The sequence below is a fragment of the Choloepus didactylus genome, chromosome 19 (assembly GCF_015220235.1).
Source record: "Choloepus didactylus isolate mChoDid1 chromosome 19, mChoDid1.pri, whole genome shotgun sequence".
In the NCBI taxonomy this organism is placed as follows: domain Eukaryota; kingdom Metazoa; phylum Chordata; class Mammalia; order Pilosa; family Megalonychidae; genus Choloepus; species Choloepus didactylus.
In genome coordinates this window covers 44,572,797-44,644,080 of record NC_051325.1, presented here as the reverse complement: position 1 = coordinate 44,644,080, position 71,284 = coordinate 44,572,797, and the positions used below count along the sequence as shown (strand labels likewise).

General features: G+C 50.3%; 1 protein-coding gene across 1 annotated transcript; it reads left to right on the top strand.

The window, feature by feature from the left end:
* Positions 1-34,158: 34,158 nt before the first annotated feature.
* On the top strand, positions 34,159-37,539 carry MAFB (MAF bZIP transcription factor B). The gene has a single exon (XM_037811839.1). It carries the CDS (start codon positions 34,544-34,546, stop codon positions 35,516-35,518), a length of 975 nt encoding a protein of 324 aa, XP_037667767.1. The 5' UTR covers positions 34,159-34,543; the 3' UTR covers positions 35,519-37,539.
* Positions 37,540-71,284: the final 33,745 nt, after the last annotated feature.

Here is a 71,284-nt window from a genome sequence, read left to right as displayed (position 1 = left end):
GTGGTGAGTTGAGCAGAAGGGTGCAGGCCCTTTGCCCAGAATCGCCAGGGACCTTGGTGAACCACGTTGGCAGAGCAGAGTACCACCGCTGGGCTGGAGAGACAGCAGACCTGGATTTAAGTCTGGATTCCATCACTGGGCAACTCTGAGCAAGTTACTTAATCTCTCTGAGCCTCAGCTTCCTCTTCTGTGCCATGAGTAATGGTCTCAGACAAAATGTGTGTTAACCGGTCTACTTCTCTCTGATTTCCTGCAAAAGGCCAAATCTCTCTGTTAGAGCCTTTCATAACATGATGAGCCCTTTCCCCCATAGCCCAGTCTCCACTGTCATTGGATATTTATTTGGGTGCTGATTTAATTCCTGTCTATTCCACTTAACTGTGAGTTTCGTGAAATAGGGCCCTTGCCTGACTTGTTCACTGCTGCAGCTCTAGGCTTGCCCAGGGCCTGGCACATAGTAGGCACTTAGAAAATATATGTTGAATGATGAACTCAGAGGTGGCCAAGCTTAGTACTGTATCATGCTGTCAGATTTACTGAATCTGAATCAAAAAGGTGGTTCATCATCATGCAGACAGAAAAGGACAAATACGAAATCACTGATATGAAATAATTAGTACAAGCAAACTCAAAGAGTCAGAATCTGGAATGTAGGTTACCAGGGGCTGGGGTGGGGGTATGGAATGGGTAGTTAATTGTACAGACTTTCTATTTGGGTTGATTATAAAGTGTTGGTAATGAATGGTTGTGGTAGTACAACAGCATGAATGTAATTAACTGCACGGTTATATATTGGAATGTAGTTAAAAGGGGAAATTTTAGGTTGTATAGATGTTACTAGAATAAAAATTTAAAACAAACAAACATATGACTGCATAACACAAACAGTGAATCATGTTGTAAGCAAAGGACTATTGTTAATAGTACAGTTACAGAAATGTTCTCTCATGAATTGTGACAAATGTCCCACACTAATGCAAGGAGTTAATAATTGGGTAGTTGGTATAAGGGTAGTCTGTATTTTATCTTGATTTTTTAAAAAAATCTACAACTTCTCTAAGAAAAACAAAAAACAAACACAAAAAAATGTGGTCTGTGCCAGGAGCCCCTGGGAGCATCATGCCAATACACCGCTGGTGAACGGACCCATTCTGCAGACCAGGTAACTGGCCTCACTGCCTCTAGGCTGGGCTCCCTTTGATGGAAGGAGAGCTCTGGGGAAGTCAGGCTCTTTTCCTCCCTGCAGGCCCACTCCCCTTGGGCATGGAAGGGAAGTTGGGAAGTCAGGGGTCCGTGAAGCCACAAGTGGGCTTGGTTCTTCCCAGCCAGGATGTTGTGCTGACAGAGCACGGTGGGCAAAGCAGTATTTCCCAGGGAGAGCACCTGGGGCTGGGAGTCAGGAAGCAGAGTCTACGGCACAGGTCAGAAGCTCTCTGAAGATAGCGACCGTCTTGCACTGTTGTGAGAATTAAGTGAAATCTTGTGATTTGAGTGTCCAGTCACCATGGTAATGGATTTTAACACTTCAAATAAAAGAAAAATCGCTGTGTCCCTACTGTTAGAAATAAATAAATGAATAAATAAATAGACAGGGAAGAAGGGAAAGTTATTGCAGCAGAATGCCACTCAGGAAAAGTAGAAGACATGAAGGATTTAGAAAAATTGCCATTTTTGCAACCATCACAGTAATAATTGATTCAGGCAAGAATTATCAATAGATGCTGAAATGAGTGAGTGAAAGGATAGTTACATAATCTCAAAGCATCTCCCCACAAATCTGGATTACGAAGGGAAAACAGTATCTTTACAGTGGAGATACCTGGGTCACCGTCTTAACCAAGTGATCAGAGTCAACATCACTGATAATGGGACAGATTGACATTGTGTGCCTCCTGATATGACACACTGAGAACACAGCGTCACTCTGTGTTATTCCAATCAAATATGCCTAACTCAAATTTAATCAAGAGGCAATGCCAGACAAACAAACTGTGGGGCCTTCCACAAAATAACTGGCCTGAAATCTTCAGAGAGGTCAAGGTCATGAAAGAAAGGTGAAGGAACTGTTCCGAAGCTGAAGGAGCCTGAAGAGCCATGACACATAAATGCGATGTGTGATCCTGAACTGAGAAAATGCCTATAAAGAACATTATTGGGATAACTGACAAAATCTGACTGTGAACTAGATCATAATATTGCATCTATGTGAATTTCCTGATCTTGATGATCATACGGTGATTATGATCCTTATTCTTGGGAAATGCATCCCAAAGGCTTTAGGGTTAAGGGGAATCGAGACCATGTGCGCACAATTCCAGGTGTAACTGGAGACTGGACCCAGGCTGCTGTTTTGGAGGATACGTGAGGAACTGTGCCCTTGGTGGGAAGAACTCAGCCATTCGATGGGAGATGAGGGACCACCATGCCCTTCAGACTGACATGGGCAGACCCTTGGAGCTGGGTCACCAACCCTGGCCTGATTGGGGTGGGGGTGGGGGTCCGGGTTCCAGTCCAAGACAATCCGGAGATCTTCCTTCCCCTAGCCAAAGACAGAGAACAGGCCAAAGACATGATGTTCTTCTGTTTATGTACTCTCTATGCTCCCAGTCAAAACCCACCAGAAAATACACTGAAACAAAATTAACTTGACAAGGAAATGGGTATTTGAATGCAGCTTCCGCTTAAAACAATAATTTATCACGTCCCATCACTCATCACCACAAATGCTTGTCACCACCAAACCAGGATCGTGGGTAGTTCCACTGAAATGAGGGAATTCATTATTCTCTGAACATCTCTGGGACTCATTTCAAAGGGGTTGGGGATTGTGAAGAATGAATGAAGGAACAGACATAGACCCGGCACCCCAAATAAGCCTGAGTGCTCCCCCACCCCCCCCTCCCAAACATGCCCAATGTTCTTGGGGCTGGCGCTTTTCATGTACAGCCTCATTAACTCCTCATGGTGACCCCGGAGGTAATTATCAATGCCTGACTTCACAGGTGAGGAACTTGAAACACCTTAGAGCCTGAGGGCCAACCCTGAGATCACCCAGCTAGGAAGAGACTGGGCAGTGTTCGGAGGTGGGAAGAGCCACCATTACCTTCATCGAGGTGGGAATGGGCTATCTCACTCCCTGCAGAGCTTCCTGACATCCTAGCGTGAGGCAGCCAGTTTCTCCGGGTGTGTGCAGCCACGGACTCTGTCTTGCCTCTTGGGATCCCTCAGTCTGGTTCTAGGACACATGTCCTCAGCTCTCTTATTAATGTCTGGCAGATTCTGGGTAATCACAGACAAAGGGTAGAGGAGTGAGGAGCCCCAGTTACAGGCAGTTCATTCAGTTACTCAGTCATTCACTCTTCTGTTCATTCTGCAAACACAAATTAAGCACCTCCTGCGTACCAGGCAGTGGGGACATAACATGAAGCTTAGAAGCTAGAGTTTCAAAGTGTGATACCTGGACCAGCAACATCGCCTGGGAACTTGTTAGAAATGCAAATTCTCAGGCCCCACCCCAGACCTATTGACTCACAAGCTCTGAGAGTGCAGCCCAATACTCTTTGGAGCAAGCCCTCCAGATGATTCTGCTGCAATCTAAGTGGTGAGAACTGCTATACTCAAGGGCACATAAATAGTCACAAGTTGTGACAACCACCATGATCTAATGTGTTTGACAACCTTGGGGCTCTGATCATTGTAAACAGATCTCAGGGGAGCCTAGAGATGCCCTCTTCCCATCCTGTCTGGGAGTCTGGTCTCTCCCCATCCCCAGGCTGAGCATTTATTTCTATGAAGGACCCAGCAAGTTGCTCATGGGCTGTTCAGCCTGGGTACACCAGTCCTGATGGGAGCCCAGGGGATGTCCTGGGGATGTCAGCTGGGATGACTGAAGATAGTGAGCAAATACCTTAGGTTATATCTCCCTTGTATTAAGAGAGGGATGTCAATGAGTTAAACCAGAATTTGCAGTGATCAATGATTCAATCTGTTTGCATTAAAAACTGGGTGGGGAGTTTGAGCAGTATTTGGAATAGTAGCTCACAAATTTTAGTGTGCAGAAACATCATACCAAACATTCAGACTCCCAAGCCATACCTCCAGGTGAGTCTGTGGCAGGTCTGGGAGGAGGCCTGGAATTTTGCATTAAGAAATGCACCCCTGGGTGGTCTCAGTGTAAGTGACTGAAGGGTCACTATTTAATAAACACTGTCTAATGAGTTATGCTGACGGGAGCCAACTCTCAGCTCAAGCCACATGCCCAGGCTTATGGCCCGACCAGCCCTGGTTTCTGGACACCTGGACACAAATTTGAGGTTCAGCGCAGGTTTCTCGGAAGAAGGCGAGTAGCTACTTTCCTCATCTGATGGGTGTTAGTAAGGGCTAGAAGAGTCTTTAGCCTGGCTAGGGAGTGGTTAATGGCACTATAAGCAACAGAGAAATAATGAAGGCTTTCTCATTTTATAAAAGTTGCTTTGAAATCTAATTAGACTATGAAAGTTGAGATCTTGGGCTATTTTTAAACAATGCACAAGTTGAGCAGGAATAATCAATACTGAAGCTGTGAGCTGCCTGGCAGCTCTCACCGGGGCAGGCAACAAGCCTCCTTCAGGAAGAGTCCTCCATAATAGGACAACTGGATGGAGAAGGAGGGACCCACAGTTAGAAACGGGGCTCTTCTGATGCTTGGAACAGTTAGGGGAAGAGATGGGGAAGGTCAAGAAATTGCCAAACCCTCTCAGATGTCCCACCCGACACCTGAAGGCAAAGGGTGGGTGGCCAGAGTTTGGATGGTGCGTGGTCTGCTCTGCAGGAAACACACTGGCTTTTGACTGTGAAGGTGGCTGTCATTGTGGTTTGGTGGAAAGGGCATGTGCTTTTAGAGTCAAGCCCTAAATTGAAGCCTAGCCTTGCTTCAACTGAATCACTCACTGTGTGATTTGGGTAAGTCTTGCAACTTCTTTAAGCCTCAATTTCCCTGTCTTTAAAATACTGAAAATAATATTGACCTTGAGAAGATTAGATGAAATGAAATGCTAATGGTAATAATAGCTAACACTGAGCACTTGCTGCATGCTTTCTGTGCATGCATCACTTCAGTTGGTTTTTACAACAGCCTTATTGGTTCAGGGAGGTAGAGGGACTTGCCTTATTGACACAAGTAAAGCATCCAGGACAGTGTGTGGAACAGAGCAGGTGCTCAATTATTATTTGTTTCCTCCTCCTTCCCAGGGGACTGTAAGGAGGCTTGTTTCCTGAGAACTAGACCACTTTCTGAGCACATCTATTTGCTCCACTTCTCCAGCAACCGGTGACAGCCGATTGCTAAAGTGTCCTGAGCCGGAGCAAGGCTTCTAGAACCATTGGCAGGGGTGCTTCTGATCCTGGGGCTGCCAGTGGCAGGGCAGGCAGATTTGGCAGCATCTGCATGAGCCAACATGCACAGAACCTGAGGACAGTCACGTGACATCTGTGGGGCAACTTCCCAGGAACATCCTACCCAGACTGGCCTTCCTTTAAGAAAAGTAAGGCAAAAGGCCATTTTTCACTTTTAAATAGCTTTCATTCTAGGTCTTAATAAATGCACGTTTGTTGATTTGTGTAAGCATGATGTGGGAAGTCTGCAAATGGATGTAATCTGCACCGAGGACACATGTAAGCACCAGCTAGCACTTTTGAATAATGAATCCCTCCCGTGAAAGACGGACGCTATTCATAATAATTCCTTGCTTTTCTCATTTTGCCGTGTACAGTAGCGATTAATCAATTTGCAATGTTATGTCACCCGCAACAAATTGCTAGCACCAAGACAAATTTATTGCTTTATGATAAAAGAACTTGTTTAGGTAGAAATAAATTAAATTTGGAGGGTTGTTATTTGGATTTGATGTTTACATAGGTGACCCATAGAGAGCGGGCTGGGGAGGTAAGAGACCCAGGGGCTTCCTGCCTTGACCTGGGGCCTGGGAAGGAGCCTGGAAGCAGGAGGGTGTCTGCTCAGTTATCTGACCCGGAGAGAGCATCTCTGATGGGAGATGGTAGCGCCAAGAGTTCTCGATGGTTCCTGGGAACCAGGGCTCTTTGTGTCGGCAAGTGTAATTTGGATCTTTTCACAGAGAGGTTTGGACAATCAGCAAGGCTCAAGGGAAACACATCCTCTTTCCCTTCTAAAATTCACCTGGGTCATAAGATCCCAATCCACCTCAAATTGAGGGCAAAAGGAACCTAGATTATAGGAACTGGGGAGGGGTTTAGAGCTAAGAGGGTTAGAAAGACCTTGACGCTTCTGTTTATGGAGGCTCCTGGTATATCAAAATACTGGGGGAAAAAGAGCCAAAATGGGGTTACAGAAACTGTGATGTAGTAAATGCTTACATTTGACAAATGAGATGAATGCTTTTAACCTGCACAGAATTTAATTTGGTATAATCGTGCTATTATTACAATGTCAAAAGCCTTAATTTGAGGCCCTTCCTGAGTATAATGGCTGGGCCAAATGGGCCTTGTGGTCCCCACCCTGGCAAAAAGGGCTTGGGGAGCTGTGGCCCCACTCCTGTGTATTCTGTTTGTGGAAAAGCAGCTCACGGATGGATGGGAATTCCTTTGCCGGAGGACACAGAGCGTGGGGTGGCGCATGGAGAAGCGTCTGACTTCCAGGACACCACACATGTCTGTCATTAATTTATACTCCATTAATTTGGAATCTGCAGCAGAATCAGGGGCTGATGCATCAATTCTGCCCTCCCCCAACAGACACACACACACACACACACACACATGCACACGCACACACACGGACACACACAGAACAGGGTTTTTTCTTAAGCAATCTGATAGTCTAACACAATTTGTGAAAAGCAGGTTTCAGTTAGGGAAGCCTTCAGTTCCATCTCGCACGTAAATGGATTCCCGTGGCCAGGCCATCAGAATCCATTCCTCTCTGCTCTGAAAGCGGGACCTGGGGCCACCTCACCAGAACACCTTGATGTACCCCTCCCAGCTGCCAGGGAAGGAGCCCCAGATAATTTCTTGGGCCTTGTCTCTTTGTGGCCTTGAGGGCGGGGGGTGGAGGGTGTGACGGCCTCCTGCCTGTGGAGGAGCTTTCTGCAGTATCCGAGCAGCCTCTTGGTTTCTCCCCAGTCCTAATGCCCACATCCAGAGCCCCGTGAACAATGGGGAGCCGGGAACTCAAGCCCTTTGCTTTGGGGCTGGAGGGGATCCCAGGCGGCATGTGATAGCCCCCAGAGGGTGCTGAGCTCACCTTGTGGCGGCTTCTTTGTCTTCCAGTCTGCCAGCTCCCTGGGCTCTGGTCGGCTCAAGTCCTGGCCGGGGCGGCTGGCAGCCCTCACCCCCTGCCCAGGCCTGCCCGCTCCCTGGACACCTCCCGACCTGGGGTCCTGGAGCAGCTTCCAGCCCTCTGTGGGGCTGCATTGCCCCTGCTCCCGCTGCCCGCCCGCTGGCTAATTCTGATTAATTTCTCCTTCTCCTTGCTCTCTTGGGCGCCTTTATTCCTGACCGTGCATTTTCTCTGGGCTCAGGGTTTAAAAAAAAAAAAACCCACACTGCTAATATCCTTGTCAGCCTTTTCCTGAATCATTGCCGTACAGCTCCAGGGATCCACGGGCCAGTGCCTTCTGACTGGACTCCGTCTCTGAGCCTTCCTGCCCTCGGGGTTCTGGAGCCCAGACTGGTCTCCTTGCCCCCTTGAGGCATCATCTGGGGGCCCAGATGCCCTGAGAAATGCCCAGCGGTAGCGGTAGAGTGGTGGATGGGCCAACAACTGAGAACCCAGCTGGGTCTTTCCATCTCACAGGTGACTTCTCTCAAATGCTATTTTTTTTTTTTTTTTTCATTTTAAAGTGCTTCCCTCTACATTGGCTAATTTGTTGTTATTACCTCTGTATTACAGATGTGCAAACTGAACCTTGGAAGGTTTGGCAATTTGCTCTGGGGATGCACAGCTACTCAGGGGCCATATGCACAACTCAGGTATGGAAGGAATAATGGTTCCTATTTGATAGATGTGGAAACTGAGGCTTGCACAGCTAAAAAGGCTGGCTGAACTCATACAGCCAAGAGTGGTGGAGCTAGAATTGGAATCCAGGCACCCAGCACCCAAGCCAGAGACACAGAGCTGGGCTCTCCTGGGCTCTATTGGGTCCTCTTGCCCACACCAGCCCTGGGTCATGGTGCCTGGCTCTGGGCAGGGGTCTGTCCCTCTGTGCTGTGCATGAAAATCCAGGTCATTACAGGCTGGGAAACACCCACCCAAAGGTACTGGAGAGCCTCAGGTCCAGGAGTCCATGATGGTCAGGGGCTCCTGTCACTCCTGTCTCCCTGATGCACATGGGGCTGAGTGGGGAGTAGACGTTCATATTTTCAGGGAGAAGGCTGGCTAACTGTCTTAACTCATCATGCTGTTTGGCCTGGGTGGTGTCCCCATCTCTGGGGACAATAGAGACCAAATATGACTCTGGTTGAGGCCCATCTATTAGAGACTCAGGATGAAAGTCCATTTAGCAAATGCCCCCTCCTCCAGGCTGTCTTCCCCGACAGCCCAAGACATAGCAGACTTTCCCTCCTTGGTGCTGCTGCATAGGCTTCTCTGAATTGTCTCATTCCTACTGAGAGGAATGGCCATTCCCCACCGTCTCTCCCCTCAGCTGAAGTGTGGGCGTGAGACTCTCATGGAGGCACTCCACCTTCACACGTTCATAGGTGCACAGTCACGGGGACAGCTTGCTCAGCCACCATCACTGAAACATGCACCTACTCACCCTCATCCTCACAGAAAGACACAACCATACACAGAAACACTGCCCCACACATCACACTTGGACACGTGTGTGTGCACACACACACACCCCTGCACACATGAGCAGCCCACTGAGAGCAATGAGCCCTTGTCTCAGATCACACAGGCCACTTCTTCCAGGGCGTCCCCCTTCCCCGCCCAAGCTATTCTGTGTGTCTTCTCTGGAGCAGAGGCCATGGCTGACTGGCTGGCCTATGGGGATTGGGACTTCGGTCTGCCTGGGTCTGAAGCTTGTCGAGTGCCAAGGTCTAACCCTGGAAACTCTCTGGACAAATAGCCTTTTCCAGCTGGGGCCTCTCTCTGCCCTCTCTTCCCCGGACAGCCCGGCTGCGACTATCTCCAGGTGGCATCTGCCCGCATTCCACTCCCGATCAGATGGGCAGCCTTCCTGCAGGCCCCCAGGGCCCTGTCACCACCAAGCCCTGCTAGCACAGCACTTTCTCGGTAACTCACCAAGGTCAACTGTTGCTCGCTCGGTGATTTTTCCCTCTTCACACCTGAACTCTCTGGACAAATACCTTTCTACCCCCTGCCTGCCCCTGAGTGAGTCTCTGGCTGGACAGGGAAGGAGAGGCCAGGGGCTCTGCTGAACTCTGGCTTGTCCTCACAAAGAAACCATGAGTCCTGGGAAAGGTGGCACAGCGGCAGAACACAGATCTTAGAGTCTACAGGGCTTGGGCTTAAACCCTGGCTCTGTCACTCTGGACCTCTGCACATGACCTCTGCAAGCCTCAGTTCCTGCTTCTGTCAAGAGGGCATAACCATTTGAAACTTGCAGGGTTGTTGGGAGGATTCAGTAAGGTTAAATGTGTATAAAAAGCGCTTGATAAATGATAGAGTACTCTAGAAATGTTACAGATAAGATTATTGTTATAATGACTACCTACGCCTGATCCACATGGGCCCTTTGGCCCTCCTGAGACTCAGGCAGGATCTGCGTGGAGCTACAAAGAAGGCTCAGGGACAAGGGCCTGGGGCCTCACTTGGCAAAGGCAGGAGAGAGCTGGTCCGGGGCTGCTCCCCTCACTGGTGTGGGCTCTCCCTGGGCTGCTTGTTATCAGTCAGTTAATGCCTGGAAAGATCTGATGGGATCACCCCTTTCCTAGGAAACAGGGAGGGAGGGAATGCACAGGTAAGGAGCCCATGTGATCTCCAAACAATCCAGCAAAGGAGGAATTGTTACAACTGAGGAAGCCAAGGCTCAGAAAGGTCACATGACTCGTAAGTGATCAAGCTGGGAATCGAACCTTTGATTTCTGACTTCATATTACGGGCTGCTTCCAGCTTCTGGGCCGCCTTTGGAAAGTGAACAGTAGAAAAAGTGAATTGAATTGAAATGACGAAACTGGCTTGCTTCCTCGTCCTCTGAGGCAAGATGCTGAACAAATCCACCCTGTAAGCAGTACTTACAGCGAATCTCACTCCAAGGGAAAATTTAGACAAAGACCTAGTTTATGCCGCTGAATATGAAATATGGCTCGTGTCTCAGGACATTTGTATAAAAAGACTATATTGTTACTGTCACAGCCTCAAAGCCACCTCTTCTGGGAGCGCTGCCTGAAACAGGAGGCTGATCTGGAAGGCAGAAGTCCTGGGAGTTTTTCCATGAATTCACTGAGAGTCCTTGGGTAAACTCCATTTTCTCTCTGGGCCTCAGTTTCCTCATCTATTAAAGAACATGTTTGTCTGAGGTGATTTCTCTGGGTAACTTCTAGCCCCTCGAAGCCACAGCTATATTCTCTGATGCAGAACTCATGTTAGATTTCAAAAGTTTGTTTTTCCAACTGGTGAATTTACTTACTAGAAAATCCTAACCAAGGTGGACCACTGATCAATGCTTTTAGAAAATTCTAGAATACGTTCACCTTGGGTGTAGAAGCCTATCTCTAAATGGCTGCCCCAGTCTGAGTCTGACCATTAGAAAAGAAGAATTATTGGTCCTGGCTCCCCCTCATTCAGAGAAAGCAGCACGTGTCCTGGTGCAGGGTGCCCTGCCCACCCTTGTCCCTGTCGGAGGCGACTGGAAACCTTTGCAGGACTCTTCCTCCTTCTAGAAAGAGAAGTACTGGGGGGTGGACGGTGGCTTTGGCTTCCTGGCTGTCAGTGGAGCTCCTGCTAAGGAAGACACTGCCCTGAAAGGGTTTTCTCGTGGCATCTTCTTTGAGGGGAGGGGGCTGGAGAGAAGGGCATCAACATCTGGTTACTGTTCCCAACAAATCAATATGTTTGCAGATCCTCTCTCCCCACGTGTCCATTTAAACACCGATCCTGCTCGGGATTCAGGCCGACTGACTCCGTTTGCCAAATGCAAATGCATTAACCTTACAATTGGGTACTCTAATAAAAAGGATCAATGGTCTGATATGGTGCTTATGAAGTCATTTACTGCATGCGAGAGCAATTTAGCCAGGACCCGGACTCACGGCCTGGGGTAGCCAAGAGAAGGGCTGAAGCTGGCCATCCTGCTGACTTTCTGAGGCGGCCCCTCTGCCTGGAGAGGCTGGGCCGAGTGGGCAAGGGAACCAGGAGGGTGTTATTCATTCATTACTGCCACTTTAATCACTTAGGGGTTCAATTAAGTATAAATCATTAGTGGTATTTCAAGTTACTTTATCCAGGCCCGTGCGTACCACACTTGAGTGGCGGTGGGAAGCTTTTGAGTGGCAGTGGGAAGCTTTCTGCGACTAGATTTAGCATGCGACTGAACAAGGCAGTCATATGGGTTTTTCTGCTCTGAAATTGATAAATGAAGCGGGCATTCGAGGTACAGCAGTAATTTCTGCGGCGCAGTCAAGTGCTCGCTCCCTTGTCTCCGCCAGCAACGAGGGAACCGGCCTCTTTAATACGGCAGCCGTCCCCCGGGGGCCTAAAGGCCAAGCCAGCCGCAGGCCCAGGGTTTATTTCCTTGCAGAAGTTCCCAGAGCGAGCCCTGGTTCATTAGTGGGAATATACCTGGGGTGGGGAAAAAAAAAAGGGAGAAAGGAAAAAAGAAGTTTCCTTCACCCTCGTTCACTAGCGCTGATGCTGTCATCATTTCTTCAAAGTAGCAGTGACGGAAGGATGAAATCAGGAAATTGGGGCCATCTCCGCAGCTCGTTCCCTCTTCCCGTGGAAACAGGTGTCCCCGGTGGCCGGGATCCCTGTCTGGAAAGCATATTTTCTCCTAATCGGTTTTACAGCTCTTTTAAAGTAATATGTCAGATCATTTTCCCCATATACATAGTTAATGAAAGTAACCCTACAAATTCATTTTAAATAGATGGAAGTTGTTATAACCCTGATCCAGAATTTATTACATTCATTACAATCTTGCTGAAGTAGGTAATGTAATGGACTATTACTTTTATTATCTTTTTAATCCCTCAAAATTATTAGGAACTGACTAATATTTGGCATCACCCTGTTAATGTTTAAACAGAAATTGATACTTTAATTCGTCTAATAAATGATGGGGGCACTTTTAGTGGAAACAAAAGCCTGATGGATTTTATCTCGATCAGTCTCAAAGACTTTTAAGTGGGACTCAGAGGTCTGAATGCAATTATTTCCAGGCAGGGTGTCTTCGTCAGGTACTCAGAAAGGATAGAGGAGAAGTGATGGAGATAATAACAGGGAGCTCCAGACTAACGGCGACGAAAACAAGCGAGAAAAGTGGGAAGGAGAGCAATTCCATTCATACATGGAAGTTCTATTCCGATTCTCAAAACTCTCCGATTTGGGCTGATAATCGCGATAGCAAGCTCTGCATATCTTTCCTCCCTGCCCTTCGCCCTCCCTCCCCTCCTTCCCGTATTAAAAAGATTTTTCTTTACAACCATTCCCGTGTTAGCAATCAGCTTTATGGCTAAGAATTCTCAAGAGCTCTAGAATTTGTGCGTTGCCAGACAAATGATTGGGTCACAGTGGAGACCCGGCTTGCTCCTCGGAAAATAATGATGGCTGCTCAATTTGCAAATTACCAAATCTCACTGTGAAACGGGAGGGGGTGGGGGAGTGGGGAGACTGTTTTCTCTCTTCCAGCAGTGGCTGGGAGACCTGTTTACTCTCCGGAGCTCCTCTGACCCTTCCCTGCCGGGTAGGTGACAGGTGGGATTTAGGAGAAATTGATCTCTTGCACTTTCTAGTTTTTACAAGGCAAAAATGTAACGATGACTGCTTAAAGATAATAATAAAAAATAACACAAATCTGTTAGCTCTAACAGGGTGAGAAGAACAAAGTACTTCCCTTTCTGATTTGATAATAAAAGACTAAGGATGATATATTTCGGAAAGGAAAAGCCGGCATTTTGTGTCACTCCAAGGCAAGGTTATGTTTTCTAACAAAGAAAGCTTCCAGTTAGCAAAGTCACTAATTAGTACAGAGAGGCTCATTAGAATTTAAAGCTGTTTTACCACGTATTGTAGCTTTGCTGTCTTGAAATGCCCTGAGTTTCTAAAGCAAGAAAAGTATTGATTAATTTGACTCAGCATGAAATGCGTCTCGTTGGTGCCGACCCATAAAGACATGGGCTTCTGGGCTTTCAAGCAGAACGGTTTGCGGGTGTCCCGTGAGCTGGGCCCAGGCGGTGGGCTGGGGACAGCGTCCTGCCTGCTGTAGCCTTAGCTGATTTGAGGGACCTGCTGCCCGTCACTCAGCTAAACCCTGTTTTGATCAATGGAAGGGAAGTCTGCCCTTAACTAAGTTTGCTCCCAACGCCTTACAAATCACGCTGGCTGCTTTCGTCAACGCCGAGTTGACAAGGGATACACGACACGTCATTTGGGGCTTGATAAAGAGACTAAAAGGCAGCTTCTCAGCATGTTTATTTTTAATAGACATAAAAAATGGAAACAAAAACAGAGGCTTTCTCATTCCTCGGGACCCTCGTTGACAGAAATGTACCGAGTGTATGGAAGGGGCCGTGTACAAATGGAGATACTGGAGGAGAGGGTTTTCACCAAAATATCACGAACATTAGAACAGCTTCAGAACTGGGAAAGAATGTGCTCCAGAGAGATCAGTTTCCAGAAAGCTCTGTTACTTCCTTCTCTGACTTGAAGTGCCATGAGGAATGTTTAGGCACCAATGTGTAGGAGCTGTGGCAACATTCTCTGTGCACCACAGACTTGAACCAGTCAGACATCATTTTGAATAAACCTCAATCCCTACCTGGCCTATTGGAAACACAGCATTTTGAGCTGAAGCCATGTTTTCTGAGGTGCAGTACTGGAAATTAAACCCTTTTTCTTTTTCCAAACACTTTCGTAATAGAAATAACTCCTCTGAAGATTTCCTGGATGTGGACGGTCCTCAAATAATTTCATGGAGACCATCCAGCCAGAAAGATGTATATTTAAAAGCCAATTAAAAAATATTCACAACCAATGTGAAAAAGGACCAATGTCCTTTATATAAAAAGAGCTCCTTCAAGTTGATAAAAAAAAAAACATGAAAATCCGAAGAGAAAAAAGAGTAAAGATTATGAAAACAATCTACAAAAGAAGAAATTCAAGTAGTTAATATTTATCTGTCACTTACTATATGCCAGATATAACTTACAGGAATCTCTCATTCATTCTTTATAAAGACCCTGTGAGGTGGGTGTGATTATTATCCTCTCCATTAAAAGACAAGGAAAAGCAAAGCTCTGATAAGTTAACTAATCATCTCAAGATCACACAGACTGTAAGCGGGGAGCCAAGATTTAAAACAAGGCAGCTTGATTTAGTATGCTAACTGCTCCAATGTGAATGCCAAATTCACAAATATGTTCAGGTAATAAAGTTGAAAAAATGTTCAAATTTATTAGTAAGCAAGGATATATTAATTTAAAACAGTAAAATTTCACTTATCAAATTAACAGAGAATTCTAAAAAATGTCAATATTCAGTGCTGGCAAGGTTGAGCTGAAACAGTCAATTTGACAGTATCTATTGCAAGCCTTAAAAATGTACCTGTCATTTGACCCAGTAATGCTATTGTAAATAATTTATAGGATTGGAGACTGGCTCATGTCCCATGTTAGGGGAGTGGTTAGCTAGTTTATGGTCTACCCATTCAATGAAATGTTAGGTAATATTTGAAATGATGCTTCTATCAACATGGGGGAAATGCTTATGCTAAGTGAAAAAAGAAGCGGGTTATAAAATTGCATGTATAATTGCAATTTATAAAATAGGGGTAGAAATAAGAATGGAAGGAAATATAAAATGAGAACTGTAGGGTGGTCTCTGGCAAAGGAATATTCATTATAACATGTCTGTTTTGTTACAAAATATTTGTAAATATATTCTACTTACAATCTGTGGGGAAAGACATCCTTTATTATGATTTCTAAAAGCTAATTTCTTAGCTTAAATCTCAGACCTAATGGGGACAGAGCACTGTGCATCCAGCAGGCCCTGGTAAGTGTGCAGATTAGCTTGACCTGAGCTGGGGCTACAAGCATCTTTAATCCATGCTCCTAGTCTCCAGTTCTAGATCTGCACTCCTGCTGCTGCCCGAGTTTTTAGGCCACTGCTGCAGGGGCAAAGCGGGTGCTCTTCAGATGTGCCACAGACCTGCACACAGATCTTCATTTGACGCCCACATCTTGAGCACCTTTGTGGGGCTGGGTGCCATGCTGTGCCTTTTCACATAAGGATTTTATCCTCAGTAACTTGGAGAGGCAGGTTTCATTAGCATCCACACCTTTTGGCAGAGACTAGAACTCACTCCCCCTGGTCACAAACCCAGTAAGTGGCCAAGCTGGAATTTGAACCTTATTCTGAGATGCCAGAGGAGCCTGGCAATGATGACTGAGAACACAGACTCTGCAATCTGAAAGATCCAGGGTTTTGACTTTCTGTGTGGCTTCGGGTAAGTAATGAAGGACTCTAAGCCTCAGTTTGCACATCTGTAAGATGGGACAGCAGCATACTCACCTAATCCAAGAAGCCAGCGATTGTATGTTCTTCTAATTTTACATAATACTAAGGAAAGTTGAATCATTGCCAATTAAACCACAACACTTTCTTATCACTTAGAATTCTAATTTTATACTTATTGAAAGAACACTCTTGGGTTTATTTATATATAGATTTTTATCATATATGACCTTCGAACATACATAAAAAGGAAAATGTGAATAAAACAAATTGTTTAAGGTGTTCCTAAAGCTTCTTCATATTCAGAGATTGCATCAGCATGAGACAGACTCATGATATCATTTTTTGTAACATCACAAGTATTGGGGGTGTAGCATTTCTTTAAAAACTACCCCTCTCTTGTTCCTGGGATTTTCTTCCAAGCCACAAATACCCATTCTGCAAGTTTTGATGTGCATGAGCAGACAGGACAATGACATAAAGACTGCTGTCAGGCTGACAGTGATTGCAAAATGCATCTCAATTTTGGAGATGTTAAAATGGGGGGTGGGGAGTGTATATCTTAAAATTAATGAAACGTAGTTTCTACCTTACAGAATTGATAGGAGAATTAAATGAGGTTGTGCTTGTAACAGACTTAGACACCAGACTGAACCCACAGTAGATCCTCAATATTATTGTCATTATCACACACTCTTCTCCCAGGTGCATCATGTATGTACGTGGGTCTGTTGAATCTGCCTGCAGATTCTGAGCTAAAATGCAGTGCTGATGAACTACTGTGGGCTGTCCCATTGCCCTTTCTGTCTTCCTCTATGTGTTTTGCAAACCTTCTCCTTCTCCCCTGGCCTCTCCTTCTGCTGCCTTTCCCCCTCCTCCTCCTTCTCCCTGCCTCTCCTTTCCAGCCCTCCCCAACTCTTCTGGAAATAAATGGCCCTGTCACTCCAGCTCCCTTGTAGGTTTAAAGTGAATGGAAGTGTCTTTTTGGAAAGCTTGTTCTGTCTGACATTCCTGACCAACTTGGGAGCAGGGTCTTTGCGCTCCCCTCTCCTCTGCTCAAAGATCTGCTCATTCAGTTAAGGGTTTACAGGGCTGCCACCAGGCCTTAAGTGCTCCATCCGGGGTCAAGTCAGCCAGGACTGTGCCCACCAGAGGAAGCAAATGGCAGGCTTGGAGGGCCGCAGGCAGACCGGCTTAGGGCCCACCTAAAAAGAAACCATCTATTCCCATTTATGAAGCTTTAAAAAAGAAGTTCACGGTTTTTATGATGAGCCTTATGCATGCATTTAATGACATTGAAGTCTTTGATTATGTGCATTAAAAAGAGGTCTGAGAGCTCTCTGGTGTCCTTAGTTTTAAGTGTATTTTAACTGCCTACAATGAAATGAACAAGACCAAAAAACGAGCTGTGGCAGCATCGTCATAAATTCTGAGTCGTAATTGACACACCCTTGCCGGCCCCAGGAGTGGTCTAGGCAGAGTGGCCGTGGGGAAGAGGAGCTCATGGGCCTGGACACCAAAGGCAAGGCAAGGTTGGCCACCCCTGCAATAGTTTCTCTTTAACTAGCATCCAAGCCAGGCAGGAGCAGGGGCTAGAACTAACGTCGGTTGAGGGTCCACGTTGGGCTCGGCCCTGCACTAGGCATCTTACTCATATCACTGTGTTTGATCTCAGCAGGTGGGTATTATTATCTCCATTTCTCAGATGAGGGAATGGAACTGCAGCAGAGTATGGTGACCTGCCCCAAGTTAGCAAATGTCAGAGCCATTAAAAAGAAGCCTTTCTGGGTCCAAGGCTTTGGTCCTTTGCACAGGCCTGGGTGCTGAGCTCAGCATGACCACCTATTTGGGGGATGGTTAATGGAGAAGGAAGAGGGAATAGGTGCTGGGGCCCAGGGCACACAGGCCTTGAGAGAGAAAGAAGCCTCTTCTCCCGCCCCCTGCACCCCAGCTCCTTGGAAGTGTGCATCGTGGTAGAAACTGAATCAGGACAGAAAGAGCCACTTAAAATGAACTGCGCCCAGACAGGCCGCCATGGTGGCATGATTGATACTGGAGCATGTAGGTGTAATGAAACTGATGCCGGCTTCTCTGCACCTGTGATTTATTGAGGACAAATTTAAGATGAGAAAGGGCCCCATACCAGGAGCTGCATCTTCCCCTCCAAGGGAGGATGGTCATCCATCACCAGCCATTGCAAGGGCCCATTGCAAGCGGCTCATCAGATGAGCCAATAGTCTCTTTGTTGGGGTTCCTAACAAGTGTTGGATCAGCAAAAGTCTATTTATGCTGGTGGACCTTTCAGGACCAATTTGTAGTGGGTCACTGATTCTGCTGGGGTATTATCTTCTTTACTACTCGGGCCAGTTGGGGAACGCGGCAAAGATTAATGGTTTTGGCTGCCGACTTGCCGCCACAATCTACTGCTTCTGGACCCAAGATTAAGTTTTTTTGTGCTTTACCAGAAAGGGCCCACCTTGTGAACGAGATGTGCTTTGATTTACTAACTTGCTTACAGAGAAAGGAGTCATGGAAATGTAGTTGGTCGTGGTGAGATTTTGGCAGATGGGCTATTAGGGCTGGACCCACACTCTTCACTCTCAGACCCTGGGCAGGGATGGGCAGCTCTGTGAAACCTGGTGTGGCTCACAGCAGCTGTGGAATCCCGTGGGCCCTGGGGTTTGCGGGATTAGGGGAGCTCCCCCTAAGTTCACTAAATTTTGGAGCCTTGTCTGGCATCTTTAGCTGGCTCTGGCATCAGAGTGGCAGGTGATATCCTGCCTTGGGGCTGTAGCCCAGAATGCTTTACAACTACATTATTTAAAAAAAAAAAAACAGTTATGGCTCTCATTATTTAAGAAATTGCACATCCTCCTTTCCCACTTCTTGGAAAAAAATGAAAGACAAAAATAAAGCCATGCATAAACCAACCACACACAGATATGACTGTTAATATTTCAATTTACATTTTCATCCAGTATTTTTTTCTATGCACAAATATATGCATGTTATTCTATACAATTAAAAGATTTGTGTGGATTTCTTTCTTATATGGTTTGGTGTCCTGATTTTTAAAATGAACATTTTACATAGCATTTCTCTATCTTTTAATCATGTTAACAAGCCATTAAGTTTTCTTTTCTAAAGTTGGATTTTGTTGCAATGTCTCCAGGGCCAAAGGTCCATTCTTTTGTTCAGCAAACATTTTGCTGGTGCCTTCTCTGGACCAGGCCCTGTGCTGGGATCCCAGAGCTGAATCAGCCCCATTGCTCCTGACCCTGAGTGCAGGCCAGCCTGAGTGGGTGCCCTGTGGGGTGCTTCTTCACAAGCATCTCACAATGGCCCAGGGTGCTGCACATGATTTGGAAGCAGGGGGCTATCACCCACAACCCCTCCTTGGCCCCTGTTGTGTCTTATTTCTAAAGGAGGAAGTGAAATGCCAATTTCTGCAGGAGAGGCAACTGACGTTAGCGTTGGATACTCCAGATTGTTTCTATAGGGTGAATTGGGAGCTGAAAGCCAAACTCTCCTACATGGGCAACAAGAGTGCAATTTTGGAAAACTGGAGAAAAAGCTCTGTGGCCCACAGGAAACTGCCATGGACATAGTAAGATATGAAGGGGAGCTGAGTTTGAATCTCCTAGCCAGTGGTCTTGGGCAAATCATCCTTCTGAGCTTCATTTTTGACATCTGGAAAATGGGGCTTATTTTACCCCCCCACCCCACCCCCAGCTCCCAGGGTTTTGTGCCTGTTCACTTCATGGAACGTCCCACGCAAAGAGCTGGCACTTGGCCCTTGGCAGCCCTTGTCCCAGGCCCATTTTCCGGATGCTGTGCTGACTCAGATGGATGGATGGGCTCTAATTGTTCCAACAACATGTCTGAGTTCCACGGGGCCTTTCCTTGGGAGCTTTTGTCTCAGGGCCATAAATCACTGGGCTGCTATGTGCACAGTTGGCTGGAACTTCCTTGCCCTGGCTGGGGCTGGCTGAAGGAGGGAGAGCCCGGCAGGGCCCAGGCCTGCTTTTCACCCATTGGTTTTTAAATCTCTAATTGGGGGTATTACTTACTCAGCGATTCCAGTGGTTCCCATTGTAGTGGCCTCTTCTCTGCCCCAGGGCACCTCCCTCCCTTCCTCCCTACCCTGCTCCCAAGTTAAAATTCTTTAAATAAGTCTAACTATTCTAGACTACATGTTTGCAAACTTTTCCAATATCTTTCTTAATAACTTGCAGGGAAGTTTGTCAGGTTAGCAGAACAGACATGTTCTGTTTATGGGGTGAAGTTTCTCTTGATTCAGAGCAGCAGTTAATAGCCTCAGATATTCCCCAGTTGCAAAGGCCCTTGTCTCATACAAGTCGCCCCCTCCTCCAACCCCCCTCCAACCCCCGTCCAGCCCTCCAATTCTTACCATTCCTGGAAGTGCAGGATTCCTTCAAATGCCCCACGACATTTATCCTGCTGTTATCTTTCCCTGAATGCCTTTTCCTGGGCTCTATACACGGCCGTCTCCTTCTTATAGGTCAAGTTCCAGCTTGTGTTACATCCTCATAGAGGCTTTCCCTGACCATCCCTCACCCCAGGCCATTTCACTGACCACCCCCCGCACCGGCCCCCACCATGTTAAACTCCTTGGTGGCAGGCAATCTCCTTCCCTTTCTCAGACTTTATCAGTGCTGCACAGGCAGAGATGATCCTTTCATGTCCCCAGTGTTTACCTCAGTGTATGTGTGTGGCACGTTGTAGGCGCTTGATAGAAAGGTGACTGAATGAACAAATGAATGAACAAATGAGTGAATAAATGAATGAATGAATTCCAGGGTGGTGCACAATACTCACTTTTCCCTGAGTGGCCAGAGAACAGGTAAGGGACATGCAGCTTCTTGGCTGGCCAAGGAGTTGAGCAGCTTTCCTGGCCCCTCCCAGCCCCATGGAGCCAAATCTCACTTGGAATCAATGCTTCTGGAATCTGTATTTGTAACTTCTTCATAGTGATCTGCTTCCCCATTCTTTTCTTTTTAAACTTTTTATTGTGAAAAATTTCAAATGTACACCAAAGTAGAATGAATTACAATAAACCTTCATGAACCTCTTACCCCATCCCCTTGCTTATGCTTTTAAAACAAATCCCAGATACCATCTCATTTCATACATACATACATACTTCAGGGCGTATTACTAATAGATAAGGACTTATTTTTTTTTCAACATAGCCACAATACTATTATCACATATAACAAATAAAAACAACCAGTTCCTTTCATATCTAATATTTGGTTGATATTCAAATATCCACATTGTCTCAAAAATGTCTTTTTATATTTGGTGTGTTCTAATCAGTCTACAAACATTGCATTTGGTTGATATGTGTTTTAAGTTTCTTTTCATCTATACCAATTCTTTCCCCTGCCTCCTCACTATTTTTTTAAATGCTTTTATTTCTTGATGAATCTGGATCTTTTCTTCCACACACTGCTTCATTTCTGGGTTTGACTGATTACCTCCTTGCAGTGTTGTTTAACGTGTTCTTCTGTCCCCTGTGTTTCCTGAAATCTGGTAGTTATACCCAAAAATGATGAGAGTCACATTCAGTTTTTGACTAAAAGCCTTTGTAGATGGTGCTATGTACTCTTTGGTGCATCGCATTCTGATGCCTGGTTGTCTCTCCTTTAATGACATTAAGATTGATCAGTGGCTCATCCTGCCCTTCTTAATTAACTCCCCATTCCCTTCTTGGTTCCCCTTCTATATGAACTTGTTTTACGAAACAAGTCAGTTGAGAACATTGATCACATTGAACAGATAAGAGTACAGCAAGGTTTGATGGCAAATGCACCAATTTAGAGCACCCAGCCCAGGTGAGAGATGAAATTTCTCTGCATCTATTTCCTTGGCTATAAGATGGGGCTAATAATATTAACTTTGAGAACTAACACACTGGGAATATGTTTGGAACATAATTACTAACACAAAGCAATAAATGCTTAACATGTATTAACTCAATTGTTCTAATGACCCTAAGAGGTATATGCTGCTGTTAGCTCCAATATACAGATGAGGAAGAGGAGGCACAGAGAGGTTAGGTAACTTGCCCAAGGTCACCCAGCTACTAAGTGGCAGAACTTGGATTTGAAACCAGTGTCCAGAGCCTTTGCTCTTAAACACAATGCTATGTAATATACAGCAAGTAAATGGGAGTTCCCCTGCTTTCCTCTCCACTGGATGCTTGTTGAGTCATTCCAGGGGATGGGCACAGGGCCTACCTTAAGGTATGCACAGGGGTGGAGGAGGAGCCCCCAATGGCCTGAGGGGGTTCGTGCTTTGCTGTTTGGACTTTACAAAGTCATAATTTCTTCCCCTCTGTGAGACTGCTCTGAGATGGGCCAGACAAGCTCACATGCTGGAGAGGGGGCTGGAGACATAAGGTCCCACCTTCATTTGGGGGGGATTTCGCCTCCCTAGAAAAACTCCTCTGAAGCCCAGAGACATTAAGAAACTGGCCCAAAGTCACACAGTAAGATTGCCACTGACCCAGGCCTAGAACCCCAGACTCTCTCAAGCCTTGGGCTCCTGTGTCTGGATCCCTGGACCCTTCCAGGCCCAGTATGGCTGAACATGACTCAGGGGGCTCTCTCTCTACCCTGCCCCCACAGGCCCCCTGACACACGTTCCTTTTCGCAAGGACTTCTCTGGGGTGCAAACAGATAAATGTGCCTGCCAAAGTCACTGTGGCATTTTGGGCTTGCCTGGCATACCAAAAACATGCCCTTCATGGTTACTGTTACAGAAATCTAGACCTGCTAATCTCACCCTCCCAAAGTTCTTTTGGGAACTGAATTTTCCTCTCCCCGGCCCCAATCTTGAAGCAAAATCAAATAAAGGTGCAGGGCCCAGATGTGAACCCAGTTCTTCTGACTCCAAACTCAGAAGGGCCAGACGTGAAAAGAAGTCCATGATTCCTGATGCCTACTGCCCCTGGCTGGCTTTTCTAGGCAGCAGCCACGACTAATGCCCTACTTTCCAGATGAGCCTCAGAGCTAGGTGGTGAGTTAACACGCTCACACAGCCTCACCTACAGGCCAGGCTGCTGCAAAGGGGCCTGGCTGTTCCTCCTGTCACCCGGGAGGCTCCAGAGTGTTCTCTTGGAGTGGTCTCCAGAAGGTGCCCTGGCTAGGGGCTGGGGTTTCTGAGCCTAGTGAGCCAGCCCACGGTCTGCGGGTCCAGTATCTCTGATTACGAAGGCTAAGACAATAACCGAAGGTGGCTTTGGGTTCCCTGAGTGGGAAGGATCTGGTGCCGGCGCCCGGTGGGTCTGTTGGCGCCTGGAGACTTGGGCATGCACTAATGGACTGCGGCTGATCCCAGGACTGATTGGCAGCCAGCCCCAAGGTCCGCAGGGGAAAGCTGGAAATTGTGGCCTCCAGCCTGGAGACATTGCCCCTTTGGGGGAGCCAAAGGGGGGCTTCCAGTTGGCCCAAGATAGAAGTGTCTTTGAGCCCATGGGGCGAGACACAGCAGGGAGATGAACTGTGTACTCCAAACACTGAGATGTACAGCGGGGGAACCTCCAAGACAGTGAATATGCAGAAAGCTGACAAATGCCAGCTCCTCATTTCCTCTTCCTGCCCTGTTCTCCTCTCCCGACCCCTGCGTGAGTGGCAAGTGTGCCAGTAAGAGTGCTCAATGGTGTCCACAAATACCAAACTGGATGGAATGTGATCCCAAGACAAGCCAGGCCAAGTGACTCCCAGGACAGAGGAGAGAGAAAGAAACTTTCTGGAGACCACTGAGGGCCCCCTGTGCTGTCTGGGAAGGGCTTTCCAGGCCTAAGGCACAGAGGCACAAGCATGCAGGGGACAGCCCAGGGGAACTGGGAAGGAGGGAAAATGCCAGGGAGCAGGAGGGAGTTGAGGATGGAGTGGCAGGCAGGGACCTGGAGAGCAATGCAGGACTCTCAGACTCTCCCTGGTTGGCAGTAGGGATCCACGGAAAGTTCTAAAGGCAGAGCAGAAGAGAGGAAACCAGGCTTGCCCAGAGTGATGCACTTTCTTAAGCTTGTAAGGCAGGGCAAGAGGCAAATGCAAAATGGATGTGTCTGACCTTTCCTGGGACACCCAATATATATGTGCTTTGCACATCACCCAAATTTTATTCATTTACCCAAAGAGTGGGAAAAAGGCGCTTTAGGAAACTGCTATAAATCCAGTGCAAGTCACCATGGTAACCTGATTAGCAGCTAAATTAAGTTCATGATTAAGAAGAAATAAATAAAAATAACTCTCCTCCTTGGCTGGGGCTATCCACTGGGCCACCGGCGGCCAAGCAGATGCTGGGGTTTGGGAAAACCTGGGCCTAGCCCCCACAGGGCAGTTGGGGCACATGTGAGGAGCCATTGACTTGGTGAGAAAAGCAAGAAGCTTGGTGCCTAGGGGGTTGATGAGGCCCCTGGCGGTCAGGATGGGGAGAGCAGGCTGCACTTTTGAACACCAAAGCAATGAATGGCTCTCAGGGCCCAAGCCCTGCAATGGCATCTTCTTGATGCCCCACAGCCTTCCTTTATCTGAGCTTTGCTTCCATGAGTTGCCACCCCTCCAGGGGCAGGCGAGTGCTGGGGATCCTGGCAAGATTCAGACCTGGTTTTAGTCCTGGAGGGGCCCAGTTTAGTGGTGAAAGGAAATAAAACAGGCACTTTGGGCACAGTTTGAGAAACGCAGTGGTGGAGGTCTGTTAACGTTCTATGGAAATACAGCCAGCCAGGAGGACTTCCCAGAGGAGGTGATGCTCAAGGAAAAGGACAGATGTGAGGCTGCTGAAGAGTACCTTCTTCAGGTGAGCATTCTGGGCCTTCTGTTGGAGCTGACTGGCAGGCTGATGGCACCTTGAGGACAGCTTGAAATGGGCTGGCATCAGCTCTGTTGAGACCTGGGTGTCTTCCTGGGGGCTGTGTTGTTAACACATCACAGGGGCTCAGCAGCAGGAGTGACAGGTGCAAAGGGAGAAATGAGCATTCGACTTACCCTTCCCAAGCCTTCTCCTGGCCAAAGCAGTCTGGTGCAGTGGTTAGAGTCAAACAGCCTTTGAATTTCTCTCTGCCACCTGCTAGCTGTGGCGGCTTGGAAGTGATTTGATTTACTTGGGTCTCAGTTTCAGTGTCTATAAAATGGGTATAATAATGATAATAGTACTGTCTCATATGATTGTTGTGGAGGACTAAGTGAGATGATGTCTCTCACATGTAGAAATCACTCAGTAAGCGATTGTGCCATTGATGTCATTACCTGGGAATGCACAGAAGAAGGGAGGGTGTAGTAGCTGGGGGAATGCACCACTCAGGCCTTCTTCAAGGGAAATTGCTACAGGAAGCATCGTTGGCTGGCAGACTCAGCTGCCACACTTCTGGTTCCACCAGTGTATTTGAGTTGAGCCTGGGCTTCCTCTGAACTGTTCCTAGCTAGTGACTGAGCCTTGGGTGGGGGAGTGGCGCTGGTGCTGGCCCTTTCCGCCAGGAGGTGGGATTCCTCCAAGAGGCGTCAGGGATATCCCGTCAGCTTGCTCAAAACCTAGAACCATGCTGTAGTCCAAGCCTATCCTGCTCAAGCCTCTTTCCGTCCCCTCCTTCCACAGGTATCAGCCCTGCACTGTCGTCTGAAGGCTCTCCCTGCCTCCCCTGCCCTTCCTCCATCAGCCTTCATAGCTGTTTCTCCAGTAGCCTTCTTGCACGTCTAATCCTGTTTTGGCATCTACTTTTCTGAGGACCCAAAGTGACACAGAGGGTCTCAGAGGATGAGCCCTGGAGTGGGCAAGAGTGCAGGTAGAAATGAGACCCATCAGCAGGTCACATCAGTGTCTATAGGTGGAGGCCAGAGCCTCCAAGGACTCTGGAGAAGATATTCCAGTCTCTCCCTGGGCCCTGTCCTTGTGTGTGTACACATTCCTGTGTGCACAGCCCCCTGTGCACACTGCCATCACTGCATTGACCATGGGGTAGTGAAAATATCTGTTCCCACCAGAAGATGATGAGCTCCTCCATCTCTGTGTTCCCAGCACCAGCCCTGAAGAAAGCCTGGAGCATAGCAGATGCTCAGACAAACAGAAACTGAGCATCACTGGAACCTGTATCTGTTTTAAGGTTTTCTTTGAACTCATTTTGTTTTCATGTTCTGGTGTTTTGAAATGTGTCACATTAGCTTATTTACACTTTACAGTCCTTTGTATTTGGGACAGAGAATTATACACATAGATACATGTGCACACCTTTACACCTGTACAGAAGGGTGAAAGCAGCCTTGCTTCATGGAGGCCACCTCTGTCAGTGGACCCTTTAATCTGCCTCCATGTTACTGCTGAGCCCTCTGCCATCCCCCTTCTAGAAAGGTGCTTGGAGTCTCCCAGCTTAGCTGTATTGGATGAATCTTCTCCAGGCCCTCCTCTCTCCTCCTCCTGCCTCTGGCTCCCCAGCTCCTTCTCCCATCTCTCCCTCCCTGCTCCGTAAGATCAGGGAAGCTGCAAACCCAACCCTTACATCAAAAGGGAACTTGAAAAATACTTGGAGCAAAAACTGCTAACTGTGCATCCTTGCTCTGTGCTGGCCTGATATTAAATCAGGAAATGGCACTGAACAGCCGCTCCAAACACAGAAACAGGGCTTGTCAACACAGAAACCAAAAGCAATCTCTAATGGGCAGAGGTGAAAGGAAACTGGAACAAGGCCAGATAAGGGGCAAAACCCAGGAAAGGGTACCCCAATGCCCAGAAAGCAGCCCAGCTCACAGTCCCTGGCACTGAGGTCACCTGGCTCCATGAGAGAGAAAAGGGAATTAAGCATGTTGCTTAAACACCTTTGGGACTCTCCTCATTTCCACAAACATTTACTGAGCACCTACTATGTGCCTGGAAGTGAACAGAAAAGATGTCTGCCTGTGTGGAGGGGAGCTTCTAGCTCACTGGACAGAGCTCTGAACCTTTGACAAGGCATTCAAGGCCTGTCAAGCATTGGCTCCTGCAGAAGCTTCCAGCTTTTTCTCCAGCTTCTCTGAAATAAGAGTGCCCGAGGCTGGTTCAGACTTCTTTGCCTTTTTTTGGGCTGGTCCCTTCACCAGAGCTTAGGGTATTTTTCTGTTGGGCAAATTTCTGCTCAGCCTACCAAGACTTATTCAAGTGTCACCTCATCTCTACAACCTTCTCTGCCAACCCCACACCCTGCCCCTAATGGAACTCAGGGCTCATTTGCATGGGACCCCCAGCATTGTGGATGCCCTGCCATCAGACCATCTCTCCAGCTGCAGCGGAAGGGCTCCCACTGTCTTTGAAGGGAGGAAAGAGGCCACAGCCATCCTTGAACCCAGCGATGGTCATAGAATTGATATAAATAGAATTGATACAAAAATGAAAAATCTTGATAAAATCCATCATTAGCATGGCTGTGGGGAAACAGATACTTTCATATGATTGCTGATAGGAAATTAAACGGTGCAATCTTGTTAGAGGCTAATTTGACAGTGTTAACAGTGAAAATGTGCATATCTTTCAACCCAGCAATTTCATTTCTTGCAGATGTGCAAAGAGTAGCATGTAAAAAGCAGTTTGTTGCAGCATTGTTTGCAATAGTGAAAGACAGTATTTAGTGTACATGTCCATTGATACAGGACTGATAAAAAAACTATGGTGCATCCATTGGATGGAATGCTATGAGTTAATTAAAAAGAAAGAAGTAGATCTTGATGTATTTACACAGAATGGTGTGGAGTAAAAATAAAAAAACAAGTTGTTCTGTAGACATAGATGTTAAAACTACATTGCTGCCTTTTTTGTAATGACAAAGTAGCCTGGTATAGCTTGTATAATTCTTTGTAAAAGAAGAAAGGGGGGAAAAGAGATTGAGTGGCCACAGTAGCTCCTGGCTGAAATGAGCCGGACCTCTGGCACAGCCAAACAGCATGATTCCCTCCAGGGGCCCCGGCAGTGGCCCTGGGCTGGTGACTGGCCTGGGAGCTGTGGGCAGGCACTGCCCACTTCCTCTGTGCCCAGAAGCTTGTTCTTCAAGCTTGGATGAGCATGTGACAGGGAAGCTGGACCTGCAGAAGAGCTTTTGGACAAATTAAGAGGCAAGCGGGGTGACCAGTGGGGCAGGGTCACCCAGATCATCCAGATTTCCTCTGAGTTGCTCCTTGATCTGAGGAGGAAGAAGTAAGGGTTGGTTCAGGAAAGCATGTTAACCAAGGGAGAGGAAGGGGCTGGAGGACTGGGCAGGAAAGGCCTGACGGTTCTGAGGCATCATGCTGCAAGGAGGCATCAACTGTAATTGATAAAAGGGCACTGCGCTGGCCACTGGGAATACACAGGCAACTTCAACACAGCTTCTTCCTCCAGGAGCTCGTGGTCCAAGTGTGTTTCTTGGATCCCATGCATCAGATTTCCTAGGAACTTATTAAAATGCAAATCCCTGGCCCCTACTCAGACCTACAAAATCAGACTGTGGCATGGGAATCTGCATTTGTAACAACTTGTTCAAGTGGAAAACATCTGGACTAGCCTAACAGACCAATTCCTTGAACTTCCCTGTGCTACCTCCTAAGGCCTTCTCCAAACCTGAGGGCTATCATAGAGGCAGGAGCCCTGTCATATGACCCCTATAGGTGATTTCCCTAGAATGACCAGGACTTTGCCCTTGCCCGTAGGTTCTTCTCCCAACCCTCATGTCCACTTACATCCAAGACCCTTTGAGGCCAAGGAAGACTCACAGACCACCTTCCCTGCCTAGATCCTTCAGACACAAGAGACTGACTCATTCTAGGCAGGGAGAATGGTACATGCAAAGGTCCTGTGGCAGGACACAGCTTGGGCTCAGGAGGAACTTAAAGAAGTCAGTGAGACTAGAGCATTGTGAAAGGGGTGGGGGATGCAGTGAGAGGTGTACTGGGAGAGGTTGGCAGGGGCCAAATCATTCAGGGCTTTGAAGGCCATGCTACAGAATTTGGTTCTTTTTCCAAGTGCCAAAAGAATTTGCATTTAAGCTGCAGGGGTGAGGATGGGGGATAAAGGTGGAATGATAAGATTCATGTAACATGAAAACTGGCTCCATAGGATTTACTAAGGGAGAGGAAGGGGCTGGAGGACTGGGCAGGTAAGGTTCTGAGGCATCATGCTGCAAGGAGGCATCAGTGTTTGCCTACTTTGTTGGTTCATTCATTCCTTCATTCCACATGGAGAAGCAGAAGGCCTGGCCATGGCCTCTGTAATCATCCAAGCAAAAGATGATGGCGGCTTGGCATGGAATGGAGAGCCAGAGAGATCTCGAGGTGGAGGGACAGACAAAGAGGTGATGAGTGGGTTGTGAGAGGTGAGAGCCTCAGCCTCAGGATCTCTACTGCTGGCTCTGGGGTCACAAAAGGAACCCTTGTAGTCATCCCTCACTGAGTGGTGGGTTTGAGTGGCAATGAGCTTCTCATCACACAGAGCCATCTCCTCCCTCTCTTAATATTTAAGAGATGGATAATTGGGGGCCAAAGGCCAAACTCAGGCTAGAGGCAGGCCAAAGATCAGAACCAAGGTCAGAGATCAGGCAGAAGGATGGCAGGACAATGCAAATTGTCTCACCTGTGGCCTGCACCCCACCTGGTTTTCTCCAGCCACATGCAGTTATCTCCTAGAGAAGGGGCAGGGAGGGAGAAGGAGCAGATGGATGTCTGATGGCTCTTGACAAGAAGGCACATTGAGTGCTGCTCTTAGAATCACGCCTCATCAAGGACTTGGTAGAGGCTCTGCTGAAGACTAGAATGGAGTCACTAATCCTGTGGTGTTGAGAATCCCGACCCAGAGAGCAGCTGGAATAAAACTGGGCTGACACCTGGACCTGGGTCCCTGGGATGCCACCCTAGTTGAAGCAGAGTCCACACCCTTCATAGAATTCAGAGTGCAGCACTTGGGGCCAGAAGTTCCAGTTCATCACTGCTAGATAACTTTAAAGAAACCACTACAACTTGCGGAGCTTTGGTGTCCTTTGTGAAAAAGGGAGAATCCTCCCCAACTCATCAGGTGGTTGTGAGGATTGAATGACTGGATATGCATAAAGCTCTTAGAAGGCTGCTACCCACCTACCTTGTAAAACAGGAACAGTTTAGTTGCTTCCTCATAGAATTGTGGGGATTGAATGAGAACATATATGACAAAAGGCTTTGCAAACCCTTGTACAAATGGGAGGGAATATTATCAAATATGCCATCTGTACTGGAAGCAGTACTACCCAGTGGTGGTCTAGCACAGTGCTGCCCAATTAAACTAGAATGCGAGCCACATATGTCATTTGTGAAATAATTGTAATAATAAATTCCCACTCCTGAGTGCTGCAGCATAAGGGCTTTGTAGAGTCAGGGTACCTCTGGCTGCCTGCTGGGAACCGCTGAGTGTTTGGGCTGCCTGCAGACTGTGGAGGACCCAGAACCCCAAGAATACCTCCTTAGAGGCACTAGGATGGAATCTGATGGCCACTGTGTGGGGCAGGGGTGGGTGGATGTGACAGCTGTCATTGGGAAGGAAAAGAAGGAAGGGCAGCAAAAGCTCTTGGCTCTTCTGCGGCCACAGACCCTGGGAGGCTCCTGAAGGGGTTGGGAGTAGCATGATCCTCTGACACTGGGCCTTACAAAGATGGCAGAGACCTGGGGCTCCTTGGGGGAGACAAATAGCTCTACATCTGGATGATGCAAATGCAGAAAGGGGTACCTGGGGGATTTCAAGACTCTGGCCCTTCCCTGGAAAATCCGGTCCTGGGGCCCTTGGGACCACCCGCCTCTTCTTGGGACCCGGGATGGCACAGCCTTGCAACCGACGGGACCCTGAGACTGGGAAATGCGGGCTCTGCATTCGGTGCATCCCGCGTGCTGCGCCTTCACACACACACACACACACACACACACACACACACACACACACACACACACACACACCCACCCACCCCCTACCTTCGCACGCCTTCCACCCACCATAACCACAGGCGCATGGAGACGCCCACTAGCGCCTCAAACACCTGCAGCCCTCAGAGAAGAGACAGGTCTGCCGCGGAGCTTCGGGCGGAACGCGGCCGCCTAGAGCGCAGCAGCGCTGGGCTGGAGGCGCACGGGAGGACGCGCTGCGGGACCATTCTCGGGTTATCCAGGAGGCTGGGCAGGGGCGGGGGGAGGGGCCGGCACTGCGGGCCGGGACCCCCTTGCTTTCTTAAGTAGTAATCTACTCTGTCTCCCCCGGTGTCCGGAAGTTCTGCGGCGGTTCCGACAGCGCAGAGCCTCCTCTGTCACCGTCTGTAGTTAAAGAATCTCGAGATGGTGCGCCCAGGACGCATCGCCTCTGGTCCAGCCCGGGCTGGGTGGGGAGTGGGGGTTACTTTTGGATGAAAATCTCACGTTGGGGTTTCGGAACTAGAGACAGCAAACTTTGTTCAGCTGAGGGGCTCTGGCCGCCGCCAGTCCTCTTCGGCTTTCCCTCAAAGGAGACTTGCCTTCAGTTCTTTTCTCCTCCTCGACTCCCTTACTTCGTCCACCATCCCTTGTTTCTTTCGTCTCCCTGCCCTAGACCCGACCTGCCTTTTGGGAATGGTATGCAGCCGCCGGGTTCGGCTATCCACCTACACTGCCCCTAGGCTTGGCACGCTGATCCTGAGCCCCTAGGCGCCGAGAGGCAGCGGCCCGCGGTGGCTATCGGGAGCCGGAGGCCAGAGGGATTGGGGCGCCGCGACCCTGCGTCAGAGCGCAACAGGAGCTAGGGCTGGGGGAGGCCGCGAGGTGGGCTCGGTTGCCCTGTAGCGGCCTCCACCCCGGAGCAATCTGCGTGTCTCGGTTTCTTACCCGCAGCCAGGTGTGAGGGCTTTGGTGGGGTTTGGTGGACGGAGGTGCGGGGAGAGCAGTTGGGAGTGATTAGGCTGGGAGAACGGCAAGAAAGGGGTTTGGAGGTGGAAACCTAGAGATGGACAAATATAACCTAGTCAGAGCCCAGGAAAAGGAAGTGACAGCAAAAGAGACAGAGGCACCGGGACAAAGAGGAGGGCGCCTGCCCAGACAAAGCTCTATCCTAGAGACCCCGAGACGGCGGCAGGACGCCTGCGGGCATCCGGAGATTTGGAGTCGCAGAGCAGGGGCCTCAAGAAGACCCAGGGCCTCCGCGGTCCACACTCCTGAGACACAGGTCGTGGTCCTTGTAGGCGCGGTTCAGACCGACCAGAGGGGACACGCGGAGGGCACGCACGTAGAAGGCCACAGCGTCAGACGCGCTCTCGGAGTCCAGCGCTCTTATTGCCCGGGAGTGGGGGTCGAGTTCGGGGTGGGGGTGGAGGGTGGGGTGAGGCGCTGAGATATCCGGGTCTGTTTGTCTCCCCCTGACCGCCTTGAACCCGAGCCATAGTCCACATAAACCCAAGGCAGTCGGCCCAGTGCGGCCTCGAAACGTTCCCCGCGGAACTGCGGTGCAAGTGTGAGCTGTCCGCACGCGAACGCGACGGAGACGGGTATGTGACTCCAGCGCCCAACTTTGGGCAGGGGCGGAGCAGCCGCACCACCCAGGCTCCCTGGAGAGGCAGCAGAATTTGTTTCTGCGGAGAGAACGCATCTCGAAGACGGTGGAAGACGGCCTCTCCCCCCAGCATTACGGTTGTTGAGTCAAATCTTTCAGTCCAAGTTTTAGTTAAAATTTATTTTAACTAAATTATTATTTCAGTCCAAGTTTTAGTTAAAATTTATTCATTTTACTAAAAATTGGCGGCCCAAGACCGCGCCTCACCCCCGACTCCCCTAGGGCGCAAGAGAACAGAGCGGACTTTCAGATAAGTTGGAGGTAAAAAACACACAAAAAAATCTGGCTGAGTCCACGTTGGTGTGACCCACTGCCCCCTACGCGGGTTGTACTGCCCCCGCTCAGGCCGCGGCCGGGACGCACTTACCTGGTGCGTTCTTCTCCCGCCCCTCGCTGCGCGCGCGCAAAACTGAAGAACAGGAGGCGACGCTGGAGGCGGGTCGGATCTCCGGGTCCAGCGAATTCGCGATTTATCCGGTTTCGGCTCCTGGATTGGGGTCTCCGGAAGAACCTTTTATTTCTGGCCATCCTGCACAGGGGAAGGGACGGTGCTCAGCGCCCGAGTCTTGTCTAGCTAACCAGTGCTGCGCGCTCGGGGCTCCCCGTCTGCTCTCCGGGGAGCTGGCCGGACAACCCTCGGCTCCCTCGCCTTAGGGTTTTCACTTTCGGCCACCGGCATTTCTCAGCACAGGGCCTTCCTGCGCGAGGAACAGCCGGCGGGCATCCCCCGAGGCAGAGTTTCTGGGGGACGGCCAGCGCGGGGCTCACAGCTGAAACCAAGGATGTACGGGGACATTTGTGCGTAGCCGAACGGGAACCCGTCCTGGTCTCCCGTGCACACCCAACCTGCGTTCTGGGCTGCTCGGGTTGGGCCAGGTCGGGGAAGCCCGCGGTGTCCAAAACGTCGTCCAAGCCTGGAGCGGCGGGCCGGGAGGTTCTTTGCGCCTTTTGCGCATAGTGGCCACTTGGGGTCGCACTTTATGCCTATTTGAGCCTCTCGGTGGCGGGCCTGACGCTGGGATCTGCTTCACGGTTACAAAACGTTCAAACAAAAACAGGGCCGGTTCCCCAGCTGCCAACAGCCTTCCGAAGCACGGTCCCAGGTTGGTCTCGGCCCGGAGCCTCGGGGCGCTCAGGGCCCTGTGCGTCTGACGAGGGAAAGGGGTTCAGAGTCTTTTGCCCGATTCACTACCTTCTCCTTGCATGTGTTCAATTGGGAGTGGGTTGAGCGCGGATGACGGCCGGGTCAGTGGAGTTGCATCTCAGCGTTCCGTCCCTGCACCCGCCGGAGGCGAACGGACCCGGCTAGGCCCGAGAAGGGTTTCCTGAGGTCAAGTGTTGGATCTGAACACAACTCTCGGGCCCCAACTCTGACTAATTCACACACACACACACACACACACACACACACACACACCCCTAAATACACGCAACACAGGCATGCACTGCACACGGCCCGCGGCTAGCGCGGACACCGAGAGACCTTCATCGGGCGGGGGTCGCTTGGGAACAAAGGGCCCAGGAGGTGTCGTCCCGGCGCTCCTTGTGAACCTCTTTGGGGGTTACAAGACCTGGGGGACGGGGGCGGGGGTGCAAAGGGTATAGAGGGTGGCGAGAGCGTGTGGGGGTGGAAGCGGCGATCCGGCCCGTGGTGGGGGTGAGGGGCGCACGGGAGGCGAGCGCACCCGGCCGGGACCTGGAGAGTGCAGGGGGCTGGGCCCGGGCGGGGCGTCCCACTCGGCTCCAGCCCTCCGCCAGGCCTTAGCGGCTCGCGGGCGGCTGGGGCCGCAAGTCAGCTGACGCGGGGGGCGGAGGAGCTGTCAGGCGCGCCCCGCCCTGCGCCGCCCGGTCGTGGGGGCCGTGCAGCTATTGGCCAGAGCGCCGGGCCGCCCGGGCCCCCGCGCCCCTGTGACGAAGGCGATAAAAGGCGGCGGCGGCTCCGGATCCAGCACAGCTGCACCGCCGGGCTGCGAGCGGCTGTGAGCGAGAGAGCCCAAGAGCAAAAGAGCTAGAGAGCGAGCGGCGAGCGCTCGCCCCGCACCTCCCCTCCGCCCAGTCGCGCGCCCCGCTCGCCTCTCCACCCCGCCCAGCTCGGTCCGGCCCGACCCGACCACAGCCCCGAGCTCTCGGGTAGAGCGGGCAGCCTCGGGACTCTCCGGCGTGCCGCCGCGTCCCCAGACAAAGGCTTGGCCAGCGGCCCCGGCCCGCTGCGCCCTCGGCTCCCGGCCTCCCGGGCTCGCTGCTCTTCGCCCCCGCGCTCGGCTGGGTGCTCCCCGACCCGCCGCAAAGTTTCCCGGGCGACAGCGGTAGCTGCGCCCGGCTTCAGCGATGGCCGCGGAGCTGAGCATGGGGCCGGAGCTGCCCACCAGCCCGCTGGCCATGGAGTATGTCAACGACTTCGATCTGCTCAAGTTCGACGTGAAGAAGGAGCCGCTGGGGCGCGCAGAGCGCCCAGGCCGGCCCTGCACGCGCCTGCAGCCTACCGGCTCGGTGTCGTCCACGCCGCTCAGCACGCCGTGCAGCTCTGTGCCGTCGTCTCCCAGCTTCAGCCCGACCGAGCAGAAGACCCACCTCGAGGACCTGTACTGGATGGCGAGCAACTACCAGCAGATGAACCCCGAGGCGCTCAACCTGACGCCGGAGGACGCGGTGGAGGCGCTCATCGGCTCGCATCCAGTGCCACAGCCGCTGCAGAGTTTCGACGGCTTCCGCGGCGCGCACCACCACCACCACCACCACCACCACCCACACCCGCACCACGCGTACCCGGCCGCCGGCGTGGCCCACGACGAGCTGGGCCCGCACGCACACCCGCACCATCACCACCATCACCAAGCGTCGCCGCCGCCGTCCAGCGCGGCTAGCCCCACGCAGCAGCTGCCCACTAGCCACCCCGGGCCCGGGCCGCACGCAGCGGCTGTGGCAACGGCGACGGGAGGCAGCGGAAGCGTGGAGGACCGCTTCTCCGACGACCAGCTCGTATCTATGTCAGTGCGCGAGCTGAACCGCCACCTCCGGGGCTTCACCAAGGACGAGGTGATCCGCCTGAAGCAGAAGCGGCGGACCCTGAAGAACCGGGGCTACGCCCAGTCGTGCAGGTATAAACGCGTTCAGCAGAAACACCACCTGGAGAATGAGAAGACGCAGCTCATTCAGCAGGTGGAGCAGCTTAAGCAGGAGGTGTCCCGGCTGGCCCGCGAGAGAGACGCCTACAAGGTCAAGTGTGAGAAACTCGCCAACTCCGGCTTCAGGGAGGCTGGCTCCACCAGCGACAGCCCCTCCTCTCCCGAGTTCTTTCTGTGAGTCGTGATGGGTCCCGGTCCCCGCCCTTGCCCCGGCCCGGACTCCCTGTCCCGTGTCCCCAGTCCCGGACCTTCCCGGACCCTGACCCTGCCACGGCCCCAGCCTTGACCTGTTTGACTTGAGGGAGAGGGAGGAAGGGCGCGCGGGCCGCGGGCGGGCGGGCAGGGACCTTGGCCAAGGTGTAAAGCAGCGCGCGCCAGCGCCGCCTCCTAGACTCGAGCAGAGCCAGAGAGAGACGAGGGGGTGGGAGGTCCCGGAGCAACTTTTCTCCAGGCTGGAGGGCGGCGAAGTCTAGTCGTGAGGAGTTGACAAGGCCGTGCGGAGACTCCTGGCTTTCTGAACTTTGCGTGTTAAACCGGCCGCCTAGCTGCCCGGAGCGCATTTCGCCCCAGGAAGAGAGCACCGAGGAAAGGGACCCTGGCGTCCCAGCAGGCGCGAGGCGAGGCTAAGCGGAGGAAGGAAGGACAAATGGACCTGTCTGCCCAGGGTCCAGAGAACACTGGCTCTGAGTCTCGAGACGCGGGCCTCAGTTAGGACGTTCTCGGCGCTCAAATCTCATCAGTTTTATTGCCTGCTCGATTATATAGAAAAAAAATACGAAAATCTGCATTAAAAATATTAATCCTGCATGCTGGACATGTATGGTAATAATTTCTATTTTGTACCATTTTCTTGTTTATCTTTAGCATGTTGTTGATCATGGATCATAACCCCCTTGGTTATTATTTTGGGGGGGGCGGGGTGGTGGTGGTGAGAAGGGATAGCAGTTTGCAGTTCCCAAACTCCGGCGGCGGAGTGCGCCGTGCGGGTTTCAATCCCGGCTGCCGGCTTGTAAATACCCGCCCCGCCAAACCGCGTAGAGAAGGTGGCCGCAAGTTGAGTGTCTTGGTTTGGGCTTATTATTATGGCAATTTTGTCTTTTTTTTGTAAGTAAAGAATTAAAAGTTTCGGGCATTTCGCATCAGCACCAGAAAACAACTTTGTCTTGGGGCACCCTTGAAAGTTGCATGTCCTCTCCCACTTCCCTGACTCCAGTTAGTCCTCTTTTCCCTACCACTTTAGTTTTTAATTTTGTTGGAGTGGAGAAAGGAGAGAGGACGTGGGGTCCCAACCCCGAGGACCAAGGCAGGGCAGCTGTGGAGTTCCCCACCCTAGAGATCCCAGGGTGTGCTTGTTCCCGGCCGGTCTTCAAGCCAAATTAACACCCTGAACAAAAAAGGAAAGCAAATTACTTCTTGCTGTTAGCTTTTTATTGTAACCAGAATCACCCCAGGGTCCCTTTGCAACCCTGCAGTCCCTCACTAATTACAGGGACCGCAGGCTCCTAGGGTGAGCAGCTTTGCCAGACCCTTGCAACAGTCCTGAGCTTGTGTTGAACCACCCGCTGTGCTCCGAATGGCTCGGAAACCCAAACATTGGCAAGTAATCTTGCAACTTTCAAGTTCATTCTTTAGACCAACACTTTAGTTATGTGTTTCTTTCCCTGCTTTTGAGATAGCAGATGAGTTATTGATGGTGCCCCCCCTTCTTCGATTGTATAGTAGTTATAGGGAAGAGCTGGTGTGTTTTAATTTTAATTTTTTTTCTGCAGGTCAGTTAATGGATTTAAGTTGCACTGACAAAAATACCAAATTGAAAGCGTATTTTTAGTTCCCATTTGAAATTGCTGGCGCTGCTGGCCGGATGCATTTGAGTTTGTATTAGTTGATAAATTAACAGTAATAACAAGATTGTATGAACCGCATGGTGCTTGCAGTTTTAAATATTGTGGATATTTGTCCTGCATCAGAAATGAGCTTCGGTTTTTACGGATTCAACTGTGTTGAAATCAAACTTGCCGCAATGGAAATTGTTTTTATTTCATGTAAAATAAGGGATCAATTTCAAACCCTGCTTATGATATGAAAATATTAAAACTTAGTCTATTGTAGTTTTATTCAGACTGGTTTCTGTTTTTTGGTTATTAAAATGGTTTCCTATTTTGCTTATTAAAACCATGGAAGTGGTGTTTGTTTAGAGGACTCCGTGTTTGTGTGACTTGGACTTTGTGGTCTTGCGCTTTCGAGAATTGCACCAATTTTGGGGTATCCTCATCATCTTGGCCAATGGAAAAGCAAACTATGTCCAAGCAAGTCTGTCCCTTGAGTGAGTGTGTATGTTTGTATGTGCACCTCAGCCATGTTCTGCTTCTCACCCTAGGTGCAGATACTGGTTGGGAGCCGGTTTGTGAGCCAAGAGGGTGCAGGTCCGAAAGGCTTCGGAGACTCTGCGTGTGAGGCAGAGGCCGCCTTGACTGGGCTTTCAGGCTTGGGCCTCAGGACTCCAAGGTCGAGGCCGGCAGAGCCCTGGAGCGTCGTCCTGATGGGGAAGCAGGGTCTTTCTGGCGCTCAGTCCCAGCCGGCCCCGCAGCCCTTGCTCTCCTGCCTGGGCTGCACGGCTCTCAACTTTCTCCTGCTCCTGCACGTCTCACACATCCCATGTTCTACTCAGAACCAGAACTCCTGCCCTGAATGGAGGCCAGTCCCCCGCTCTGAGGGCATGTGGAAGCAGGTGGAGCCCAGTGCCAGGCCTTGGGGTGCAGAGCTCTTTAGTTAGGAGGTCCCTCTGTGTAGACCTGTTTGCTGGGCGGTGTGCCCAGAGCTCCCTGGTGGCTCAGGCCTGGAGCCCCCGCTCCCCGCAGCAGGGTACTGAGTTGCTGGGCATAGATTTCCATGAATCATCAAATCTGGGTTGGGGAGGGACTTTGGGGTATCGTTCTGGCCCAGCAGATGCCGTCTGCAGCCAAAAATCCCCTCTGGGGAGAACTTTTCCAAGTTTTTCAGGGGTGCTTCGAAGAGTGGTACCTGCCTAAGTGTCCCCCAACCCCTCCTCCTCTCCTTGGAGTCCAAGTCAGCGTCATCACAGACACCTGTGAGAGGTGGGGCGGGACCCCTCAAACCCAGAAAAGTCTCTCTCTGTGCTCCTTTAGCAACTGCAGGCTTCAGGAAGTCTCCTGTCTCCTTAGACCCCATATCCACGGAAAGGAGGCACGGCCTTCCAGCCTGGGGGTCTCTGGCTGGGAGTGCTTAACATGGAGTGTCAGAATCCCAATGGGGAGGTGTAGTGAAACCCCAGGAGCAGAGCCTCAGCCAAGCATTCGAGCTGGGGAGAGTCCGGGAGGAGGAATGGAAGAGTGAAACTAGCAGGAAATAAGATTTTACCCAGGATCGTGGGAGGGCTTAGGGATGGGGAGGGTGGGTCTAGATCTGGTGGGCAGGGGGAAGAGACCTGGAGAAAAACAAAACAAAACAAAACAAACAAATACTAAGCATACAAAAAATATTAGCAGTAATTTACATTTATATAGCGCTTTGGTGTTTGTCAGTAGGAGAGAAATCCAGGATTCTAGCTCAAATTTAATTCCAAGTCCCAGTTCATTTCACCAAACGGAAGTGGTGTCTGGTGGGGAAGGCTTTCGTTGTGACCCAGAAGGAAAGAGGGCAACTGAGTCTGGCTGCGGGGTAACTGTGCCTGTGTGTTCACAGATGAAGGAGCAAGGGGTATGATTAGCTGGGTACTTGTGTGTGCAAGCATGAATACACAGAATTTGATAAAAGCATATTCACATGTACAATTGTATCCCCTTTGGGACAAAGGAGGCCTCTGCCAGGTGGACCAGCTGCCCCTATGGCCAGGAGAAACTCTGCTGCATGGCTCTGGAGGCCAAGGGGGACTGAGAGTTGAGGCCTTAAACAAGGTGGCCCGACTCCCTTTGGAATCATCCCAAACGAACTGGCATCCTCTTGCCTCTCCGAGTCACCTCCCTTGGTGTGGGCAAACCCTCCAAGCTGGGAAGGAAGGCAAGCTCCGAAGCCTGGGTCTTTCTTACATACCACAGAGACAGACACCAGCCCAGCGACCAACACCATGAAGCCTCATCCAGAATGACACTGTGGCTCAGGGGGTTTCAGAGTGGCCAACGGCTCCTGGAGAAGCTGACAGTCCCAGAGCAGCCCCAGCAACACATTTGACATAAAGATTCATTCACAGACACCCACACTCCATGTCCTCATTGATGTCCAAGTGGACAGGCCTGTGCCTGCATCAGCCCACCATTTGAGCACCCACAGGCCCGGGGCACGCGCGGGGGAGAGCGCAGAGCCGGGAGCGCACCCGAGAAAGCCGGGGCCTCGGGACACAGGCTAGCTCAGCAAGCAGGCTCTGGCCACGTCTCTGCCCCAGCCTGCCATCCCGACCCGCCGAGATGCCGCGCACCCTGCGCCCACAAGCCCGGGAAAGCGAACTAAGTCCCGAGGCTCTTCGACTCCCCTGGCAACCCTCACTCCCCTTTTACAGTCCCACACCTCCCCCAGGGTCTTCTCGCGGTCCTCCTCGCCCCCCGGGGAAAAACCCTCCCTGCGCCGGGAGTCTTCCAGCCCGGCACTGGTTGCCCTGTAGACAGGCCGGGGACGCACGCGGAGACAGACCCCGGAATGCACGCAGGAGATGCACGCAGGCGGCCACGGGACGGTGGCTCCTCTGGGAGCAGCGTCCCAGGCTGGGGCCTTTCGGGTCGGCTCCGGAGCGAAGCCCCCTTCTCTGGGATCTCTCTGGTGTGCGGGTGTCTGTGCGGGCTGGATCCGCCGCGCCGCCGTCAGCGAGGCAAGTCCGGGAGGGCGCTTTCCCGGAGCGCCGGGTCCTCGCACGCACCGCGGGGGTGGCTCAGCCGTCCCCCTCCTTTGCTTTCTCGTGCCTTCGTATTCTTTCTTCTCCATTTCCTATTTCCTGTTTCTTCAGCCCTTCCTCCTAACCTGTTTCATTTCAGAAAACTTTCTCCGTTTTCTTTTCTGCCCTCTATCCCGGGGCTGCCTGGAGGGAAGGGCTGTGGGAGCCGGTCCTGAGGTGCCTGGTGTGTGCTGGGAGGAGCGGACGGATAGAGATGGAGGGTCTGGCTGCCCGCAGCCACCTCATAGCGCCTGCCGGGGCCCACACAAGCAGGTGAGGAGTGGCCTCGGCCGCTGCAGGCATAGCTTTTCCCTTCCATCATGTGGTCTGGGCAGGCGCTGGCTGGGGGCTGACAGGGAGCAAGGTCCCCTCTGGCTGGGGCTTCTGGGAAAGCTGAGGCTGGGCCCTGAGACCCAGGTTCCTCTTTCAGGCGAGATGGGCCTCCCTCAACCAGGGGTCTTTGGGCATTTTTGAGTCTGGACACCTCCCACCCTGTCGGAGGCCACCCAGCTCCTACCTACCCACTCCAACTTGTGCCTGCCCAGGGGTCTACTGGACCCACTCACTGTGGGAGCTGCTGGGAGCTGGGCCAAAGACACCAGGCTGGTCACTTGGCTTTTACTGTGGCCTGGAGCTATAGCTTCTGCCACACCAGGCCAACCCCCTGCTCTCCATCTCCCCTTCCCCCATCTGTACTTGCACTTCCCTGATCTTTCTCGTAGGATCCTGGAAACAGCTGGATTTCGAGATTCTAGTTACTCCCTTTCAGGTTTTCAGATGCAAAACCCACATTCTGGGCCTTTCTGTTTTCAGAATGAAAAACCGTGAACTGGCTTCTTGCGTAACCCTTCCCTCTGCAGCCAGCAGTCTGATGGCAGCCTGGCCCCTCTTCCCAGAGATAGTTGTGTTTGGATTTGTTATGTAAGGAAGAGAGGATTAGAGGTTTGCTCTGCCCCTCCTCCCCCCACCAAAATAAAAGTCCTTGAGTGGCATATCGTCTAGGCAGCATCCTTTCTAGCAGCAGCCCTCCTAAGAGACTCCACTTGATTAGAAGCAGCACAGCGAGCACTGAACCCAGTGTAGCCCTCTCGGGAGACAAGCCAGCTGCAGTGAAGGGAGAATGCTGTGTCCCGGGTGTATCTGGTCTGGGGAAGAAGCCATCACGTGGCTTTTAGGCTGCAGCTTTCCTGACCCAGAAGCCTAGGCTCCTTTTGAAGAAGCAGCAGCTGCTTTTGGAAGCTCATTCTTTCTACAGTCCCTGCCCCTGGCAGCAGGTGTCCAGACTATGGTGAGCACCCCTTTCAGCTGGGGAGCACATACTCTTCATGCTCCAATGCCTCCTCCATGCCCTCCACATCTCCTCCATGTCCTACCCACGTTTTCCATGCCCCTGTGCTCCTTCTTAATGCCCCAAGCACCTTCTCCATCTCCTATGCTAACATCTTAAAAGATGCAGTTGGATAAGAAAATCAAAACTAACTGTTGTCACTTGGAAGAAATTATGGAGAACCACCTAAATTAATGAGAAGGGTTTATTCTGAAGCAACACTCAGTTTTATTTGCCTCTCAGCATTCTTTGAATGTGAAGTTATTTTCATGTAGAATAGCAATCGCTATCGGGCTGGGGAGACCTCCACAGAGGCAGTGCGAGGAGGCCTGGTACTTTTTGGAAGGAGCCAATTTCAGAGTGAAGAGGGAGGTGGACTCCACAAATCCAATAGTTGTATTAATGCGGTTTTCCTTTTTGGAGCTCTATGCATTTTACGAGGGCTTGGACTTCTTCCGGTAAATGGACAGTGGGGTAGGAGGCTTGAGTGTGCCCATTTCAGGGCTGAGAAGGGTGACGTCCACATCAACTGGTCTGGGAGTCAATTGGGAATCAGGAACCAAGGGAACTGAGAGTCCAGGCTGCTCTGAGATCACTCTCAAGTGTTTCTTCTCCGAATCTGCCACCTTCCTTCGCCTGCTCAGGCCAGGGTTACACGCCCAGAGACTCTACTGAGGAGGGGCTGTGGGCCTGGGCTGGCCTGGTGGCCCAACTCTGCCTGTCCTGGGAGGGCAGAGAAGGGCTGCACTTCCCAGTGGGGGCTCAGCATCTGCCCTCCTTTGTGTCCTGGAAACCTGAGCCTGGTGCACACGTCCCTTTCCACAGACATGGGGCAGGCAGGTCACAGCAGATGAGGCGAGGCCAAACCACTTGGGCACTGGCGTTGTGGCACTTTGCTTGATTCTGAAATGTGGGTTACTACTATCCATGTATTAAAAGTGGGTAAACAAGGCCATCTCTTGTCCCGCTCACCCAGTGAAGGATCCAGAACTTGAAACCCCAACCATCTGATGCCAAATTTGTATTTTTGCCACCAAACTCTACAAGTTCTCTATCTTGTTTCTAAAACCCTTGGGAGCTGGGAGAGGGGTAGGAAGCGTCGGAAATACCCTGTTTGGGGACGGTTTCCTTTCTGATTCCCTTCGCAGAGAGTGGTCACTTTCTTGGGGGTGTGCATTACAGGCTCTCAAGCCACAAGGCCCCTTGCCTACCAAGGAGATGGGTGGTGGGGACTTGGAGATGAAGCAGGACAAACAGGGTGTCAGGGAGAACTTTAGCCCTGCCGCCCGTTTCAGTCACTGACAGAGGAACAAGCAGGCGATGCTGGGGCAGAGCGTGTGTGTGTGTGTATGTGTGTGTGTGTGTGTAGGTCCAGTTTGGGCATCATTGACTTAGGATGTTCATGCTGTTTATCAACAGTCCTCTCACCTTCATCTGTTCTCAACTGAACTTTCCAGTAAATGGATCATAATTACCAGAGCAAGTGTTTAGAGAGGAAGCAGCCTCTAGGTGATGTAATCAAACACAGCTTCACCAAAGTTCTCTCTGGGGTGATTTTGAAGCTTTGGACACACTCAGGGCAGGCACAGGCATAGATATACCTGCATGACGTATATGGGGGAATAACCGTGCCCGTGTACACAGAGGCAGCACAGCTACGCACACATGTTCAAACACAGAACTCACATGTGCTCATTTTGCAATGTATGCACTCATATTCATGAGCATATATTGCATGTAAGGGCACAAAAGTGTAACCACACACATATATCTGTGCCTAGATACACACATGTGTGTACAAATGCTCATGCATGTACATCACATAGTATAATACAACATTCACACATATCTGTTTAGATTTATAACATACTGAAACACAATGAGTAACACATACACACACTCTCTTGCAAAATGCAGGCATGCCCACTTATGTCCCCACATGCTCACAAACACATACATGTATGGACGTGGCCTGTACATTCATCACACATGAGCAACGTGCAACAAGTGAAGTGTGGCTCTGATGGGGTTAACAGAGCCCCAGATTCCTATAAATATTTATAGGAAGCACTCAGGTTCTCAAAATGGGAGATGAAACCTCTCCCCACAATCCCCCCCCTCCTCCATAAATCAAGCAGCTGCTGCATGGTACCTGTCAGATCCAGGGCAGTAGCCACATTCATTCTGGAGCCCACGGCACGCCACTCCACGCCTAGCCAGGCATCCCAGCAAATGTGCCAAGGTCGGTCCCCATTCTGAGGGCTCTTCTGTGAGCAGCAGAAGGAAGCATTTCTACACTGCTGCTGCAAGGGCATGGTTGGAAAGGCAGTTGGTGAATTCCTGAGACTCGGCTTATGCAGTGAAGACAGAAGTTACCCTGGAGGGAGAGCACGTGGGGATCTTGGTGAAGGGTTGTTTGCAAGAGTCGGCTGGGCGCCCTGGGTTGGAGCCAGGTTTGCTACAGCAGGGCCTCCAGCCTCTGGAGCTGCTACTGCTCACCAAAGTTCTGGGTCCCGGGAGCCTGCTGAATCGCAGTTCTCCACAGCTGCTGTAACCCCGTGCTCAGCAAATATTTTGCTTCCAGTAGCCGGGCAGTACTAAAACCATTCATTCAATCATTGAATAACTGTTTGTTGTGTCTTCCATGTGTCAAATGCTGTGCAAGGTGGTAGCAATACAATGAGCAAAAACGGAAACAATCCCTGCCCCATCAAGTTCACAATCTAACAGAGAGGGTGGTAGCAGCCGAATACTGTACTAATGAGTGTGCAATTTTGAAAAGACGTAATTGCCATGGAGGAAAACAACCTGGCCCTCTGGGAGCATGTGACAATGAAGCTGACCTGGACTGCAGGGCGAGTGGTCAGGGAGATCTTCCCGGTGTGAGTGATGTTTGAGCCGAGATGTGAAGCCTGAGTGCGAGTTATCTAATATCAGATAGGAGAAGACGTGAGGCCAGCGCTGTCCAATAGCACTTTCTGTGATGGTAGAAGTGTTGAATGTCTGCACGGCTCAAAAAGGTAACCACTAGCCACATGTGACTACTGAGCCCTTGAAATGTGGTTCATGCAGCAAAGAAACTGTATTTTAAATATTATTTAGTTTTAATTCATTAAAATTCGAATAGCCGCATGTGGCTAGAGGCTGCTGTCTTGGAGAGAACAGGTCTAGGCAGAGGGGACAGCAGGTGCAAAGGCCTGTGGCAGGAGGAAGCTTGGCACACGGGAGGTACTGAAAGGGGTTGGGAGGCTGGAGGGTGGAGGGTGAGGGGAGAAGTGGCCCCAAGTGAGGCCGGAGCCATGAGCGGGTCAGACTGTAGTCTGGGGATGGCCCTGCAGAGCTGGAGGAAAACCTCGAGACTGCATGAGGCATAATAAGATCTGCAATTCAAAAACTGTAAATTTTACGTCAGATCAAATGGTTTCTTGGCCTGGATCTTTCTTTGCTGAAAATGGAGTTTGGCCCCACACTTGGTTTCTGGGTCTCTTCCTAGGGTGCTTGGGGCTATTAGAGAGAGAGAGAGACAGGGAACTAGTTGGACTAACCTCCTCTCTCCTGCCCCCACCCCCCCCCCCCCCTTGCTCTGAGCCTTCCTAAACTGGCAGGATCTGTCTTCACAGTAGTTTGGGTGGTGGGTGGATGTGGTGGAGTCTTCTGTAGAGACTTCCAGTGCCCACATATGGTTCTCTCTTTCTGGCACAGGTAGGACTATCCTTTCCTGCACCCTTGCAGTCAGGTGGGGCCATGCGACTAGTTCTTGCCAATGGCTGTGAGCAGAAGTAACTTGGGCCCCTTCCAGGTTAAGGTGTATAATTGCCCTCATGAGACCCTCAAGCACCCCCTCCCCTGCCATGGCAACCACAGAGGCCATTTGTTCCAGAAGGTTCTTCTATACTTCACTTTGCGCCTCCCTCTGCCTGGGCCCCTGCATGACTGTGAGGAGCAGAGCCCTCACCCAGTGACCCAGTTGGACGAGCAGTGGGAGTGAGAGAATTCTGCTGTGCTAGACCACTGAGGTTATAGGGTTGTTTGTTATGACATCCCAGCCTGTGCAGTCATCACAAACCACAGTAGATTTGGCCAGTCAAATCCAGGACAAGAGAAACGTGATTTGCATTGTGGGGTCCTGGGCTGTGAGAGGCCAGAAGGTGCACATATGACTTCCAACCAGAGAGTCAGGAGAGGCTGCCCAGAAGAGGCGACATCTTAGCTGGGCTTGAAAGAGAATTCCACAGGCAGAAGAGGGGCAAAAGTACTTCAGGCGAAGTGAATGGAAGAGGCACAGGTTGGGGAGAAGTGAGCATCCATTTAGATGCAATGGCTTTTAAACCCTTTGCTTAGTGGCAGATCTCTCCCTTCACATGAAGTTTTATGCAGAAGCCTGATATACAAAGTAGATAAAAGTAGAGTAGGCTTGGGGTAGGCCTCCTCTGATTTTCTCTCCTCTACTTTCTCACCTGTCCCACTCTCTTCCGGCCACACTGTCCACCTGACTTTCTAGAACATGCCAGTCAGTTACCCTCCTTGACGGGGCTTACACCTACCACCCTGCCCCTTCCCCTCCCTGGTGCTCCTGACCTGCCTTGTTCTGCTGCACGACTTTTTCTCCATAGCACTGATCACCTTAGGCTTTTGGATTATTTATTTCATGTATTGCTCATTTTCTGCCCCTCCCCATCAAAAGATAAGCTCTGTGAGGTCAGTTTCCGATGACTGCAGTGTTCACGGATATCCCTAAACTGCATGCATGGCACCTGCCACTTGGTAGGTCCTCAGTTAGCTGGAAATTTGTTGAATGAATATGTGGTGAGTAAAATGTATCTAAAGAGGAAAGCAGCAAAATCTGTGAAATCATGGGTTGAGGTCCTGGCTCACTCCCTTCCTTCCTTCCTTCCTTCCTTCTATATTTATCTATATAATCTATCTCTATATTAATCTTATCTATTATCTATATTAACCTTATCTATCATCTAGCATTCATCTGTCCACATATTAATCTTATCTATTACTCTATAATCTTATCTATGATCTATCTATACATAATCTTATCTATCTCATCTATCATCTATCTATGTCTATCTATCTACCTACCTATATTTTTTGATATTCCTTAGGAAAAAACCTAACCACTAAGATTAAAAAAGAAAAAGCCTATTTTCCATCCTGGAAAATCCTATGAACCATTACCGGTGCAGGCCCTGTACTTCAGGCTGCATTTTAGTGTCTGTGAGGAGAAAGAGGCTGATGTCTGATATAAGAGGCAAGGAGAAGAGTGCTGGGTGGGGAAGGGGTGAATTGCAGTGGGGGCAGAGCAGAGCTCAATCTCACTTTTTCCTCTAGAGAGAGCTGGTGGATCTTTGAAGAGAAAAGGGCTGGGGGTGGGGTGGGGGGGACAGGGGCATTAGAGATGGGTCTTGTGGGGATTCTGAGGACCTGGAGCTCACCAGCATCCAGTCTGCTTTCCAGCCTCCCTCCTCTCCCACAATGTGTTTTTCTTTCCTTCTTCCAGCTCAAATGTTATACCAAAAAAAAAAAAAAAAAAAAAAAGTCTCTTCTTCCCCGTTGCTTTCTGAGTGAGAAGAAAGCCTCCTAAATACTTTTGTCCTGTTGACAAGTTATTTTTAAAAAGAAATAATGTCTCTAAATCCATCATTTGTGATGATATTTTTTAAAAAAGAAAACACCCGAATCAACAGCTCTCTTGTTTTAAGCAATTGCTGAGGTTTGGAGAGCAGGCTGCGTGGTAAACACACTTTTGTAAATATCCAGAAAAGACTGTATTCAGTGTCCTCAAGTCAAAATCAACCTTTCCAAGCTCCTACTTCATTGACTCAGGAAGAGGTTCTCTAAAAGCGGAACCCAGAAGAAGAGCAGTTGCCATCCTTCCAGGAGGATATTTCTTCTGGGTGTTTGGGGCTGGGAATCAAAACACATGCTTGAGCTGTGCCCCTGCCCCCACCCCTTGTTTTCCTCTAATGACTGTCAACTCTTGACCTCGCCCCATTCTGCAGCCATGAGGTGGGGGGGCTCTCACAGAAAGGAATCAGCGTAAATATCCCTTGGTCCACACACAGATACGGAAATAGAGTCAAGGGAACCTTGTCCCCAAGTAGCACAGGGAGAGGGTGTGCTTCTGCCCCTATCACCAGGCCCTGTAAACTCCTTGAAGCCCTTGTTGCTCCAGTTCATGAGAAACAAGGTGATTTCTTGGGTTAACTTCTGCTTCCCTTTCCTTTCTCAAATGCTCCCTCCTGTCTGCTTCCATCACCACACCTTGCTCTGGGATATCCCCACTTCTTTCTTGGTCGATCCCCAGAGTCTTATACCCCATCTTCCATGACCCCCATCCCCCACTCCTTCTGGGTTCTTGTTCAAAACTCACCTCTGATCACGTCCCTGCTTTGTTTGCAAAATCAAAAAGTCATCGGTCCGTTTTTGCCCCAGAAGGGAGCAATGCTCCAAATTTCAGTTCCGCCTAAACTGTGGCTGTGGCAGTCCAAGATGCTGAGCTCAGACTCTCAGGCAATTTGCGGTAGGTCGAAGGGCAGAAGTAAAGTACAGAGGCCCCTGGGAAGAGTCTGCCCGGCCCCTTGGCTGACTTCTGCGGGGCACTCGTGTTTGCCTACCCGTCGGCTTGTCCAGCCTCTGTCTCCTCCAAGGTCCTCAGGAGCGAACTTTCCCTGAGCTTTATGCTTTCACATAGTAGGAAAGTTACGTAGCATCAGGATGTGGGCACCATATTTTTAGAAGACCTGCTTCCTTTTGCTTGAGGTCTCTAAGAAGATGGTTCGCTCTCCTCTTGGGTGTTCCACGTTCCTCTCTCTGCTCGCATGAGGAAGGAGAGTGCACAGAAGAATCAAAAGGGTCAAAAAGTCCTGCTTCCACAGAGCAGAAGCATTGTGTTGAACTGTATGAAATTGCTGATAGATAATAGATGCTTTCTGTAGATTATAGACCTCTGAGCCTGAAGTTGGTTCTTGGGACTCTTCCAGGGCATATTATTAAAGGTATAGTTTGTGGCTAGAAAAGGAATCGGTGATTACCAGGACCTAGAATGGGATCACTTAGAACATACCATGTTGGTCTCATCTTTTCATCTTTGCCAGGTAGATGGGGGCTGTGGGCTGGAGATCCTTTTTTGACAAACTTTCTCCATGTGCCAGGCACTGTTAAGTGTTTTACAAATATTAACTCACATAACTCTCACATTAACCCTTTGTGGCAGGGGTTATTATTATCCCAATGTTCTGGTTGAGGGAACGGAATCACAGAAAGGTTAAGCAACTTGCCCAAGGATGCACAGCTAGTAAGTGGCAGTGCTGGAATTTGAACCCAGGCAGTTTGATTCCAGAGTCTATGTTTTCAGCTTTTATACTCTTCTGAGGCCATAGCTGGTCCATAGGTGAGGTAGATGAATTTGTAACTGGCTGAAAAATGCTTCTGGGATTTTATTTGGTAGTGACTTGACTCTGGGAAGAAGGCCCCTCTCAGACCACCCTGCTTTCTCCCCTCAAGCCATCTGTGCCCAGTTGGAAACATTGTTTTTAAATTAATTTTTTGGAGATACTGACAACCAGTTCTGCTCGAAAACCATCTATGACTCCCCATTGCCTTCAGGGCACCTTCCAAATTCTTTCGCCTGGCCTTCAAGGCCCTGCACCATCAGCTCTTGACCCTTCTGTTCTTCAGTCCTCATCCTGCACTCCACCCAGACCAACCCCAGAGCCCAGCTAAGGTTCGTCAGCCTCCACACCTTCATCTGTGCTGGTTCTCCATGAGGTTCTCTGTCACTCACAGGCCTCGCCTCTTTGGGACCCCTCTTCCAGCCATTGCTTTAGGCCAGAACAGCCAAAAGACCTTTCCTTTGTCTGAAATCCTCACTGGAGTTGGAGGGGGCCTTAGAAGGAGCTCAGGTTGTGGAGAGGAGAGCTCTGGGTTTCAACCCAGCCCCTTCTCTCACTGGCTGTGGATACATTGCCTCCCCGAGCTTCCATTTCTTTTTTGTTAAAACACTTCTTCTGGCTTCAGGAGGGATCATCTGAGATAAGTGATGTCTGGTGTGTGGGGGGACGCGGTGAGTGGTCTGCTGGGCATGGCGGCTGGCTGGTGGCGGGTCTGAGCCTTTGCTGGTTCCCACAGGGCCCAGGGCCAGGAATTGACAGGAGGGAGGCTGGAGCCCAGGAAGCTCTCTTAGAAGTGACCTGGGAGGAATGAAGCTTTCAGTTAATTGAAAGCCCAAACTCAGGCATGGCAGCTGGGGAGTCCTTCAAGCAGGTCTAACCGGTTCTGTGGGGATCACTTGGAATTGATTGGCAGGGAAGGCCCTGGAAGGCGTTCTGTGCAAAACCCAGAAGGAGCTCCTGGGAAGTGGGATGTACAGCTGTGAACGTACTGCTGCCTCTGGTCGAGTGTGAAGTTGCCACCCTGAGTGGGAATATTCTCACTCCCATGGGCTTTTTCCAGATGCTCCGAGCCCAGGGGGTCTTGACTGAAGGGGCTTTCCAGCATTTTCTGGGGAAGGAACATTTGCATGTTTGCAGTGCAAACTTACACCCCCACCCTGGGGCCCTTTACGGAGAGAACATCTTGAGTGCTTAGACCAAGGACTTGGATCCCCAGTGACAACTCAGCCAGTTGTTGGTGGCCGTGTTTCTGTGAGATTGTGTGGGATGGGGTGCCCTGCTACACAGGTTTGCAAATGCACCCAGGAGCCTGACAGAGTGTGCCTGGTTGGATGGTCGCCTCTGCCTGGTGCTGGCCATGTGACCTCAAATTCCTTTACCTCTCAGGGCTTTAGATTTCACATCTGCAAAATGGAACTATAATAATGTCAAGATGTTAAAGCTATTGTAAAAATTGAGATAATGCATGTAAACTGCTCAGTTCTGGCCTCGATGTGTAGTAAGTGCTCAATAAAAAGTGATTGCTGTTTTCTCTGTGACACAGGTAGCGTGTGGATGGGAGTGCCGGCTCTGCAACCAGACCTCCAGCTCTAACGTTTTCTAGCTGTGTGATCTTGGACAAGTTACTTAACCTCTCCATGTCTTAGCGTTTCATCTATAAAATGGGGATTATAATACTTAGACCTGCTTCATAGGGTTGGTGAGAGGACTAAAGGAAGTAATGCCATAAAGTGCTTACAACAGTGTCTGGCAGTACTTAGTGCTCTGTGTGTTCGCTAGCTGTCATTTTTATCATCATCACCATCATCATCTTCTTCACCATCATCATCATCACCATCATCACCATCATCATCTTCACTACCGATACCATCACTTTGCCAGCCATTGTTGGTACCCAGTTACTCCTCCAGAGGAAAATCTGCTGGTGAGGAGACTTCCAAGGTACTCGGTCCAGCTCCATCCTTCGACAGAACCTGATGAAATCCCCAGGTGTCATTCAAGCTAGCATGTGGCCTTCCCCTCATTTGAATCCTGCCCAGCTGCCTCCTGCCTTGGCCTCTCTGTTCACCAAGTGTGGTTACTTTCCACCTGTCCCTCCCTGGGTGCTCTGGGTGGCTGGTGGGGAGCCAGCCCACCCCCTCCTACCCCACAGTCTGCCTGCTGGTAAGGACATCTGGCTCCATCCCTAGCCAGGAAGGACGCAAGAGCCTGGCTGGCTCAGCCTCCTGGGCCCTGAGGTGCAGGCTGCTGTCTACTTGTGCCTCCCCAGAAAGGCCCTCCCACCCTAAGGAGAGCAGGGCCAACCTTCTACCTCTGACCCAGGCAGGGGCGCCTAGTGAGGGTGGGGCTGGGCCTCACCCTCCCTCATCGGCAGGACCCGGCCTCTGCAGATCACCATCCTGGGTGAGACTCCGGCTCTACACCTGGGTGGCCTGGGGAGGCCTTGTAATCTTTCTGACCCTCACTTTCCTCATTTGCACCTTGGTGTAGTCATATTAACCTGGCAGGGTGGTAAATGAGAGATGAGGCGTGCGTGAGAAAACGCATATCATGCAGCAAGCGTGGTGCCTGGCCCAGAGCTGGTGCTCATCACCAAATACGGCCCCTTTCCACCTTCCCCTCCAGCACCTTCTAGGTCCCAGGGGATTCCTAGGGGGCAGGAGATGGTCAGAGGTGTAAAGGGGACAAAGATGGTCCCCCTGCAGGGCCTTCTGAAAGCAGGGACAAGTGTGGGTTCCTGAGGGAGAGGGACAGGCTGGATCTGAGCCCAGGCTCTGTCAGGGCCTGTCCTCTCTTTGCTTGTGTGTGGGCGAGGCCCGTGGAGCTCACCACCCCTAACTATTGGAGACAGGTTTATAGAGCCAAAGGTCTGGGGTTGCTCACTGCTGGCTTGCTAGGATCCCTCGGAACCCATGAGCAGGTTCCCCGGGCCACTGTCCCGCAGTTGGGAGTGGAGCGTGTGAGTCAAGGAGAGCGTGCTCGTCCTCAGGTATGAACCTGCTCGTTCACTCAGCAAACACTTAGGCAGCACCCGCTCCGAGCTCAGGGCTTTTACAGCCGGGACCTCACTGGGTCCGTGTGCCTTCCCCACAGTCACCCCGCGTGAGTGTGAGTGAGTGCTGCCAGCCGGTGGTAAGGAAGGTGTTGGGAGATTTGCCTGAGGTCTGTCTGACCCCCGGCCTGAGGATTTTCTGCAGGCCCCAATGTCCCGGCCTTCCAGGAGTCTGGCAGCTGGTGAGGGATATCCCAGCCTTATGCCCCTGAGGGGCAGGGTTAGAAGGAGGACTGCAGCCCATGGAGGACAAGTAGCTTGGAAAGGGAGCAGTGAGGTGGGAGAGATGTTGGAGTGGTTGGAGCAAGCACAGGGGAGGAGGCTGCAGCGGATGGGATAACAACAGCCAGGCAGACAGAGCTGTAGGGACAGGCTTCCAGGGGGAGGAGACAGCCTGGGGGCAGCTCAAAGGGAACTTTCCAGAACAGCAAGGCATCTGTTTAGCTGGAATAAGGTGTGGGGGATGGCTAGGATTGGAAACAGGAGATGGCACCCAGGTCCTAAGGGGCCTTGAATGCCGGGATTGGGAGTTTGGGGGGGTACCCCATGGTGATGGAATCCTGCTGCCGTATTTCTGCCATGCGACCCAGCCCCTGGCCACAGCTGCTCAGATCAGGGATGGATACCTGAGCACACTGGGCCAATAACGATCTGTTTTCTGGGAAACAGGCCTTTGGATTCTGGGTGGAAGGTAAAATGGGGGAAAGGATGAGAAGGGAGAGCTGGGGCAGCCTCACCGGTCCTTTTGCATGAGGAGCCACAGAGTGGGAAGAATGAAGGAGATAAGCAGAAAATGCAGAGAAGGTTTAGATGCTTAATGAACTGGGTGTAACTGAGTGAGCCAAAGCATAGGAACAATGAGTGAAAAACAGGAGGCAGAAAATAAAAGCAGGTAGATGAATAAGATGGATCCAGAAGTGATGTTAGAACATGAAATCCAAGCTGAGATGGGCCACGGATTTGACTCTGGGCTTCCTAGTGGACAATAGGAAGAGGGAAATAAGGGCTGTGATAAGACCGATAGTGCTTCTCAAGGCAAAGCAAAATCATTGTTCAGGAGAAAAATAAGCATTGTTGGTTCTGGGGTTGGAGCGAAATTTCTCTGGTGGACTGTGAAGTACCTGAGCAGATTTTTGGTGAGTGAGGGAGTGAGTGGAACCTGCAGAGTCTATTCTGGGAGTCAGGAGACTGGATTTTGATTCTGACTTAATTTGTGACTTTGGGTTATTGCTTAACCCACCCGAGACTTAGTTTCCTGGACTATACCATGAGCACCTGCCTTCGAGGGATGTGAAGGTGAACTGACGTAAGTGATGAAAGCACCAGACACAGAGCAGTAGTAGCTGGTCAGTAAGAGCTAATGGCCTCCTTCCCTCCTTGCATCGGAAATTCTCTCCTTTTAATTAAGCTTAATTTATTTTTTTTTAAATTTTTAATAGACTTTATTTTAGAGCAGTTTTAGGTTTACAGAAAAATTATGCAGGAAGTACAGAGAGTACCCATACATCCCTCTTCCCCACCCCAAAGTTTCCTCTATTATCAACATCTTACATTAGCATGGCACGTTTTTTACAACTGATGAACCAATATTGACACTGAAGTCCATAGTTTGCATTAGGATTCACTCTTTGTGTTGTACAGGTCTAGGGTTTTGACAGATGCAAAGAGTCATGTGTTCACCATAACATTATCACACAGAACAGCCCTGAAAGTGCCCTATGTTCTACCCATTCATCCCCATCCCCCAAACCTCTGGCAACCACTGATCTTTTCACTGTCTCTATAGTTTTGTCTTATTCATGATGTCATATAGTTCGAATCATGCAGTCATAGAGCCTCTTTAGCCTGGTGTCTTTAACTTAGCGCTATGCATTTAAGGTTTCTCCATCTATTTTTGTGGCTTGATAGCTCATTCTTTTTATCACTGAATAATATTCCATAATATGGGTGTACCACAGCTTGCTTATCTGTTCACCTGTGGAAGGGCATCTTGGTCGCTTCCAATTTTTGGCAATTATGAATAAAGTTTCCATAAACATTTCTGTGCAGGATTTTGTGTGAACATCAGTTTTCAACTCATTTGGGTATGCAGTTGCAGGATCATGTGGCAAGCCTATGTTTAGCTTTGTTAGAAACTGCCAAACTGTCTTCCAAAGTGGCTGTACCATTTTGCATTCCCATTAATTAAGCTTTTTATTGCTCTTTTACCCTCTCCTTGCCATAGGCCAGCTCCTCCCAGGATTCACCCACTGCCCTTGGGAGCTGGACACAGCCAGGTGGCTGCTGGCAGGGCACCTCCTAAAATCAGCAGCTGAACCACACTGCAGAGCCGGCCCCAATGCTGACCCCATTCTCCCAGCACCCTCTGTGCCTGGCCCTGGGTCCCACTGGGACTTCTCCCCCAAGCCCAGCCCAGCCCAGGCCCCATCATGTACTCTCTTAGCACCCTGTACATCTTCCCCACACAAATCCCAGGAATAGATGAACAATTGTCTGTGTAGTAAGTTGGTTTAACTTCTACCTCCCAGCTAGAACTCATGCATCAAGAGGGCATGGGGTGTTTTGTCCACTGTTACATTGGTCTGTAGCACCTGCTGGGTGTCTGCCTCATAGTGCAGGCTTTGGAATATATTGGTTGAATGGATGAATGAATTGAATGGAATCTTGTAATGGTCCTTTGGGGTCAGGGTCACTATCTCCATTTTGCAGATGAGGAAGCTGAGGTTTCCTCTCGTATTTTGATCCCTTTACGGGGTCCATTTCCACTCATTCTTCAGGCTTCTGCTGAACTGCCACTCCCTTAGGGAGACTACACCTGCAGCTCTAGCCCCGGCCAGGCACCTCCACCCCATCATGGTTAACCCCTGCCGCTCTAGGGTTCCCTTAGCTTCCCTTTCCTACCAACCATCCATCCCCAACCGTTTACTCGGTTTCCTGAGCCTTTTAACTTCATGAAGGGCTAGTTACACAATTTATGGGGCCCAGCACTGAAGGAAATTGCAGGACCTCTTGTTTAAAACTTATTAAGACTTTCAAGAAGGTGACAACAGAGCATTAAACCTCGTCTGGGGCCCCGTGGGATTGCCTGGTTTGCACGCCCGGAAAGCTGGTCCTGGCTCCATCCAGGGCTGGTCTCCTGCTGCCTCCTCCTGTCCTGAGCCCCACACAGAGCCTGGTCCTCATTGGCTTCTCATCTCAATAGTGAATGAATGAACAAACAACCAAACGAATGAATGGAAGAAGATATGCAAATACAAGTTACATAAACTCTCTAAGCTTCAGTTTCTCCATCTGCAAAATGGGAATATCTTGCTGCCCTCCCAGGTGGGCAGTGAGGACTTGCTGAGACCTGGGGCCTAGGGTCACATGGCATGTGTCCTAGAACAAGCCAGGTTCAAGTGGTCAGAGAACAGAGACCAGCACTGCTGCTGGCCAGATAAGGCAAGTGGACTCTGTTCTCCCCAAGTGGCTGGCATGACTCTGATGACGTACTCTGTTGGCTGGCACCTGGGGCCCAGGGACAGCCCATGGGCCTCCTCTTCCTCTAAACCTTATTTACTGAGCACTAACTATGCATCAGTCACTGTGTTAGGCACGTCACACACATCACATCTGATTTTGCAGATGGAGAAATCAAGGATCAGAGAGTAAGAATGGCACTTCCAAGATTGCTCAGCTGGTAACGGCAGAGTCAGCCGTGGAAGCCAGATTTGTTATCTCTGAGACCGATGCCTTCGAGAAAGAGAAGTGAGCATTGCAAGGGGATTTGTTTACAGAACCTTCTGTGAGTGTGTGCGCGTGTGTGCAAGAGTTCGGGTAACATCCATGTCTTGGCTATAGATGCTGCTGACCTCGGCCACCCAAAAGGCGACCACTCAGCCAGCCTGCTCGGGCCCTGGGCTGGAGGGAGCAAGACTCTCCGACCAGCCTTGACCGCTGCCGGTGTCAGGTGTGCTTCTGGTATTCAAACCTAGGGGGCCAATGCCATGCTTTTTCTTGGGGGTACAATTTTTTTGCCCAAATATTAGATTATGTCTTGATTTTTTAGGATTAGAAAAATAATAGTTTTTAATGCTTAAAACTGCACTGAGACTTTTGGGGCACCCCATGTAAGTTTGCTGTTTAAAAAAACCAAAGAAATGTACAATATAAATAGAAAAAAGGAGTCAGAGGCCCTTTAACTCTTCTCTCCCATCCGAAGGCCCTCATGAATTTTATGTACTTATATCCTTCTACCCTTCTTTCAAAGGGAGATTGCTCACTTAAAAAACTGGGATTTGGGTGTCTTTACAGGAGCTTACACTATCCAGTTTGACACACTAACTCCTCCCTACAGTCTTCCATCTGTCCAGTTGCCACCTATACCTCGAAAGCATTTTCATTCTGAAGCTTGGCAAGAGAGACACATTTTTAAAAAAATGAAATTGTTTCCGGCCTATACCCCATGTTATGAAGCTCAGTTTTTTCCTTTTGCTTGGCGATATGTCTTGCATGTCTTGTCTGTGCAGAGTCTGACCTCATGCTTTTTTAACAGCTGCATGGTGTTCCAAAGATTTACAGTGTGGAACATTGACCTTTACAATAAAACATCAGTGGGCATCCTCTGGGGTTGAGTGTGTAAAACAGGAGACTTCAAAGAATCGTCCTGCTTGGGGAGGTCGCTGTGGTCAGGCTCCCGGGTCTGGGGCGCCCATGGGTGCTGGCCTCAGCCTCCAGAGGGAGGCTCTGGGCCCCGGGTTCTCTGCGGGGAAGCATCTCTCACACATCGATTCTACTCTCACATATTCACACTTCTACACACACTCACTCACTGCAGAACCCTTTGTGCTGTTACAGCTGGCCCTGTCACACACCCAAGCGCTGTCATAAATGGGAACCTGACCTTCTGCATGTCCCCAGCCTGATCCACTGGGGTGGGCATGTCAAATCACCTTTCGAGCCCTTACGGTTTCCCTGATGATGCCATAGGAACTTCATGTTCTCGCCGGTGGTCTTTGGAACGCTGTACAGTTGAGGAAACTGAGGCTTGGCAAGGGAGTGTCCTCCCCACAGATACACAGTGTGTCCGTGGCAGTGCCTGACCACATCTGTGTCCCTTTTTGGATTACCCAGAGTTACACAGTTACCCTCAGCCTGGCTAGATGTGGGGCTTGGGCCTTGAGCAGGAGTGCTGGACCCTGGAGGCTGTAGTTTCTCAGTCCAGCTTCCCCCAGCCTCTTCCAGGGCTCAGAGTCCCAGGACAGATGCAGAAGAGAGGTGCTCACCAATGCGACTCAATTGCAACAAGTTTAGAGCTGGAGGGTCTTTTCCCATCACCTCCTCGGGCCGCTTGAGGTAGGCAGAATAATGCCCTCCAAAGAGGTCCACATCTTCATCCCCCAAACCAGTGAGTAGGCTGTCTACACGGCAAGGGACCATAAGGATGTGATTAAAATAAAAGATGTGGAGATGGGGAGATTGTCCTGGATTTTCTGGGTGGGTCCAATCTAATCAATAGGCCCTTTTAAAGCAGAGACCCTCTCCAGGTGTGGTCAGGGGAGAGGCGACTGGAAGCAGGGGCAGCGAGACGCGGCGCTGCTGGCTTTGACGGTGGAGGAAGGGGCCGCGAGACAAGGAATGCAGGTGGCCTCCAGAAGCTGGAGAAGGCGAGGAAATGTATTCTCTAAAGCCTCCAGAAGCAATATGCAGCCCTGCAGACACTTTGAGAGCTGTACAATGAATTTTTGTGGTTTGTAGTAGTTTGTAGTAGTTTGTGACGGCAGCATAGGAAACAATGCACCATCCATCCAGCAAGATGAATGGCCCATCCGTGGGACCCTTCCCCAGGCGTATCACACGCACAGTCAGTGCTACTAGTGAACCCTGACTGAGCACCTACAGGGCCGGTCCTAAGCCCTTTACACGTGGGGATCCTAGTGATGCTGGCAACCCCCCAACTTGAGCCCCCAGGTGCACCATGCTAAGTGCTTTACATTGATCATTTCATTTCATCGTCACAACAACCCTATGAGGCAGGTTACTCTCACTCACCTGGTTTCATAGGTGAGGCAGCTGAGACACAGAGAGGTTAATACACTGACCCAGGGTCACACAGCTAGGAAGAGGTGGAACTGGATTTTGAACTGAGGCTGTCAGGCTTACATGTATTCACTCACAGTTAGAGACACATGTATCCTCCCCTCCTCACACTCAAAATCACACACCACACACTTCACAATAGCTCACACCTACACACTGCTCCAACTAGCCTCCCTTCCTCAGACTCCACTCCCTCCTCCTCAGCCCCCAGCACCCCCTCCCCAGCCCCTGTCCCTGGTTACGGGGCATGAGGGGACCAGGTGGATAAAACGGAGCTGGGAAACCCTGGCTGGCAAACGGGCTCCAAAGGATTTTCATGGACGGTTCACATCAAAACTTCAAACAATGTATTTATTCAGCAAGAAAAAAGTTGCTAATTTTTTTTCCTGAATTTTGCATCGTCTTTTATGAACCTTCACTCATTCAATCAGATGATCCATTCGGTGCATAATTATACATGAGTCAATGTGTCTGGCTTGGCAGAGTTCTTCAGGTTCACAGAAGACGGGACGTTCTTTGTTGCATGTCCCCACATTGTAGAGTCTGGAAATGTGGTCCTGGGGTCCCGGCATCCTCCCCTTCCTGCTCCCCTCTCCACGCCCCTGAGGGCCCCTGAGGCTGGGCAGGCGGGCGGCCGGCAGCCGGCAGGGGTAATTGGTGTTTGCAGGCAGCCGCTTCTGGGGATTCAAGCTCTGCTCCCTGCCTGCCTCTGGGGCCAGGGCTGGGCCGAGTCTGCTGCAACCTGTTGGGCAGGTTTGGAGGCTGTTATTAGAGCAGCCCTCTGGGAAGGGATGGAGACCCAGAGGAGGGTGGGAATTGGGGAAAGGGTGGGCGGGGATTTGGAGAGCAGGAGATCGTCTGGGATGGGGTGGGGGCCTGGCCAGATGGGCAGCAGTCAGGAGAGGGTGGGGTTGGGGACCGGTTGGGGCTGGGGTTGGAGAAGTGGAGGGGCTGAGATGGGGATGGGTGGGGAGGGTGTGAGGAGGGCATGAGGCTAGGGATGGGGCTGGGAATGGAGGGGGATGGGGGCAGGGCTTGGCCTTTCTCTGCTCCTGGCTTAGCCAGCAGCTTCCCTTATTCTGACCCCTCTCCACATCCCCAGAAGGACCAAATCTGATTCTCTGCTCAGCACAGAGCCTGGCATATGATGTGGGAAAACCACTCTGTGACTCTCCCCCTCCTGTGCCCACCCCCCTGGGGGAGCCCGACTGCTGCCTGAGGCTCCCCTCCAGTCCACCGAGGGGTCTTGAGGGCTCTGAGTCTGAGGTGCTTGGCGGGAGGGGGGAAGCAGGATATGGGATCCACTCATAGGGGAAACTGAGCAGTGATTGGTGTCCACTGCCCAGTTACCTGCCTGTTGCCCAGCTCCCAGCCACCTTGGGCCCAGTCATCTTATTAAGCCCCAGTCATTTTCCACTATTATTCTCCATTGTCCAATCCTGTTCATTGACCCCAACCGCCTTCTCCTGGCCCATTTAATTTTTTCCCTTTCCTACTCTCCCCTCTCTCTCTTCCCCCCCCCCACCTTCTCTCCCTTCCTCCTTCCCCCTCCCTCCCCCTCCCACCCTCCTGCCCTCCTTCCGACAAGCATCACAGGCAGCCGGCCTCTGGGCGGAGCTCCCGCCTGGTGGTCACACTCTGCCCTCCTGTCTGGCATCTCAGGACAGGGGCTCTCTGAGTCAAGGCTGGGAGGATAAATAGACGGGGTCGAGGGTGGTGATGGGAGGGGCAGGGGCGGCAGGAACAGCATCCCCTGAGTTCCCCTGTGCCTGCCACCTGACAGATCCTTCCTCAGTGAATTCTTGTGAGAGCAGATGAAGTGGGTGTCCAGGCACCTGTTTTAGAGACGAGGATCTCGATGCTCAGGGAGATGGAATGACTTGCCCAAGGTCACACAGGTGAGCCAGGGCCCCAGGTGGGATCCAGGCCCAGGCTAGGCTGACCCAAAGGCTGTGTCTAGCCCATGGAGGATGCCCTCTGAGGGAAGAGTCTTCCAGGTGGGGGAACAGCATGCGTGAAGGCTGGATCAAAGATGAAATGATGGCAGTTTGAAGACGTCTCAGTGGTTCTGGATGGCTGAAGTGTGGGTGTCACGCCATGTGGGGGAGCCAGAGGGGGCGGCTGAAGGATTTGGCAAAGGTCAGGTTACGACAGGTCTTGGGAGCAGGACTAGGGAGTTTGGGCTTTATCCAAGAGGCATGGAGAGGCGCTGAAAAATGTAATTTGGGGAGCTGCAAGGGCCTGAGAGGCAGGATTGTGTGGGGCTTGGAACGGACTTTGGAGCCAGGTAGGCTAGTGGCTGGAATCCTGACGAGATCACATACTTGTGGGGTGACCCGGAGCAAGTCTCGAAACCTAATATTGATCCTCAGTGAGGCGATAATAACAGTGACTTGAGAGGGTGGTTGTGAGGCTTGAACAGGGAGCGTTTAGCACAGAACCTGGCACACAGTAGAGCTTAAAGGTTGTTCATACATTCTTTCAGAAAGTGAACAATGAGGGTTGGTGGTAGGGTGGGGTGGGGGGATTGTCAGGAAGCCCCAGGAGGGGCAGTTTGGGTTTCCATGAGGGAGATGCTGAGGCCTTGGAAGGCTGAGGTGGGGGTCTCCCACTGCCCAGGTGTGAGTGGGCAGGACGGGCTCTGGGAGGCAGGGCTGGGCAGTCACCCCAACAGTCTCACTGTCCTGGGTGGCTGGGGTGGGGGGTGGGGGGGAGACAGAGAGAGGCCAGAGGTCAGCCATGGGCCTTGGCTTCTCCCAGGGAAGAGATGTAGGGTTCTGGAGCTGACAGGCCAAGGGCAAAGGGCAGCCTAAGCATCTCTCCCCTAAGTGCTTGGGGTAGAACAAGGCCAGTGCTTGGGGCAGGCTGGATTTTCCTGCTGTTCCACTGTGTACATGGCATTGGCCTGGTCTGAGTCCCAGGGAAATGGCCCTTTTTTCTCTCTGATGGCCCAGTTGGAGCAGTGACAATGTCTCAGGGATGTCATTGCCTGGGGGACACCTCTTGGAGGGGTACCTGGCATTTGCCATGGGGGCACTTGTCTGACCCACTGGAGATGCCCTCCAGGGCTGCACCTCAATAGGTGAAAGGGGAGCACCTGGTTATGAGGCACAGAGATCAGTGCTCCACGCACCTCTGCCCAGGGCCAGCTCCTCCATCAGGCACAGCAGGCACCGTGTCCAGGGCCCTTGGTGCCTTCAGGGCCCAAGCAAATGTTTTAATATCTTTAAAGTCAGAATAAAGCAATGAATATAATCCAGTCTGGATTACATTCATTTGTATCCAATGCAGTCATAAAATATAATTTTAAAAAATTTTTAATGGAGAAAGAGGCCCACAAAAGTCATCGTGTAACTTTGTCTTTGCACTTCTTGACCAAGGACCAAGAGGCAAAGGATCCAGGTGCTGGATTCACGCGGACCTGGACTTGAGCCCTGATTCTCACCAGCTTTGTGACCCTGGCTAAGCCACGTAACCTCTCTGAGTCTCAGTTTCCTCATCTGTAAGACAGATCCAGGAGGAGCTCCTGTCTCTGACAGAGGGTTCTTGTGAGGTTCAAACGCAATAAGGAATGAATGCAAGGTCTTTTAGCAAGTGTTGCTCTGAGCACATAAAGAGCTAGCAAAAGACTAAAGATGCTCAGCCTGGTCTTCAAGCCCAAACATCTAATAGATGTTTACTGAGAGCCTGCAATCAATCCGGCTCTGTGCTGGGCACGCTGGGCATTTGGGCCCTGCCTGCTTCCCGGTCATTTGTCTGCACCCCATCCTGGCTTACAGAGCCAGAGTCCCCTGTGGCTCCCTGCCCAAGCCCCTTTCCCTTCCTTTACCTCCACTGCCTTACTTGCCGTGGGATCCTTGGAATCCAGGCCCACCTGCACACTTCGAGGTCAGCTGTCATCTCCTGACCCTCTACTTACTGCAGGAGGAGCCAACCCAACCTCAGCTCTTCCCACACCCCCAAGCCCCAGCAGGTCCCATTTGGACACAGACCTGCTGCTCCCCCTCCGCAGAAAAGCCACATCTAAATTCCGTCTTGGAGTTGCCTACTTTAACTTTTCCCCAACAATCTGCAGAAATGTGGGTCAGGCAACCTCCCATTTGAAGTGTTGACAACCTCAGCTTCCTAATAAAATAAAAGGCTGTTTTCTATCTTATCCTGCCAAAGACATCACAAATGATTGATTGATTGATTTAAAGAAATTAAAACATGTCACATATTTTATAAGCAACATAACCACCCATGCCGGAGCCTGGATACCTGACATAAAGATTCTGGCTTTAAATGTGGAAATAAATATTTTTCAATACAAAATCAATACAGATGAATAATGAGCAAACACAATTTCTTTTCTCTTAAATGGCACTAAAATCTCATTTCTGCAGCTCCACGTTTTGCTGGTTGAATCCATGGGTTAAAATAGGAGAAAAACAAAACAAAACAAAAGAACAAAAGAAATAACCACGAATGGAGTTACAACTAGGTCAGTGAGTTGAAACATGACTTTACTCTTCCCCGTGCCACTTGTAGCCAAATCTAAAACCCTTCATTCATTCCCCTCTGCTCTCAGGCATTCTGAACCTCTGGCCCTGACCCACTTCTCCAGGTCTGTTTCCCCCACTCTTTCTTCACAGCAGCTCTACCCGATGAACTCCGTCTTCCGTCTCCCTAAGACATGCCTCCTTGCAATTCCCTATGCTGTTTCCTCTGCCCAGAATTCCTACCGTCAGGTCCTCTTGAATGTGCATCCTACTAGTGCAGAAATCTTTATCTCCTTTATTGAAATACTCCAAGTGCCTAGAACAGTACCAGGTATACAACAGGTGCTCATTCAATATTTGGAAAATGATGGTCCACCTAAAAATCTCCTACTTAAGCTCCAAAACCTCAGTCGGATGTTCTCTGCTCTTTGTGCCTCTCTGCCTCCTAGCAGTCTGACTCCTACACCTCATTTTTTGCAAGTCTCCAAACTGAGGGGCATCCTGGCTTCTGGAGCAGGCAGACTTGGTTCCAGTCCCACCTCTGACTCCTCATTCATTAATTTACTTACTCATTCAACATTCAACACATATGTTCTGGGCATCTGCCTCTCACATGCTAGGCACTGGGGATTAAATGGTGAACAAAAGCAAATTGGCACCTGCTTCTCATGCAACTTGCCATAGGCATGCCTGGTCCACTCCCTGAGCCCCAGTTTCCTCATCTGTGAAGTGAGTATGAGCTCTCTCCTTGGATGATTGTTGCGCAGACTGAATTAGGTGGTGACGAGGATGCTTGGCTTAGGGGAGGTGCTCAGTGGATTTTGCCCAGTCCCCACTCACTCCCTCACTGGACTCTGAACTCCTCCCTGGGGGCAGGGGACAGTTCCCATTCACTTTCTCTTCCCTCGGACACAGGGAGGAAACAATAAATTTTGGCTGGTACAGAGGATGGCTGAGCTGTAATTTGCGCCTGTCTCTTTGTGTTCTCTTTAACACCTCCACCCCCAGCCACCCACCCACCCACAATCAGATCTGTCCTGGCCTCACAGGCTCTTCCAAGTCCTTGGTCTAAGCACTCAAGATGGTCTCTTCCAAATCCAGAGCCACCCTCCACCTCTGAGTGGGCCAGTGCTGGAGACAAGCAGGAGTGTCTGTTGCAACTTTATGCTAGAAAAATCCAGGATTCCCAGGTCTAGGAGCATGAATGGTTGTCCTGGGGCAGGACATGCCCAATTGCTGACCCCTACGGCCGAGACCCAAGGCATGGCACACTTTCATTCATTTCTCAGACTCTCTGGGGGTAGTGATGCAGGGCGGATTATAGAATCACACCTCCCACTGCCACCCCCTGCCCTGCCCCGTCCTGGGTCTCTGTCCAGCTGCTCATGCTCCAGTTCCTGCCACATGACCAGGTGGCCAGAGGCCTGCCCCTTTGTGCAAACAGCAGTGCATGTGAGCAGCATTCGGCTTCAGGCCCGGCTATGACCAGCTGCTCACTCTGGGCTCCTCTCCCAATTCTGCAGGCATGGTGGGGCAGACAGAGCACCCAGAGGACTGGGTTCAAGGCAAGATCTGATGCATGTCCCTTCTTGTCCGTTTCCTTATCTGTACTGGGGTTTGGCCGTCTGGTAGGAGAATCAAAGCTTGGTCCCTTTCTAGCTCCTTTAGTTTTCTGTCACATTCTTGCTTTGGGAGAGGGAAAACATGGGGCATTCAGATTTAGAGTCTCCACACATTTCTTGTGTCCTTGCTGTGTACCAGCCTTGGCAATCCCTGGAATCACCTCCAAAATCATTTCTTTCTGAGCTTCACCCACCCCCACATGCCGTGTTCCTCAGTTTCCTCTAGGACTCCCCACACCCTTGGGGACCTCTGGGGTTATGTGCCCGTTGTCCCAAAGAGGTAGAATCTGAAGGGATGGGGATGGGTGGGAACCTGCAGGTCAAAACAGAGCAATGGGTCTCCTGTCTAGGGGGTGGGGGATCTCGGGAGGCACAGGTGAAGGGGCAAGGGGAAATTCCAAGGGGCATATTACATAATTTTATTTGTACTCATGACATATTTGGAAAATTATTTTAAAACTACTAACCTCACACACTGTTCCACAAGATTCAGAAAATAAAGAGTGTCAAGACTTTCTCTGCTGACTGGGACTTGTAGAAGACATCTTAGAAGGTGGTGATGGCTTAAAATTAAGTTAAATCATTGAAACTGCTGATTTTTTAGGTCAAATATGCCAGAGAGTGCAACAATGCATTGTTCAACCTGATATTTGTTGGGGTGGGGGAGGCTCACATTGTGGAAATAATTGGAGAAAAGGGGAGCTGCCGGAGCAGTGGGGAAGGAACAGTCCGAAAGGTAGGAGGAAGGCAAGAGGCTCCAAGAAGGAAGGGGCGGTCAAGGGTCCAGCGGTTTGGGACTTGGGGCTGAATGAGGACACCCACCGAAGTAATTCCACTGTTTGGCGCCTGTAGCCCTATCCAGCTTCTCCCGTCACCACCCTGCCTGTTTGCTCCGGACACAGTGGCCATCTGCTCTGCCCTTGAGCCCCGATGTGCACCCACAGGCTGTTCTCTCTGCTGCAGTTCTCTGCCCCTCCCTTGCCTCAGGTGGACACTGCTGCCTGTTGTGCAGATGGTCACCTTCTTTGGTCTTTCCTGATCCCTTCACCAAACATGGTTAAGATCATGTGTCCCCATTTTTAGCTTAAAATTACCTGTCTGACACCTGTCTCCCCCACTGGATGGTGAGCTCCAAAGGAGGGGGGTGTCTGTCTTTTATCACTGTACCTCCATCTCCAGCCCAGCACCAGAAACGATGTGGCAATGCAATAACTACTCAGGAATGAACAGATGAGCTGCCCAAATCCTCAGGATGCTCAAGTCCAGGGCTGCCTCAAAGCCTGGCATCTGACTCAGCCAAAACACCTGGGCCAGATATGATTTTCCAAGTGGTCCACTCAGAGCTTCTGACTTTGGAAAATCAGTGTGCATTTCTACTGAGAAATGAGAAATTGTCTTGTCAGGTGTTGTTCTGATTACTTATTGCTGCATAACAAACCACCCCAAAACTTAGCAGTGTAAAACAACAGCCATTTTATCATGCTCACAGATTCTGTGGGTCAGGAATTAGGAAAGGGTATAGCAGGGATGTTTTTTCTCTGCTCTGGGGTGTCTGGGACCTCAGCTGGGATGACTCGAATGGTGGGGGCTGGGGATGCTTTCCACGTCTGGCGTCTGGACTGGGCGAGCTGGAGGCTGGGTGCATCTGTAGGAGGCCCGTTTAGTGTGGCCATCTCAAGCTAGTCAGATTTCTTAATGGCAGCTCAGGGGTCTAAGAGCAATTACTCCAGCAAATAAGGTGGCAGCTGCATGGCATTTCATGATCAAGCCTAGGAAGCCAGGCAGTGTCACTTCTGCCTTACTCTTTTGATCAAAGCAGTCAGAAGCCCCTCAAGTTCAAGGGGAGAGAGCACAGAGTACACATCTCAATGGGAGGAGTGTCAAAGAATCGTGGGCATGTTTCGACACTGCCACAGAGGGTTTATGTCATTGTGGATTGCTGGGGTCAGACCCGTGGGCTTGCCAAATGTGTCTCTCACTCAACTTTTCTCCTTGGAAAAGCATTTTAAAATCTGCCAGGTAGAGGAGTTAAGAGGCCTTGTAGTCACACAGATTTAGGTTCAGATCCCTATTTTATCGCTTAGTGTCTTTGGAATCTCAGGCAAATCTCTTAACATGCCTGAACCTCAGTTTCCCTACCTGAAAAATGGAGGCAAAAACACCTCATTGGGCTGACAATGTAACGAGGACCTGGGGAGCTCACAGAGGTGGGTCTGACACATGGCGAGAACTCAGTGCAGCCGCTTTTTGTTATTCATACATGCCAATGAGAGTATGGCTGAATACCTCAAAAACTGTCTTCCTGGCTCTAGGCCATCCACGAATAGGGATCAACTGGACATATGTTCTAGGGCCAATCTCTCTACAAGGATCTGGAGCTACAGAGATGAACCCAGCTGAGCTGCCAGCCCCTGGGGAGCCCACGGCCAGGGGTGACAGAGATGGGTGGACAGGGACGACGGAGGGCAGCAGCTGGTGAGGAGCCTTCCCACGGAGTGGTGATCGGCTGGCCCACAGCAATTTGGGGTGGGGGTGGGGGGTTCTCCAGGGAAAGGCCAAGGGGTCTCCTCTGGTCCCGTCTTAGTCCACATATTTGTCAATGAATTGGAAAATGTCTGACAGCTTGTTGACTTCATAATCACACAGAAAATAACCCAAGAAGGGAAAAACCCAGTTTAATTAGAACTTGTGTGAACAAGGCATGGCTATGGCTTTTACCTGACTCCTAAGACTACCTAACGCTTATTCAGTACTGCGCTAAGTGCTCTCAGGCATAATTCCGTTTAATCATCGCACTAACTTGATGAGGTAGGCCCTTGTATTGTCTCCACTTAGAGATAAAGACACTGAAAGAGAAGCCAAGTGGCTTTCCCAGGGCCACATGGTGTATCAGAGCTGCCAAATGCTCATGAAACCCCTGCCTGCACTATAGAAGCTGAGTGTCTGGGCATGGGGGTGAGAGCTCTGTTCTGTGCTGGTCAGGGCAACCCCAGAAACCGCTCCCGTTCTAAGTCAAGGAAGCTGGAGTCCAGCCAGGGGAGGGAGGGAGAGAGACCTCGAAGACATAGGACTCAAAGCCATGTTCTGTGGGGGACATTCTCCTTACTGTGAGAGAAAGAAAGCTGAAGGGGTAAGTTCATTCCCTCCAAATCTCCAAGAGGCTGTTGTGGTGTAAAGAGATGTGAAAATGATCTAGGTCCCCTGTGAAGTAGTGAGCTTCCTGTCATTGGGGGTATTCAACCACAATGCATTAGAGGTGTTGTCAAAGATAGGCCTGTAGAGGGCAGGCAGCTGGACATGTACAAGGCTCCTAATGCGATGCCTGGCATTGAATAGGTGCCCCCAGAGGATGTTGTGGCACTAGCGGAGAGCATATGGGACCAGGTAACCCTCAAGGTTAGGGTTAGGGCTCTCCTGGCTGCTCTGTAAGAAACATTTTCTCAGGTTTGGGCAGCTCCTTGTATGCTAAGGAGGCAAGAACGCACATAATGATTTCCAAGCATCTTACATACATTATTTCATTTGAACCTTGTAATATGGTAATAATTGTACATACCTTGTGGCCTTATTCTGTTGAGGAAACTGAGGCACAGGGAAATTAAGCCACTTGCCCAAGGCCACACAATAAGAGGCAGAGCTTGAGATTTGAACTCAGGCCTCTGGCTGTGCTCAGTGTTACTCTCACCTATGGGTCTGGCAGGGGCAAGACTGGCCAACCCTTAGAATAATGGAAGTTCCTCTGGCTTTCTTCCTGTGGCTTTGCTTTCCTGAATTTCTGGGGTTTCCAGTTGGAAAAATGCAGACATTGTTGACAGAACCACCCCAAGCAGGACACAATTTTGATTCCCCAGATGTGCCTTTGTGCCAAGCACTGTGCTAGGTCCTAGGATATAACCATAAGCAAAACAGATGAGATGACTGCTTGCATGAAGCTTATGGTCTTGGTGAGGAAACAGCACCAGAGAGGCCACTGCAGTGCAGCGTGATGGGCTGTGACAGGTAGAGTGGACTTGGGTGCCTGGCTTCAGTCCCCTTGGACACCACCGTTGTACAGCTTGGCACCTGACTTCTGAGAGCCTGGGGACTCTCTTTGAGTGCTGGGGCCCACCGTTTGCTGTGCTCATGGCAGGCCAGATGATTATGTCCATCAGGAACAGCCCCCAACCAATGACTGATGGGTCTGGGTGGATTAAAACCCTACAGAGGGCCTCAGCTGGATTAACCCCCAGTTGCCCATGGTGGTTATCTTGCCTGATGTGCACCCTTTATTAGCTGCCTTCCTCTTTGTGTCTCGCTAACCTCCCCTTGAATCTTAGTAATATGGTTGGCTTTTGGGGGAACCTAACTGATAAGACATGGGGCAAACCGGTGGACTCTGTGGGCCCAGAAGTCCAGAAAATATCCCTGAAGAAACAGAAATCTATACTGAGATCTCAAGATGAATGAGAATTAGCCAGCCAAAGGGCGGTGGGCAGAAAGAGAAGAAGGGATGAGTGTTCCAGCCAGAGGGACTAGCATTTGAGGGGGCTCAGAGACAAGCGAGGGTGTGGCGTGTTGGGGAGTGGTGGGAAGGTGGCCGAGGCTGGCACACGGAGTGTGGCAGGGGATTTGTGAGAGATGAGGCCGATGCATACCACCCCGAGTCTTGGCGGCCATAGGGAGCAATTTGTATGTTCCCCTAAGAGCCCTGGGGAGCAACTGAAGTGTGGGTGGCAGGGGAGTGCAAGCTGCTGGGGGCAGTTAGGAGGACGTGGGAGTGTGTGGGTGCCCGAGGAGGCCTCACAGTGCCGTGGATTTCAATGCTTCACGTAGCCTCGCTGCTCTCAAGGCCCGTCAGAGAGGGAGGGAGGGAGGGGCCCTGCTGGGAAGACTCCCCACGCCCCTTTCAGGGAACTTCCTTTGCTCAGTCCTCACTCTTCAGGAGCCCATAAAGTGAGGCCTGTGGGTAATTACAGGCTGCGAGAAGCCCTGGGCTGGGGTCCGGGGATGCCAGGGGGGCGGGCGGGGCGCTGATGGGCAGGAGCCCTCATGCTGGCCTGGGAGCCGTGCAGACACGGGGGACCCCCATAAAGCTGCTCAGAGCGGACTGCTTTTACAGGCATCCGTGACATCACCAGGCCAACCAGGGGCTACCCAGCCCTTTCTTCTTCTTCGGGGCCTGTGTGTGTGGTTGTCAGGGTACATTCTTGGTAAGGTGGATGCTCTCTTTTAGAATTGCTTGGACCCAATGAGTTTGCTACTGCTGGCTACACCGGCTGTTTCAAGAAAAGCCAATCAGCTCCTGGGTCCTACACTCTCTTGCCGGCAGACTGAATGGGCCTCCTTGGGTTCCCTTTTAATCACAGCTTGAAACTTAAAGTTAAGGAATCAACTTCTTTTAACAGATATTCATTTGAAAAAAAATAATCTGCACGGATCAAGAAACCCAACAACAAAACAGTCATTTTGGAGCAAGAGAGTTTGGGATTTGAGTCCTGGCTCCACCCAGGTTCCTGGGTAAGTTTCTGGCACATCTGAGCCTCAGTTTCCCCATCTCTAAGACGGGGATGAGACTATCCACTTTGCAGGGTTGTGGCGAGGACGAGACTTAATAGATGGGTGATAAGTAGTCAAAAACCATTAGCCAGTATTTTGACAACCCCCTTCTTCCTTACAGCGCTTGATTTAGAGACTTAAAAAGCCTTCCCAGGTCTGTCTACTTCCCACACTACATTTATGGGGCAGATGATCTTAATGAAGATGGAACTGAGGCCCAGACAGGCTGAGGGTCTTGTGAAAGCTGCACTGTCTAATTAAGCACTGTTTGTAGTTCTTTTGTGAAGCCTGATTGTTTATTAGCTCCAGTGAAAAGAAACTATAAAATCAACATGTAACCGAACTGAAAGTTCAGAAAATGAGTGAAAATAGCCATCCCTGTAAGGCTACCGGCTTAGTGTGGCAAGTGCAGTGACTCTTTTAGGTTAATTCGTAGTTTGTACATAATGGTCTTGATAATCAACTTAAAATGTGAAAGCTGCCCCATCCCTTAACATTATATTATATACGTGCCTCGGCCTGCTGCTCCAGTCTTACAGATTACCATATTAATGGCTACTTATTATTTCATCAAACTGGTGCTAGGTATTGTTAAATTTTACTTTCAATTTTTTCCTATTCTAAATAATGCTTGAATAAACACTTCTCTTTTTCCACACAATTTCTCTTTGTCTCATTTCCTTAGGATAAATTCCCAGAAGTGGGTCTCAGAGTAGGAACATTTTTTGTGGTTTGTGATACATATTTTCCAATTTACTTTCCATAAGGGCTGTTCCAATTTACTTTGCCTCCAGCAGTTTGCCTGTTTGGCAATTTCAGGGCAACTTCACCAGCATTAGGTATTACTGTTTTTTTTTTTTTTTTTGGTTACAAGATAAACTGCTATTCTGCTATTCCTTTATGTTTTAATTCACATTTCTTTGATTCTTCATCATATGTATGTATTTACATATGTTTAAACATATGTACACATTACCTATCAGTGGATGTATATTTTCTTTTTAACATTACCTGGTATTTTAGATGGTGTCTAGCATGATGAGTGTTTTGCTAAAAAATGCAAGGATGCCATTTGCACCTGCTTGTGGAAGGCAAGCGTGTGTGTTCCCTCCCATGCTAGGCCATGGTGATTGTAATAAACCGAGGCTGCCCCCGAAGTTGAAACAAGCAAATGATGACAGCAGACAATAGAAACACACACCTGCCCCTGATTAATGAAGTTGCTGAAGTGGCTTCCTGGGGTGTCTCTCATTGGGCCCTAGTGACAGTGCTAAGTGGTTTTGGGACATGGGGAGGCGAAAGATGCTTGTGGGACTGGGGAGAGGTATGGTTGGGGGTGGGAGGTCAGAGACTGCTATCTACAGGGAGCAGAAAATGTCTGATCTGGAAGAACTTCACCGGGAGAGGAGTTTGCATGGGGTACCTCAGGGGACCCAAATTGAGAGTATTCGGTATCAGAGACATTTGGCGATTAGCTCAGCATTCCCACACAGAGGTCCCTGACCCAGACCAGAATCGAGCACCCCTGGTGGGTGCTGAAGGGCCAGAGGCAGGCTCCAAGGGT

What these genes read in the sequence shown, in the direction of transcription:
- MAFB (XM_037811839.1), top strand. Translation starts at nt 34,544, where the DNA reads ATGGCCGCGGAGCTGAGCATGGGGCCGGAGCTGCCCACCAGCCCGCTG.